We start from the raw sequence: 70,110 nt of genomic DNA, 5'->3' as shown, positions 1-70,110 counted from the left end.
AGTTGGTTTGAGCGAGAGAAGACTGAAGGAGCTGGTCTTCCGCGGAGATTGTCGCACGAAGAAGACCGAAGCAGCTGGCTTGGAGTGCTGGAGATGTTCCTGAAGGGGAAGTCAACAAAGTTTATCTCTTCAATTAATTGCATGTCCCCCTAATTCTTTATAGCTTAGAATTTCCTAGAATTTGCATGAATTATCTAATTTGATGCCAAAAATGCAGTCTCTTTCCATAGCTTCGAATTTCCTCAAAATAAAGTTCAATTTCTTCTCCGATTTCTCCAATTCGATATCCAATTTTATTGAAGAAACAGTCCACACAATTTCCACAATTTCCCATCACTAAGTAGCTCGGTTTAGAAGTCAAAAATCCCTTCAATTTGGCCAATCCGAATTTCTATTTTTTTTTTCCGAATCGTCCGAATTGATTTTTCCGTAAAAAACCTCAGAATCTCCGAAAATTCTTCGGAAGATGAGTTAACGTTCCTAAAATAAATCATGACATAACATAACTTTCAATTTTTAAAAGAGTTCAATTTCGCGGTTAATTTCAATCTGACGCGATTTTAGCGTGTCCTAATCTACGGGGTAGTTTTTAGGAATTTTTAATGCAATTGACCCATGCTCAATTATTTTCTAGCCACATTGTACATCTTCAACACATTGGTGACTCTCGGTTGTCGTGAAAATCTCGAGGTTACAAATACGAGCATAGGGTACCCAAAACGATAGAAAAATCGGTCTAATGCCATTCGACAGAAATTTTGCAATTAGGTTGAATCACCCACACACTAATCACGTACCTTTATCGAATCGACCTATCACTGGTCTCTGATCAATTTTGACAGTGTCATAATGACCATTGCAGATCAACATGGTCGAGCAGTCGATTCTTGGTCGAATTTTCAAGTCCATTGCATTAAAATCCCTTAACGGCTTCACTAGATAGTCTAATTATCTCGTGAGTAATCAGCTCAGAGAATAGCACTATAGGCACGTCGATGAAAGGCTCAATTCATTCAATTGAAAACAGAAGTGGAAAATCAGGATATCACGACAAGTGTCATGTAAGGTGAAATGGGACTACAAGGAAGAGTGCTGCCATTTTCATTCTCTGTTGATAACTGCTTGAATCTGCTCAAGACTCCTCCCTTTCGTTTCAGGGACCACCGTGATCACGAACACCATCCCTACGGCGTTAATCACCGCATAAAGAATGAAGGTACCTGTGAAGCAAGCCAGCAAAGTTATTTGCTTTCGAGAAGTTTTGTGGAAGCATATTCTGTCATTTTTCTCATGGGAAGAACGCTTTAATATATACTACCTGTCTATCAATCATTCTACAGAAAGACTCACTTCACTTATTTTCTTTTCTAAATGACATGTCGACTCAATTTTCGTGATATTCGAATCTAGGTAGAAGGTGCTGTAAACACATTGATTGAAATAAATGGATTGAATATGCATTCAAGACTGTGAAGAACAGAGTGATAGACACCTCCAGCTCCAAATAGGATTGAAGTTTTTGGGAAAAGCTAGGTCTCAAGTTTGTAGTTTGGTTGAATTCTTGCAAAAAAAAAAAACATGTTCCAATGTGACAAATTTTTATCGAGCTCTTGCCAAAGCAACAGTTCAAAGAGTGTTTTCAGCAGAGTCGTACCATTGGAGATTGTACAAATGCAATTACAAAGGCGAGTTGATCATAAACCCACAAAGGAAAGTAAATTTGACTCGAACGCTCTGCATGTGCATTTAGATTTCTCCTTCTACCGGCCATTTCCATTAATAACATCCCAAAACTATAAACATCGGCTTTGTAAGAAATGCCACCAATGTCTTTATAGAATAGCTCAGGAGCCATATAACCCAAGGTTCCTCTTGCTACAGTCAGCGATACTATATTGGGATTGGTGGGATAAAGTCTTGCAAGTCCAAAGTCAAAAACTTTCGGAGTGAAACTTCGGTCTAGGAGAATGTTGTGAGGCTTGATGTCAAAATGTAGAATTTGCATATCACATCCCCGATGTAGATACTCTATCCCTCTAGCTATGCCAAGAGAGATCTCATACATTTTCTTATAATCAAGAGGATCATCACCATCCATATAGGAAATGTGTTTATCCAAAGATCCGTTTGGCATGAAATCATAGACAAGAGTTTGTTTAGAGTAATCGAAGCAAAAACCAACAAGTTGCACCACATTAATGTTGTGGATCCTTCCAATTGTGGCCACTTCGCTTATAAAATCTTGGCCATTAGATTTTGATTTGTTCAAAATCTTAACTATAACTTCATCGCCACTTCTAAGTATACGGAACCATATCCCCCCTCACCTAACTTGCATTTGAAATTTTTTGTGATCTTCTTGATATCCGAGTAAGAGTACCTTATGGGCAAAAAGTTATTGTGAGCTCGTAGGAGTTCTTCGATGTTTGCATCGGTCGCTTGATGCCTTCTCATCCACTTCAAGATTAGAAGTATCAACACACACGGAGCTCCAAGTATGAATTTTGCTGCTACGAATTGGACTGTGGAGAAATTTGGCCTTCGATTAGCATAGTGTCATAATTTTTTTTACACATACAATTTTTGTTTGTTAGAGTGCTGAATGAGAGCTTCATAGGTGTGAAGAGAAAATGACTTACCATACCAAACACAAAGAAGAGATTCCATGCGGCAATTCCAGCAAAATCGCCCATGATATACCGCGTAGAATCATCTATAGCTAGTAAGAGAATTCGTGAGAGATTACTAAATATGGTTAATTAGAATTAAAGACCAATTAGTGAAGAAGCAATTCACGCTAAGATATACCCCAAGTGAAAGATAAGTTCATGCAATCACTGCAAAGTGCAAAGACACACTTTTGTTCATTAAAATTTGCAAGTGGAGAAGTCTAGAATAAAAAAAGAGCGAACGAGTTTCACTTTTCTAGATAGCGCCTAGATCCGACTTTATTTTATTCACTCATGAGATCCATGTTAACGTTGCATGATCTTTTCTTTTGAAGAAACACGTTTTTGCTTTTGTTCTCCTAAATGCACCAAATGTTCACAAATTCCCCATAACAATAAAAGCAATTCAAGGGACGCGAGCTACTATTAAATTGAACATTTCCCCAAAAAAAGACCTAATTCCCCTAAAAACCCTTAAATTCTAGTCCAATTTTAGCCTGAACTTTTTTATCTCAGAAAAAAACCCTAAACTTTAGGTACAGTTCCAAATTTGCCTCAAATTTTGTTTTGTTTTAAAACATCACAAACTTTTAATATATTCCCAAACCTACCCCCACGGTCCAGTCCTAACTTGACGTGGCATTTCCATCATTAACAATCTGCTTCAATAAGGTGACATGAAAAATTATTTTCAAAATGAAGCTATTCTAAGTTATGAAAATTAGGGACGACTAATGGCAATTTTTGGACTAAGGGCTAATGGGTGGATTGGGATTAGAGTAAAAATTGGTGTTTTTTCTTTTAGACAAAAAAAGTTTGAGCTAGGTTTGGGATTAGGCCTAAAGTTTGAGGTTTTTTCCAAACGAAGAAAAGATTGAGGCAAATTTGGGCAGGACCTAAGTTTAGGTTTTTTTTTAAAAAAAAGAGTTTGAAACAGAATTTGGACTAAATTTAAAGTTGGACTTTTTTTAGTGAATAAGGCCCAAAAAATATACAGAAATAGTGTCACGTCCAAAAAAGCTCCATAGTTGTAAACTAAAGGAGCAATACACGCCAATTCTACTAAAAAATCTTACTGAACTTTTTCACCAAACGAATGTGGCAATTTTTATTATTGGGTATTAAGGAAAGTGATGTTTCAATAAATTGAACCAAACGTATTGCAATATCCAATTGAAACATGCCACATCACTGAGTAAGTAAATTTTGATAAGGTCTCTCAGTAGAGCTAACATTAAGGATGAAGATCAAGAAGAAGAAAGAAACAAAGTAAGAGAGTAAAGAAAGAAAAGCCTTAGGGAAAGTCAGCTTATACAAGTAATATGGGTCGCACCACGCCATTCGGTATCTGAAACTTATCGCGCAAATCTGGAATATTTCCCACGAATATGGTTTATAGTAAAAGAGTTCGAATCCTTTAGCCATCATGCTGTGGAGGTCCTTATACGGTGGGCTCACACGTTTATACCGATCCACTTCCTAGATCAATAAGAAAGTGATCATGGTTATGTTGCAAGAATCCTTGATGTCCCGTATTTGTAGATGAGGCCCATACAAAGCGTATGAGTATGCCTTCATTTGGGAAAATTAGGGGGTGTATCAGAAAGGTATACTTCCTCAATACATGGTTCAGTATCGATATACAAAGCAGAAGCAACAGACTGTGAGAACTTCATGAAGACCGCCGGCTCAGCAAAGGGCGAAAGACCACCACGGTTTGGATCATTAGCGCTAAAGTTGGAGCTCGCCAATGAGTGACGAGGGAGGGAAGAGCAATTACCTTTTTGCAATCCATTGTTAACCACCGTGATTGTACCCGAAAAATCATTTATATGATGGAAAGTAGAATAGTTAATCGACTTCACATAATATCGACTAGCATATAGATATAGAAAAGTATGATTATTTTCACAAACTAGCTCATACTCAGAGCGGTCGCAGCATTTTGGGTCACCTTTCAATCAAAAGGGATAGTGTATGTCACGGATCTCGCCGCAAGATGAAGCGGCGCACAAGTGATTCTTCTTCGCACCGTAACTCGTCCCCAGTAGCAACTAAACATGCAATATGAAAAGCAAAACACAGAACATGCTCATAAAGCTCAAAGACTTAATCGTCTCTATCATTTGATGTGATGCAATGGAAGTTTTTTTTAATTGGTAACGTGATGGGGGCCCAGTTACATGAATGAAAAGAGTGGGGAGTCGTCGCTGATACAAATTTCCAAGTCAACTAATAAAACAAAGTCTAGCGAAGAAAAATGGGTCTTACGTAGAAATTGGAGCCCTTGCTTTTATGGTGACAAAACACAGAGTTGGAATTAGTTATGCAGTTTCCATATTGACTTTTCTTAGTACCATTTAAAAAAAAAATCGATTTTAAACCAAAAGAAAAAAGAAAAAGAGAGAATCGATTTGTATGTCATGTACTCTAGAATGAACAAAATCCATTTGAGTGAGGCATTGGCATTCTATTTTCTTTTCAAGGCTAATATTCCATAAGTATCCCTTCGTTAAATTGTGAAGACGAAAAGGAAAAAGATGTCGTATTTCATCATTTAAGCTTTTTATTTTTGACAAAAAACAGAAATTGGTAACAAAAATAGACTATGAACAAGATTATTAACTTGTATAATGTCACTTTTGGCAAAAGTAACAGGAAAATAAGAAATAAGTGCTTCTTGGATGGTGTCACATGTTATGAAAGAAAGAAAGTAATACGACAATTTCTAGCGGTGGACTGACGCGTCTTGACTAGAACCTCACTAACTCTGTCGTCACGCAAAGACTATAGATGCAAATTTCCAAGTCAACCATCAACACGGAGTCTAGTGAAGAAAAAGTGGGTCTCATGTGGAAATTGCAGCCCTTGCAATCAAGGCGACAAAAACACGGTGTTGGAATTATTTATGGTGTGGCTTTCACATTGATTCAAAAAGAAACTTCTTTGTAGTTTTCAGATTTAACTTTTCTTGGCAAATTGACTCTTTAGGAATCAATTTTACTTCAGTAAAAAAAGAATCGATTGGAATGTTATGTACTCTAATTTGAATTAAAATCCTTTCAAGTGATGCATTGGCATTCAATTTTATTTTCAAGGCTAATATTCCAGGAGTGTTGGTTCAATAAATTGTGAAGATGAAAAGGGAAAAAAATGTCAAATTTCACTGTATGAGCTTTTTCATTACTGACAATAATATAGAATTGGTAACAAAGACAGACTATTAAAGGGAATATTAACTTGTATAACAAAAATAAAACGAAAAACAGGAGTCAGTACTTCTTGGATGGTGTAACACATTATGAAAGAAAGAAAGCAATTCCATAATTTCTAGCAATGAAACCGACGCGAATTGACTAGAACCTCACTAACTTCGTCATTGCACAAAGACTATACATGCAATATTCAAGTTCATAAAAATAAATTTAAAAAAAAATGTTTACTTATTCACTATCAACTTCAATATTACAATCACTCTCCCGTAATTGTTTTAGATCTATGAAAAATATTGTCATCTCTTTCCCATAAGAGAACCACTTAATAAATGAATTGATCTATTACTATCATTCAATCAAATGAAAATATATATATATATATGTCTGTTTTTGACATCTAAATTTTGCCTTTTTTTTTAGGACTTAGTCGTATAGAAAATTATGGATTAGTCTATAAAAAATTAAAAAGTAAAATAAACTATTTTCATTAAAATGCACCACGTTTTCTTTGAATTGCATCTCATATAGACATTAGGCAAATTTACATTACTAGTATTAAAAATTTTAAAAATAATTTTTAAATTGCCTTAGCCCGGCCCCTCCTTTTCCCTTTCTTTTTTCCCCCTTGTGGCCCAGCCCGCTTCTGTTCCTTCTATTTCCACCGCGTGGCCCACCTTTCTTCTTTCGCGGCCTAGCTCGCTCTTCTTCCTCCTTCCTCCTCCTTCCCTCACTTGGACATTAGCTTCGCGACAAAACAGAGAGCGTGTCGCTGACCGAAGGACGCAAGGACGCGAGGCTACGTGCAACGTTCGCCCAGGAATGTCGTGCGGTACGAAGCCAGCTGGTCTCGTCCTTGAAGAAAGAGAGAGAAACGAGATAAATGGGAGAGAAAGGCAGCAAAGGGAAGAAGGGGGGGTCTCTCCGGCCTTTTTGGGTTTGTTCGACCGAGGTAGAGCAACCGAGAGAGAGAGAGAGAGAGAGAGAGAGGGAGAGAGAGAGAGCTGGTGAGAGTGAGAAGGCGAGCTCGAGAGAGAGAAGGAGCGAGCCAGATAAGAGAGGAAAGAGAGGCGACTGTGTAGCACCCGAACCCTTCGGCGATCGCCACAAGCTATGATGTTACACTTTATTACCTTTCATTCTTTCGAACAAGCGTCCTAATTTGCAGACACATTTTTTTTTTTTTTTTTAAAACGATCGGTCCCAACGCGACTCATAGCGAGAAGCAAATTAAGCATCACCATCTATCCCCCTACCAATCCATGATACAAATACACACCAGCTAAACATCGGGATTTCATAAACAAACATCGACACATTATTTACATATTCTTTTAGGATGGGACTTCCTTTTTCTCGGGTCGATACAAAACAAGAAAAGCTAGGACTCTGCCATGTCCTGCCTAAAATCTCAAAAAGAAACCCTCGACCCTCAACATCATACGAGCACAAACCCCCATCGAAAGTGTCGACTATCTACATCAAAAAGAGATCCAGCTCCTACTCATCGCGCGCAGGTCTCACACCCAACCCGATGCATCGGGCGGTGGCGGCGGCAACATCCCTCACATAGCTCCATCCCGACGAACGTGCACGAAATGAACTCTGAATGACGGGGCCCCCGGCGGCCTATGTCGTACATCACTAGACAGCGAACTCGAATAAAAGTCAATCCGGGAACAGAGGGACAATCTATCTCCACACACTCGACCTCTACATCGGATGGTAGACCATAGAACACCCCCCGAGACGGCGAAGCGGCATACTGTAATCTGAAATGTTATCCCCAAAGGGGTGAGTACAACCACTCGGCGAGATAGGAAATCCAATAACAACTCAATGCATCATGCATATCATCATACATTGCAGGCATTTCTTACCTTGAAGCCATGCGCATACTATCATGCATCATTATATCAATTCATGACATCATCATCATAGCATCATTTCATCATACATGTCTTCGAGCCATATCATCATGCATATAATATCATGGGTGATCACCATATCACATCACATATCATCATCATCATCATCATCATCATCATCATGCATATCATCATGCATATAATATCATGGGTGATCACCATATCACATCACATATCATCATCATCATCATCATGCATATCATCATGCATATAATATCATGGGTGATCATCATATCACATCACATATCATCATCATCATCATCATCATCATCATCATCATCATCATCATCATCATCATGCATATCATATCACTGGTGATCATCATATCACATCACATATCATCATCATCATGCATATCATGTCATGATTTAATTTTCAACTTTATCTTTAAATTGATCACCACATCACCCATTTCTCAATCATCAATTTCATCATCCCTTCGGGCAAAGACCTCCGACAGGGTTCCCAGCGTTTCAAGCCATCCCATGGCCACCGGGCTTCCGGCCCCCCACATTCCGGGCATCTCGCATCTCAACTAGCATCACGAGGCATTCCCTTCGGGCAGAAACCTCCGACAGGGCTTCCGGCCTTTACCCTTCTAGCCAGGCATCCCGCACCCAAATCCTGGCATCATGAGGCATTCCTTTCGGGCAGAAACCTCCGACAGGGCTTCCGGCCCCCCACATTCCGGGCATCCTGAATCTCCCGGGGAATTCCGGCAATGTATCTATACATTCCGGCCATCATCCTCCACCACAACCACTTCCTCATTTACCATCATCCACATATACCATTTCTTTATCTCAATTTAACATGGCAATTGGCATGGTATCAAACAAATCACACTTGACATGGAATTCACACTTGCATCTCAATTCATATGTCATACACATGCCAAAACTTTATCCCATACACATCTCAATTCAATACATGTACAAGGACCATGTCATACGCATACCAAGACTTTATCACATATACATCTCAATCCAATACATGTGCAAAGACCTCATCACACATATGCCACACAAATAGAATTGAATCCATGGCCAAATAAAAATCCATTTTATTTTATTATTATTTTATTATTATTTTTATTTATTTATTTTATTATTTAATATCAATAAATTCCCAAAATTACATAAATCCAAGAAATTATTAAACAAACCCATAGGATGATATTTACTTGCAAAATTCATGGCCAATATAAATTTTTTTTACCAAATTCCACAATTTTCCCAAAACATCCTATGATTCTCGGATTTAAACCAAATGCACAGTTTCCGAATAAATTCAATTAAAATATTCATTCGGCCTTCAAAAATTACGAAATTTTACAGGGTGATATCCAAGACATTTTCGTGCATCTTTCATCAAGAACTCCAAGTCAAATTCCTTATATATTATTTTATTCAACCTCACGAAGCTTCTGGAACCCTTACCGCATCGTCTAGAATACACATCTCCGAAATATTAAGATTTCACCCATCTATTCTCTTTCGTTTCTTCTGAAATTCGGATATGTCATGTATCAAGGTGTCCTTTACACGTTTCATGAAGATATCTAGGTCAAATAACCAAATTATGGTCTCCATTTAAGTCCATGAAGTCTCGGGTGTCTCGGAACACATCACCAGAATCATCATCTCCAAGATCTAGCCGATTTACTAGGCTATACTTGTTCATTTCTCTTAAAATTTGAGTATGTTGTAGTTTAAGATGTTATCTACAACTTTCATGAAGACACCGAAGTCAGATTTTCATCACAAACCAACATGCAACCAAGAATCCAACAAGAGGTCAGTGAAAACATCACAGATCTGGGTTCTCCGTATAACAAGGATTTAACCCCTCAAATCTCCATCATTTTTCACGAAATTTCAGTATGTTATATTACAAGATGTTAGCTACAACTTTCATGCAGACATCGAAGCCAAAATCGGACTCCAAACACACATTCAAGCTCAAACAAGTTTCGGACTCACACAACCCGAGCAAGAACAGTCACACGGCTTGAAAACAACCAACCCTTACCTCGGTATTTCTCACAAATAATACCTAAAATCGAACATGCAAACCATATACACACATGCAAGAGAAGTTATAGGACTCCACTTGCCTCTAAGATGAACAAACGACGGCGTACGGACGGCTGGACACGGCGGCACACGGCGGCTCCTCCTCGGCTCCGCCTCCTCTCCCTCTCGGTCTCTCCTTTCTCTCACAATTTCTCTCTCTCTCTCACCCTCTCTCTCGGCCAAATGAAGAAAACCGGCCACCTTCTCTCTCTCCTCCCCTCTTATACTCCCTAATCCTCATGATTAGCAATCATGAGATTGCCTACAAACCCACCAATGCATGCCATTCCTTCATGCCACTTGTCACATTAAATTTTGAATTGATTTTGGGCTTGGGCTTGGGCCTTTATGGCCGGCGACCACCCTCTTGGGCCACTATTGGGCCGGCGACTTGGCCCATTAAGCTTAGGCCAAATGGGTCCAAGGCCCATTCCAAAAATTAACTCCTTTTCTCTTCTTTTTTTTTTTTTTTTTTTTGAAATTCTCTTATAAATATTTTTGAATTCCAATTTTCATCTCGGCCAAAGTCTTGGGATATTTTAATTATTGAAATTTAATTTATGAATCATATGGCCAAGCACAAATTATTAATCTATTAAATTTAAATTTCCACAATCACAAGCACAAATCATCAAATTAAAAGACTAATGGCTAAAACATAAGCCATGGAAATTCTACCACCTAATTAAAGACTTTAACACACCTTATGGCTTGGCTTTGAATTTCTGGGATGCCACAAACTGTGTTCTCGAGTTCTTCCGGGGAGGCTGGAGACAGCGAGAGCAACAGAGAGAGTGAGATACGACGAGTGAGCAAAGGGTGAAGGGGAGAGAGAACCGAGAGTGAGCGGAGGGATGGATCGTGAAAAAGCGAGAACTAGGAGCCGAATCTCGTTCTCGAACAAGCGTTGCCCGGTCATCCCCAACATAAACCGGCGATCTCCAGCGAACACCCTCGAGCCCGCGGCTACCTATTCCCCAGCGCCCAAATTCCGGGTGAGTTTTTTTTTTTTTTGGGTTCGATCTCCTTTTATCCCGATGATCCTGGCTCAATGCAACATCGAGGCGGCCGACCAGAGCTCGTTTCGCTTTGGGCTCACCTTCTGGCTGTCATCGCCGTCGTCGCCGAGCCGGGTAGAGATATTCTTGGTCAAACACTTCTCTCTGGGAACTCCGTTGCTTGGTTTTATTTAAAACGGAACCGGAAAATAGCTGGGTCTCATTTTCCCTGGTCCGCGAGCATGCTTGGTTTAAACAAGCAGTCCCTTTTGTCGAGTTTGAGTGTCACTTGCTGTTCTCTTTTGAGTCTGGACACGAGCTAGAGTCTAGAATGGGTTTACGACCTCTCCATAATCCGTGCTCATCGCATGCCCGATATAATGCCTCAGTTTTGTTTGTCTCCGTGAAAGCATACCATGGATCTGTTTGACATATTTTCATCGACTTGAGATGTCGTAGGACGAGCTCAACACCAATGTGGAGGTTCATCGGTATGCCATGTCACTTTTAGTCGAACGCCTAAGACTTGCTCGATGAAATGTTTCCGAGAGAATTGTTTAAGAAATGGCTTCTATTTTGGCTCGAATGCGAAGGTACCACTTGATGCAGTTCATCCGGGTCATTAGTTGTTAAGCTCGATTTTCACGAGCAACGAAGTCACTGCGTCTCTGCATTTCGTTCGAGACATGCTGTGTATCTTTCATTGAACTTGATGAGTGGTGGTGGCGGCCTGCATGATGGGAGACGTTGGCAGCGAATTTGGTTTTGCGGTGGTGAGCCAAGATGGCTTGGTGACGGCCGGCGACGTTGGGTGTCGTCGTCGATCCGTTTAAATTTCTGCCGGGGGTCCGTCCGGCGAAATTCCAGTGTGGAGTTCGTCGGTGTGGGAGGCTTCGGTAAAGGACGTAACAGGGGAGTTGGCATGAAGAAGAAGAAGACGTTGAAAGGCTGAGAGAGAATAAAAGAAAATTACGAAAATAGGCCTGGTGCAGACGTTCGTGGAAAGAGGATGGGAAGATGGGCTTGAGGTTTTGTTTCAGTAGATTTAGGTTTGGTTTAAGTTGGGCGGACTTGGGCTGGGCTTAATTTGTGAATTTTTGGGCTGGGTTTAAATTTTCATGAAGTGGGTCTTTGAGAGTCCATTACTAAAATGGAGGTCTGTTTTAATAGAGCCCAATTCATGTTCCCGGTCCAAGCCTGCAAAGCCCATCGCAACCCATGTTCTCACCGGACCCTGGGGCCCAGCCCGAGTCCCTATTTTCGGAATTAATTTTGTAAAAAAATTTAAGAGAAAACTTATTTTTTTCTAAAAATTAGGAAAAAGCTTAAGAGTTAGTTTTTTTAGTAAATACTCTTAAAATGTGTTAAAGTCCTTGATAAGAAAATTGTGCTCAAGAATTGAATAAATCCTTACAGCTTTACTATAAGATTTTGATTGTCCTTAAAAATAAATGCCCTTGATTACGCACTTTCAATGTTGATTATGGACTCCCTTTAGCTTAGTTAGAGATTGCATGCTCCTTATTTGGTAATATTAGATCTTTGTGTTCCTATGCAGTTTATTTAATGCTTTCCTTGATTATTGATTGTTATTTTAATAATTGCACACCCACATAATTATCTCATATGTTAGTGGATAGGTTTAAAATCAATCCAACCTACCTGACAATTTTATTTTATTTTTTTGTGAAATGAAATAGATTAGATACCAAAATGGCATTTGATGAATTAGTGTAATTAAGTTGCCAACCCTAAATTCTCTGGTTACGTAGGAAGTGAAGCATACTCATATGTTTTACTTGATTTTTAGTCAACCCCAGTAGGCTAGTAGCAACTCCTCATTGAAAATTCTCATAGCATCAATTTGAATAACCAATGTGATGCGATGTATGAGTTTAGGAGAGCTCACATCTAAAACTAGGGTCATATGCCTATCTTTAGGCAATACCCCTAACTTAATTTCTTTACTACCGAAGGGTAGGTCATGACACCTACTTCATAATCATCTTTCATCTCTGAATGTGTGGAATTAGAGATGTCATGCATTTTTAAATGAGACGATCAGCCGATTTACCACTATGAACATAACAGTGGAAAGTTTGGAAAATATATTCATAGAAATTCTTTTCAGCAATACAGACGCGCTGTCGAATAATTATAATTAGCACTTACCATAATTTTTTTCTCAAGCTAATGGGTACCATTATATATAATTGAAGAGATCGAAATGGATTTTCCATATAATACAACCAAGTTCATTTTAATTGACGCATCCAATGACGTTTTAACTGCACATGTTTAATTTTTTTATAGTAATATTATTACTGATTACATTTTTCATATTCCCCTTTCTAAAAATTGGTTTGTTGTGCGAGCATCTCCACACGCGATGATACCTTAGTTGCTTTCTATATCGTCATTAAATATTCAGCAATGATTAGTCAAATTTTTAAGCGGAAAATCTCTTGGTCAAAGTATCCTAAATTATCTCTTGCACGTATTCCAAAACATTTGGACATACATTATGCACATTGATGTATCAACTATAAGTCCATTCAGCGCCATATAATACTATAAAAAAAATGATAATGCATTTTGCAGTGTAACGTTTTTCAATTTTGACAAAAATAAAATTGGATAATGAAAAGATAAATAACAGCACCTAAAGACTATTATCGCACGTCCTAACCTCCAAAAAAATATGGAAGTGTATGGTGCTAATTAACGGCAACATAAATTTTATAGAATTTGAGGTTGCCTTTCATGAAAATAAAAAGAAAAATAAGGAGTAGGTGCTTCTTGCTGCTTGGGCAATGCAACACATTACGGGAAAAGAAAGAGGGCCACATGATGATTTCTCAGTCAGATATAGACCGACGCAATTGAAATATTATTCTCACGGACCAATCAATCACTCTCCAGTACAATAATCTCATCTCTTTCCCGCAGTAAGATTGCTCTATGAAAGAACTGAAAAATCTTGATAATAACGTCATTTTATTGAACGAAAGATGTTGTTGCCTGCTTCAAAATCATTTTCCATCTCCGAATGTGTGGCATTGGAAGTGTCATATAAGCTCAACTGAGACTACAAGGAAGAGCAATGAGTAAATAACTTGGAGTGCCACCATTTTCATTCTATGTTGATGGCTGCTTGAATGTGCTCAAGACTCCTCCCTTTCGTTTCGAACACCATCCCCGCGGCGTTAATCGCTGCATAAAGAAGGAAGGTACCGTGAAGCAAAGCTAGCAGAGTTATTGTCTTTTGACAAGATTTTCGGATGCATATCAACGTTTTTCTCATGGGAAGAATGCTCTATTATATACTACCTGTCTATTAATCATTTTGCAAAAAAACGCACTTTTCTTTTCTAAATGACACTTCGAACAAATTTCGTGATATTCGAATGTAGGTAGAAGTTGCTGTAAACATGCTGATTGCAATAAATGGACCGAATATGCATTCGAGAGCGTGAAGAACGGAGTGATAAACACCTATACCTCCAAATAAGATTGAAGAGTTCAGGAAAAGCTAAGTCTCGAGTATGAAGTTTGGTTGAATCCGTGCAAAAACTCACATTCCAATGTGACAAAATGTTTATCGAGCTCAATTTGGTTAACTCATAAATTTCATGGTAAAATTTGATGAAAACTAACGAAGGGTAAATGTGTTATGTGTGTACCAGTTTGCGTTTTTGGTGATTCAAAAACTAATTTTTAGTAAATTTGTTACTTATGGAAACCGAGATCCTGATTGTATGGGCGAACGGGATTGATGGGCTATCGACATGTTCCTTTAATAGCTCGAATGATCTTCCTAATTGATTCCATCCAACGGGTAGATTGGAGGAATTCCTTTGGTAAGTGCCAACGGGTATGATGGCATGAAGGAGTATATAAGGAAGACGTTCCAGTTGTTCGAGGGTGTGCACGATAGAAGAATTCCAAAGTCTGAAGCTTCTTGTTCTCAGACAATTCATTTGTTGAGCGAAATCTTGTAAACAAAAGAGAGTCTATATTCGTGAGAAACCTTGAGGAAGTGTGGTAGAACATCTACACTGTGGAATCAAGGAAAAGCTGTCTTTGTAACATCTCTTTTGTTCATAGTGAAATCCAGCCGGTGGGCTGTCGGTGCGGAAGAGTGGACGTAGGCTTGGAATAAGCCGAACCACTATAAATCTTGTGTTCAATTTTCTCTTCCTTAACCTTTACTTTACTTTGATCGAATTTTCCTTTCTATCGTTTGCCTAGAATCGCTTCCGTATCTCGAGAAATTGTTTGTGCACCTATTCACCCCCTCTAGGTGCTTGTACTAGCTATCTCAATTGGTATCAGAGCCTGTGTACTCACTTTGTTTGAAGTGTTTTGCTTCAAAGTTAAAGATCCATGGCTAGTATGTTGGCTCCAGGGCTAGTAGAAGGGCAAAGCAATACCAGACCACCTTACTTTGATGGAAAGGATTACAATATATGGAAAAACAAGATGAGAGCATTCCTAAGATCAAAGGATCCTCTGGAATGGGACGTTGTAGAAAAAGGAATCATTCCTAAAGCTGCATCTATCTCAGAAAGAGAAAAAGATGCTGTTGAGTCTAGCGAAATGACTCAGGAAGAGATAATCAAGAGACAAGCTCTTGATGCAAAAGCAATCTATTCCTTATATTGTGCTTTATCCCCTACTGAATATAACATAATATCTTCTTGTGTTACAGCTAAAGAAGTCTGGGATAGATTACATATTACCTATGAAGGAACCGATCGAGTGAAAGAGACTAGAATCAACATTCTCCTCGGTCAATATGAAGCCTTCAAAATGAAACCAGGAGAATCTATAACTTATATGTTTAGTCGTTTTACAGAAATCGTGAATGGTCTTGAAAATCAAGGTCAACCAATTTCGATCCCATGAAAGTAAACAAGCTACTGCGTGGACTCTCCAAGGATTGGAATCACATAAAGACCTCAATCAGAGAGACCCAAAGAATCATGCCACTATCTGTTGATGAGTTGGTTGGGACTCTTCAGTCTTATGAAGTGGAACGAATCAATGAAGACGAAGACCCTAAAGGTAAGAAATCCATTGCATTAAAATCTAATGATGATTCGATGTTACAGATTCAAGACGATATGGATGATGAGGAACTTGCTCTCATGATAAGAAGATTTAGAAAGCTGAACAGAAAAGGAAGAAGATTCAATCCAAAGAAACAAAGTTTTCAAAAGTAATGACTAAATCTGTTGAAGATGATGAATCAAACAAAGATGTAGTCTGCTTTGAATGTAAGAAAAAGGGATACATCAGACCCAACTGTCCTCTTCTGAGGAAGAAGAAAGGAAAAATTGAAAAGTACCGAAAAGCTCTTAAAGCTGAAACCTGGAGTGATACAGAGTGTCAAGAAAGTGATGATGATTATGCCAATATATGTCCGATGGCACAATCGGATTCGATTCAAATTCGAGACGATTCAGATTCAAAAAGCAAATTTGAGGTAAGTAACTTCAAAATCCCTATCAAAGTTTCAAAATACATTGATGAATTGTGTTTTAGTCTTAAGACTTCTCTTAAAAGAATTTCCGAACTCAAGAAGGAAAATTCTGCTCTAAAACAACAGGAAAATATTTTGAAAGAAAAAGTGAAATGTTTAGACAAGAATGTTTCTTCTCTTAAAGAAAGTGAAGATAATCTTTTAAAAGAAAATGCATTCTTGAAAAGTGATATCTCAAATATTTCCAAAAGATTTTCTATAGGATTCGAGAAACTGGAAAAAATTCTCTCTGTTCAAAGACCTTATTTCAATAAATTTGGTTTGGGAATGATCAATGAAACCATTCCTTTAATTGATTTTCCTAAAGTGAAGGAAAGAATCAAACAAAGACCCATAAGAGATGCTTACAAAAATCATTTTAAAATGATCTTTGTGAAACCAGTAGGTCAAAATGCTCTCAGATGCTCAAAGTGCAATAGTGCAGATCATTTTGAAAAAGAATGTCCTATGATTTGGAAACCTGTTAAAAAGGTATGGGCAAAAACCGTATATCATACTAACACCAATGGACCCAAGAAAATATGGGTACCAAAGAAGGTTTGAGTCTCTTTTTTAAATGCAGGTCACTATCAAGAAAAATGTAAAATTGTATCTAGATAGTGGATGCTCAAGACACATGACAGGAGACTCAAATTACTTCATAAAGCTTGTTCGAGTAAATGGTGGAAAAGTTTCTTTTGGAGGAAACAGCAAAGGAAAAATTGTGGAATTTGGAACTGTAAAGATTGGAAATCTCACAATCAGCAATGTTTCCTTAGTGGAATGGCTTAATTACAATTTGCTCGGTATTAGTCAGCTATGTGATACTGGTTTCAAAATCAACTTTCAAGAGGGAATATGTTCAGGAATTAGTAAAGACTCTACTCAGTCTTTCATGGGTCGAAGACATGGAAATATCTACCTCTTGGATGTGAAACCAGATGAATCACAATGTCTAATTTCAATTCAAGACGAAGCAAACTTATGGCACAGAAAGCTTGGGCACGTCAATATGAAGCAAATAGCCAAAATCTCAGCAAAGAAGCTTGTTCGTGGTCTACCCAAATTATCATACCAAAAGTCTGATCTATGTACACCATGTATATTGGGAAAACAGGTAAGAAATTCCTTTAAACCAATAAATCAAGTTTCCACTAACCGTGTACTGCAGCTTTTGCATATAGATCTTTTTGGACCAACCAGAACACAAAGCATTGGAGGTAAGAAATACTGCCTAGTAATTGTGGATGACTACTCACGATTTACTTGGGTATATTTCTTGGCAAGTAAGTCTGAAACTTTCTCTTACTTTGAAAAGTTTGCTAAAAAGGTTCAAAATGAAAAAGGGTATGTTATCTCGAGTATAAGAACAGATCATGGAGGTGAATTTGAAAATCATGATTTTACAAAATTCTATGATGAATCTGGTTTTCAGCATGTATTCTCCTCTCCATATACTCCAGAGCAAAATGGAGTTGTGGAAAGAAAGAATAGATCACTTCAAGAAATGGCTAGAATTCTTTTAATTGAAAGTAACATCTCTTCACATTTTTAGGCTGAAGCAGTTTCTACAGCATGTTACATTATAAATAGAATTTTTCTAAGGCCTATTTTGGAAAAAAAAAAAACCCTATGAACTATTCAAAGAAAAGAAGCCTATTGTTTCATATTTTCATGTATTTGGATGCAAATTTTTTATACTGAAAACTGCAGATGATCGAGTTGGTAAGTTTGAAGAAAAATCAGATGAAGGCATCTTCCTTGGATATTCAACCACAAGCAAAGCGTACAGAGTCTACAACAAGAAGACTCAAACAGTGGAAGAATCAATGAATGTTAAATTCCAAGATTCTATGCAAAATGAATCCATTCAGACTCATCTTGAAGAATCTGAACCTGCTCCAGACTCTACAAAGTCTAAAATAGCTCAGACTTTGAAGGACCAGCAACAAGTGACTGTTGAAGATTCAAGTGAAGGAAGTGACCGTCAATCCGACAAATTAACCAGCAACTGGAAACATAAGTCCAGTCATCCCAAAGATCTTATTATTGGCGACATCAATGAAGGAATTCGCACAAGATCCAAAAGGAGCGAAGAGTCTAGTGTTGTGGCTCTCATTTCTGAAATAGAACCCAAAAGCATAGAAGAAGCTTTATCTGATGAAAGCTGGATTGAAGTTATGCAAGAAGAACTCAGGCAATTCAGTATTAATGATGTTTGGGAATTGACTCCTAAACCGAAAGGTAAGTCTGTTATTGGAGCTAAATGGGTTTTCAAGAACAAGATGAACGAAAAAGAAAAGTCATAAGAAACAAGGCAAGACTCGTGGCCAAAGGGATACACACAAGAAGAAGGGATAGACTATGACAAGACTTACGCACCAGTAGCAAGGTTAGAAGCAATTCGATTATTACTTGCTTTTGCTTGTTATAAGAATTTCATGTTATTCCAAATGGATGTCAAAAGTGCCTTCCTAAATGGATTCATCCATGAGGAAGTCTATGTGGAACAACCACCTGGGTTTGAAGACTCAAGGAAACCAGACTCAGTATTCAGACTCAAAAAGGCTTTATATGGCTTAAAACAAGCACCTCGAGCTTGGTACGACAGCATCGAGTAAGTTTTTAATTGAAAATGGTTTTGTTAAAGGTAAAGTAGACGCTACTCTTTTTATTAAAAGAGAAAGCAAGAGTTTTCTACTTGTTCAAATATATGTCGATGATATTATTTTGGATCTTCTAATGAAAGTCCAGGCAAGAAATTCTCTAAGACTATGCAGGATGAATTTGAAATGAGCATGATGGGTGAGTTAACCTTCTTTCTTGGACTTCAAGTGAAACAACTGAAGGAATGAACTTTTATTCATCAAGAAAAATATGCTAATGATATTGTGAAGAAGTATGGACTGGACAATTGCAAAAAGGCCGATATACCAATGTCAAGTTCCTTGAAGATAGACAAAGATGAAGGAGGAAAGAAAGTCGACCAAAAGTTATACAGGAGTATCATCGGTTCACTTCTTTATCTTACTGCTTCTAGACCTAACATTTTGTTTAGTGTTTGCATTTGTGCGATTTCAAGCAGACCTAAAGAATCACATTTAAATGCTGCAAAGCGTATTATCAAATATATTGCATCAACTTCAAGCTTTGGTCTCGGTATCCTAAAAGGAGACTTTACTCTTCTTGGATACTTAGACGCAGACTTAGCCGAATGCAGAGTTGATAGAAAGAGCACCTCAGGTACCTGTCAACTACTTGGAGGCAGGACAGTGTCTTGGTTTTCAAGGAAGCAAAGTATAGTAGCTCTCTCTCAAAGCGTAAGCAGAATATGTAGCTCTTGGAACTTGTTGTTCACAAATTCGTTGATAAAACAACAGCTAAGAGACTTTGGAATTGAAGATTCATGCACGGAAATTAAATGTGACAACACCAGCGCAATCAATCTCACCAAAATCCAATTCTTCACTCAAGAGCAAAGCATATAGAGATTCGACATCACTTCATTAGAGATCATGTTCAAAATGGAGAAATTATGATTCAGTTTGTTGACTCAAAGAACCAACTGGCGGATATATTTACAAAGCCTTTGGAGAAAAATCAATTTGAAATTATCCGTTCCAGACTCAACATTTTGAGGTTTGAAGAAGTTAAAGTCTAGAGACTCTCAGACTCAGACAAATAAGACTTTGACTGCAAGACTTTGACTGTAAGTTATTCTCTCTCTAATCTCATCTTGAAAAGGTACGTTCATCAACCATGTTTGATTATTATTATCTCAAACGCTATCTTTAATTAATGAGATTATTGCATCGTTTTCTTTAGAAAAATGAGTTATTTTGAAATGACCATTTTTCGAAAAAGGCAATTATTTTAAATAAAATAAAAAGGCATCTTTTCACTTTCCATTACGACGTTTGGTATCCCCTCCTTTCGACTGTCTTATATACAGTTGGTTTCTCTTCGCTTAACTCCAAAACCCTAAAAAGTACCAATCTTCCATTCCTGTTTCCCTCTCTTATTTAATCTTCGAAAAAGTTGTCATCTTTCTTGGGAAAGTCAAGCAAGGAATCTTTCAAAGACTAAGAAAGATGTCTTCAAGAAAGTCTTCGAGGATCGCAAGCGGGGGACCACAAATGAGTGAGGGGCCTACGCACTTCAATCTCACTGAAGAAGAAGTGTCTCCAAATCAGCAGCAGAGCCCACAACATTCTCAGCAGCGTCATTCTCCTCCATCTAGTCCTCAAGGTGTTGTTCATCAACAAGAGGAAGAAATCATTGAAGATGCAGATCCTGAAAAAGAAAAGGGAAGGAGCCCATGGATGCTCCATCCAAGAAAAGAAGAGCTCTCATCATTGAAGATGAAGATGATGAGGAAAACTTCACCATTTCTGCATTGAAGAATCTGAGTCGTCCTGTTCCAGAGAAAGACTCATAATAGAGGACAGAAGAAAGAGAAGAGAAAGAAGCAGAGGAAAAAGAAAAGGAGGAAAGAACAGAAGAAGAAGAAAGAGATGCTGAGAAAGAGAGAGTTGAAAAAGAAGAAGAAGAGAAAAGAGATCAAGAAGAAGGAGAACATGAAGAGCACTCTCCACTGAAGGCATGAAAACGGGGAGACCAAGAGAAAAGAGGAATGTCCTCAAATCCCGCAACCCAAGGAGGGAGTCAACATCCCCACAGATCCAGAGGATATTAATGCCTCTCGCCCGAGGAAGGTCATGATGTTTCTTCGCCAAATCTGCGTGATTATGCCGATCCGCCATCGTCCGCATTTACTCCATCGATCGTGCCAACGCAAGACGCGCCACCGACAATTCAACAGACTTTCGCAGAGTGATGGATATTCTCTTGGAGATGCAAGGTCGATATATGCATTGGGATGCGAAGTTCGAACTTGCGGAATGCGGGACAAGCTTCTTCGGGTTCATTGAATGATCAAATCCAAGCCCTTTTCTCTTGATTCAGCTAATGCTAAGGGTGAGGATGTTGCACAACCGAAGGAAGACTTGAAAAGGCTGGAAGGCATCGTTCGCTTGATGGGAGATTTCCGGCTTGTTCGTGTTCCCAAGCATTCTTGACTCCACTCCATTTTCATCTCAACCTTTTTATGCTGACAAAAAGGGGGAGAGTTGCGAGACTTGAAAAACTTTGAACTTAAATTGTCGAACTTTTGGCTTGTTTGGTTTGTTTTGACTTGACTTGTGTGTCTGGATATGGACTAAATTTGGGATTTGGATTTGACTGCTTATTATTATTAACTACTATTGATATCTTATGGATGGCTTTATTGCATACTGGACTAACCTATTTTCTGTGGTTGCAGATTCTAGTGTTATTCATTTAGCCATAAGATATGCATATGTGTTTGAGAAATGTTTTGCAGGTCAAAGTTTTCCAAATCTGCAGGAAAGTTTTGTCACCATCAAAAAGGGGGAGATTGTTGGAGAAATCCTCTTGAAGTGTTTTGAAGTTGACAAAACGTTTCCATCGATCTAGTCCGAAGGCTTGCGACTCGCTATTTAAAGTCTGAAGACCTCCGGACAGCCGTACTCAAGACTCAAAGTCTATCCTCATTGACAGTTTCTAATCCGTTCAAGAAAGGCTATCCATAACTGGATGTTTCATTAAGGATGTGGTCTTATCAACTGGAGAAGATCTCTTGGCTGGATATGACATGACGGAATCCTTTGTTTGATCATAATTAATTCGAAGATTAAGGATCCGATGATTGGCAAAGTATACTTGGAAGGTTCTACTTATGGAAACCGAGATCCTGATTGTATGGGCGAACAGGATTAATGGGCTATCGACATGTTCCTTTAATAGCTCGAATGATCTTCCTAATTGATTCCGTCCAACGGGTAGATTGGAGGAATTCATTTGGTAAGTGCCAACGGGTATGATGGCATGAAGGAGTATATAAGGAAGATGTTCCAGTTGTTCGAGGGTGTGCACGATAGAAGAATTCCAAAGTCTGAAGCTCCTTGTTCTCAAACAATTCATTTGTTGAGCGAAATCTTGTAAACAAAAGAGAGTCTACATTCGTGAGAAACCTTGAGGAAGTGTGGTAGAATATCTACACTGTGGAATCAAGGAAAAGCTGTGCTGTAACATCTCTTTTGTTCATAGTGAAATCTAGCCGGTGGGCTGTCAGTGCGGAAGAGTGGACGTAGGCTTAGAATAAGCCGAACCACTATAAATCTTGTGTTCAATTTTCTCTTCCCTAACCTTTACTTTACTTTGATCGAATTTTCCTTTCTATCGTTTGCCTAGAATCGCTTCCGTATCTTGAGAAATTGTTTGTGCACCTATTCACCCCCCTCTAGGTGCTTGTACTAGCTATCTCACCTAAGACAGCGACGGTCGCGGCTCAACCCACGGCCAAGGGGGGAAGAGCTCAGTTTGGGTGGAGGTGGTGACAGTTTGGAGCAACGACTGCCCGGACGGCCGAGCAAGCGGCAGCAAGAGATGGTGATGGTGACGGTGACTTAGGGACGGCGGCGGTGCCTCACGTCGGCGCGGACGATGAGACAACTCGTCAGGCTCAACGGCGAGACGGCTCGTCGGACGAGCAGTGGGTGGTGGGGTTCGGTGGCCAAGAGGTGGTGGTGAGTAGGGCGTGGGGTGGGGTGTGGTGGTGGGTGAAGCAAGAGCCAGCGAGAGGAAGGAAGAAGAAGAAGAAGAAGAGGGGGGTTCGGCCGAGAGAGGGGAAAGAGAAGAGAGAGAAGAAGAAAAAAAAAAGTGGGGGCAGGAAGTGACGTGAGGAGGAAAAAGGGGAGAAGAGAGAGAGAGAGAGAGAAAAAGAAAGGGAGGGGGAAAATTGAACATAAGGGGGAAAATCGCATGGAAGGGATTAGGGTTTTTTTTTTTTTTTTTAACTTGGCCGGTTCCGGTTCCTCGGTTCCGGTTCCTGTGAGAACCGGAACCGGTCCCCTTAGAACCGGGAACCGAACCGGAACCTCTAGTTCTGTTCTCCGGTTCCCGGTTCTACCTGGGAACCACGCTCACCCCTAGGTCAAAGGGTGGGGATGAGAGGTTTTGATGGAAATGAGAGATTTGTTGCTCAAAATGCAAACATTGACACAAATAAAAATTACCTTATTATACCAAGAGGATTCACATGAAACAAAAATTGAATGAATGCCATACAACATTCATCGTCATTTATAAAATATGGACATAACTCAACTGATAAAAAAACTAGTGCCATAAGAAAATATGTAAAAGTTTTACAAATTACATTTTAAATGATGATACATGTTGATAGTACTATTTATAATTTTTGCATCTCATTATAAGGGAACAATCACAAAACATGATTTCGTAAACTCATGGTCATACTAAAATTGGTAACCACTAGAAACTATCGGAGTACTTGACGAAGATGAGACTGTTTCAAGTTCTATCTCAGCGTCAGCATCATCAACTGGTGCCTCCATTGGATACAAAAGTGGTTTTGGAGGCAGTTGCAGTCTATCCATATCTCCTTCAAGCATATCTAGAACTTTCCTCATCGATGGCCGATCATTAGGGCTCAATTGTATACACCACAATGCAATGATTATCATCTTCCTCATTGTTTCTCTTTCCTCTTCTATGACATCTACCCTTTCAAGTTCCTTTTCTTTACCGAGTTGATCATAAACCCACAAAGGAAAGTAAATTTGACTCGAACGCTCTACATGTGCATTTAGATTTCTCCTTCTACCAGCCATTTCCATTAATAACATCCCAAAACTATAAACATCGGCTTTGTAAGAAATGCCACCAATGTCTTTATAGAATAGCTCAGGAGCCATATAACCCAAGGTTCCTCTTGCTGCGGTCAGCGATACTATACCGCGATCGGTGGGATAAAGTCTTGCAAGTCCAAAGTCAGAAACTTTCGGAGTGAAACTTCGGTCTAGGAGAATGTTGTGAGGCTTGATGTCAAAATGTAGAATTTGCATATCACATCCCCGATGTAGATACTCTATCCCTCTAGCTATGCCAAGAGAGATCTCATACATTTTCTTAGAATTAAGAGGATCATCACCATCCTTATAGGAAATGTGTTTATCCAAAGATCCATTCGGCATGAAATCATAGACAAGAGCTTGTTTGGAGTAATCGAAGCAAAACCAACAAGTTGCACCACATTAATGTGGTGGATCCTTCCAATTGTGGCCACTTCGCTTATAAAATCCTGGCCATTAGATTTTGATTTGTTCAAAATCTTAACTGCGACTTCATTGCCACTTCTAAGTATTCCTCTATATACATAATCATATCCCCCTTCACCTAACTTGCATTTAAAATTTTTTGTGATCTTCTTTATATCCGGGTAAGAGTACCTTATTGGCAAAAAGTTGTTGTGAGCTAGTAGGAATTCTTCGATATTTGCGTCGGCCGCCTGATGCCTTCTCATCCACTTCAAGATTAGAAGTATCAACACACACGGAGCTCCAAGTATGAATTTTGCTGCCAGGAAGTGGACTACAGAGAAATTTGGCCATTGATTAGCATAGTGTCAAAAAAAAAATTACACATACAATTTTTGTTTGTCAAAGTGCTGAATGAGAGCTTCATAGGTGTGAAGAGAAAAAGGACTTATCATACCCAAGAAAAAGAAGAGATTCAATACTGCGACAGGCACAAGACGGAGCGCAAAAAGGCGCATGTCATCAGCTGTAGATAGTAAGAGAATTCGTGAGAAATTACTAAAAATGGTTAATTAGAATTAAAGACCAATCAGTGAAGAAGCAATTCACGTTAAGATATACCCCTAGTGAAAGAGAAATTCAAGCAATCACTGAAATTCAAGCAATCACTGCAAAGTGCAAAGCCACACTTTTGTTCATTGAAATTTGCAAGTGGAGAAGTCTAGAATAAAAAAAGAGTGAACAAGTTTCACTTTTCTAGATAGCGCCCAGATCTAACGTTATCCTATTCACTCATGAAATCCATGTTAATGTTGCATGATCTTTTCTTTTGAAGAAACACGTTTTTGCTTTTGTTCTCCTAAATGTACCAAATGTTCACAAGTTCCCCGTAACATTAATAGCGATTGAAGGGACATGAGATATTATTAAATCGAACAATTTTCCCCAAAAAAGACCTAATTCCCTGAAAACCCTTTATAACTAGTCCAATTTCAGCCTGAACTTTTTGTCTAAAAAAAAAAACCTAAACTTTAGGTACAATCCCAAATTTACCTCAAATTTTGTTTTGTTTTAAAAAATCACCAACTTTTAATATATTCCCAAACCTACCCCCACGGTCAAGTCCCAACTTGATGTGGCATTTCCACATCAATAACAAATCCACTTTAGTAAGGTGACATGGAAAATTACTTTCAAATGAAGCTATTCTAAGATATGAAAATTAGGGACGGCTAACAGTGATTTTTTAACAGAGGGCTAATGGGTAGATTGGGATTAGAGTAAAAATTGGTGTTTTTTCTTTTAGACAAAAAAAAAGTTCGAGGTAGATTTGGGATTAGGCCTCAAGATTGAGGTTTTTCCGGACAAAGAAAAGATTGAGGCAAATTTGGACTGGACCTAAGTTTAGGTTTTTCTGATAAAAAAAGTTCGAAACATAATCGGGACTAAATTTAAAGTTGGGTTTTTTTTTAGTGAATAAGGCCCAAAAAAAAAAAATACAGAAATAGTGTCGCTTCCAGAAAAGCTCCATAGTTGTAAAATAAAGGAGCAATGCACGCCCAATCTACTAAAAAAATTTCTAAACTTTTTCACTAAACGAATGTGGCAGTTTTTTTAAATTGGGTATTAAAGAAAAGTGATGACTCAATAAATTGAACCAAACGTATTGCAATATCCAATTGAAACATGCCACATCACCAAGTAAATTTTGAAAAGATCCTTCAGTAGAGTTAACATTTAAGAAAAGGATGAAGATGAAGAAGAAGAAACAAAGTAAGAGAGTAAAGAAGGAAAAGCTTTAGGGAAAGTCAGCTTACAGGAGTCATATGGGTTGCACCACACCATTCGGTATCTGAAACTTATCGCGCAAATCTGGAATATTTCCGACGAATAAGATCCAGAATATAAGAGATTGAATCCTTCAGCCATCATGTTGTGGAGGTCCATATACGGTGGGCTCACACGTTTATACCGATCCACTTCCTGGCTCGATAAGAGAGTGATCATGGTTATGTTGCAAGAATCCTCGATGTCCCGTATTAGTAGATCAGACCCATACAAAGCGTATGAGTATGCCTTCATTTGGGAAAAATTAGGGTGTATCAAAAGGGATGCTTCCTCAATACATGGTTCGTATTGATATACAAAGCAGAAGCAACGGGCTGTGAGCACTTCATGAAGACCACCGGATCAGCTAAGGGCGAAAGACCACCACGGTATGGATTATGAGCACTAAAGTTGGACATCGCCAATGATTGACGAGGGAGGGATGAGCAATTACCTTTTTGCAATCCATCGTCAACCACCGTGATTATACCCAAAAAAGCATCTAAATCATCTAAATTAGAATATTTAATCGACTTCACATAATATCGACCGGCATATAGATATAGAAAAGTACGATTATTTTCACAAACTAGCTCATACTCAGAGTGGGCGCAGTGTTTTGGGTCGCTTTTCAATCGAAAGGGATAGTGTATATCACGGATCTCACCGCAAGATGAAGCGCCGCACAAGTGATTCTTCTTTGCACCGCAACTCATCCCCAGTAACAGCAGGACATGCAATATGAAAAACAAAACACGGAACATGCTCGTGGAGCTCAAAGACTTAATGGTCTCTCTATCGTTTGATCTGATGCAATGGAAGTTTTTGCTAATCGGCAATGTGAAGGAGGCCCAATTATATGAATGAAAAGAGTCGGGAGTCGTTGGTGATGCAAATTTCCAAGTCAACCAATAAAACAAAGTCTAGCGAAGATTGCAGCCCTTGCATTTATGGTGACAAAACACAAAGTTGGAATTAGTTATGCATAGCTTTCACATTGATTAAAAAAATGCTCCTAAAACTATATACTACGCAATTTAATTCTAATATTTTTTTGGGGAAAAATTAATCCCTAATTTTTATGCAATAAATAAATGATTGGATCGTCAAAATTTAGGTGTCAACGAGTGTCCATTCGTTAAATTATGAAGATGAAAAGGAAAAAGATGTTGTATTTCATCATCTAAGCTTTTTATTTTTGACAAAAAAAAAACAGAAATTGGTAACAAAAATAGACTATGAACAAGAATATTAACTTGTATAATGTCACTTTTGGCAAAAGTAAAAGGAAAATAAGAAATAAGTGCTTCTTGGATGGTGTAACACCTTATGAAAGAAAGAAAGCAATATGATAATTTCTAGTGGCGTACCGACACGCCTTGACAAGAACCTCACTAGCTTCGTCGTCACACAAAGAGTATAGATGCAGATTTCCAAGTCAACCATCAACACAAAGTCTAGCGAAGAAAAAGTGGGTCTCATGTGGAAATTGCAGCCCTTGCCGTCAAGGTGACAAGACACGGTGTTGGAATTATCTATGCATAGCTTTCACGTTGATTTTTTTTATTTATTTATTGGAACTTTCACGTTGATTAAAAAAGAAACTTCTCTGCAGTTTCCAGATTGACTTTTCTTAAAACCATAAAAAAAAAGAATCGATTCATTCAGCGCCATATTTTACTATAAAAAATGATAATGTAGTTCGCAGTTAAGATTTTTCATTTTTGACAAAAATGAAGTTTGTAACTGAAAAGATTAATAACAGCACTTAAGACTATCGTTGCACATTACGAGAAAAGAATAAAGGCCATACAATAATTTCTCAACCAGCAATAGATGGACGCGAGCCTCGATTTGAAAGTCACTTGCTTCGTCATTGCCCGACGCGCACGAAGACTATAGGTGTAATGTTCGCATTCACAAAAATAAAGCAATACACGCTTTTTCACTAGCAATTGAAATATTATTCTCATAGATCAATCAATCACTCTCCTATAAAATAACCCTATATTTTTCCTTGCAATAAAACCACTCTATGAATGAATTGATAGATCTCAACAATAACGTCGTTTTATGAAGGATGATGTTGCCTGCTTCATAATCATTTTCCATCTTCGAATGTCTGGTATTGCAAGTGTCATGTAAGCTCAAATGGGACTACATGGAAGAGTGCAGGCATTTTTCATTCTCTGTTGATAGCTGCTTGAATCTGCTCAAGACTCCTCCCTTTCGTTTCAGGGACCACCGTGATCACGAACACCATCCCTGCGGCGTTAATCACCGCATAAAGAAGGAAGGTACCTGTGAAGCAAGCCGGCAGAGTTATTTGCTTTCGACAAGTTTTGCAGAAGCATATTTTGACATTTTTCTCATGGGAAGAATGCTTTGATATATACTACCTATCTATTAATCATTCTGCAGAAAGACCCAATTCACTTATTTTCTTTTCTAAATGACATGTCGACTCAATTTTCGTGATATTCGAATCTAGGTAGAAGTTGCCGTAAACACATTGATTGAAATAAATGGACTGAATATGCATTCGAGACCATGCAGAACAGAGTGGCAGACACCTCCAGCTCCAAATAGGATTGAAGATTTCAGGAAAAGCTAAGTCTCAAGTCTATAGTTTGATTGAATTCGCGCAACAACTCATGTTCCAATCTGACATGTTTATCGAGCTCCTGCCAGAGCAACAGTTCAAAGAGCGTTTTCAGCAGAGTCGTACCATAGGAGCTCCAGCTCATTAAGTAGTTGAAAGTGTAGGAAACTGCCCAAGCGCCGAACCAGTTTACTAGTGTTGCAAACCCTCCAGCTACTCCTTTGATATTGATGGGGAAAATCTGAACACCAGCAACACATTACATGATTGGCAAATTTTTTTGAAACACTCGTAACAACACCAGTTACAGAAACGGCCCTTTAATTTGATAAGCATGAAACTTCGGGGGATGTTTAGGATTACCTCGGACATCACGACCCAAGGAACCGCGCCCATTCCAGCGGAAAATGCTGCTATGTATAGCTGAGCATTGGAAAAAACAGAACAGAAAAATTAATAGTGGAGATTGTGGCGGCCAACCAGATAGAGCCAGAAAGAGATCAAGGAAGGTGAGATTATTACCAGAATGCCGGTGACGGCAAGTATCGGGACAGCATCAGCTGCCAGATCATGAACCTGGCTCAGAAGATTCTCAAAAAGTTACTGGTTGACAAGCATTGCAAAGCAGAAGGAAGATACTAGGACTGATAGTATTTACCTTTAGAAAGAATGAAAGGGCAGTTACTATGCATCCTAGGACCAATCCTGTCCCCGAGATCTGCGATTGAGAGAGAGAGAGAGAGAGAGAAGGTTATGGTTCAAGTTGCAGAACTCGCGAAGGGGGCAGAACCAGAAAAGCTTTGTTACTATAGACATGATTTCTTAGCTTTCATCTATTTTACCAAGAGAAGGGGCTTTCTTCCAGCTCTATCGACCAGTGCAGCGCCAATAGCCGTGACAATAACCTGCAAAAATTTACTCTTTAAGCGTGACGTGTATAAAAATAGATCCCCAACAAAAAGGAAAGGGCGAGAATTACAGACCTGGAGGATTGCGTAAGTTATGGTTCCAACGCTGGAGGAGAAACCTGAGGAGATTGTACAAATGCGATTATAAAGGCGAGACTAATACCTTGCTTGTGAGATTCAACACTAAATTATGTGAACAGCTCATTCAGTGATAATTAAGTAGACCAAAAGCATTCGACATTGTGAATTTTACTAACCCATTTGAATATTAACTGGATTTTATAAATTGGAACCCTTGCTTTGCTTTTTATTTGGTTATCCGTTCTGGAATCATAAAATGCAATGCATAGTTTCATTATTGTGGTGCCCAAGAGCTTCTTGCTATGAACTTCATACCTGCTTCCTCGAAAATATTGCTTGTATAGAAACAGACACCGTTTATCCCTCCGAACTGCTGGACGACCATCAATCCAACACCAATCTGGCCAAAATTTAACAAATTTGTCAGCAAAAAGAACAACAATGGGAAATATCACCAAAAGTACAACTACTGCATACTCCCGATCCACAGGGCATTCCAAGAAAGCAACGAAGGAGGGACTTTATTGGATACATAGCAGTAAATACAGAGAGCAGATTACGATGACAGAGCTCAGATATCTTCTCCTAAATAAATCGAGAATGCTGGCTTTTGGGAGCAGTTGAAGAGTTTCCATGTAGTCCTGTCAAGAAAAACAAATTCGATCATTCCATCAGCTATTCGTACTTATAAAGTTGAGGCACTAAGATGAAACGAGTATAGACTTAAAGCCTTTTACTTGTATTTCAGCAGCCTCTTCAGAAATATCCGCATCCTTTCCCCGGAGTTTCTGCAGCGCGGCTTCAAACTCCTTTTCACGGCCTGTTTTCGCCTGCATTTGGCAGAATCCTAAAATTCATTCCAACACTACAAATCCCTCTCTTCCAACAATTCAGATAAGAAGAGTCTGGTGTTCATCTTGATTTGTTACCAGCCATCTAGGAGACTCTGGAATGAAAAACAGGCCGAACAGTAGGACTGCACAGGGGATTAGACCTGCATAAACCGCAGATGTTCAAGCTGGTTTCAGACTTGGACTTTTCAATACAACATTGGCACTAAACTTGAATTATGCTACTTTTTCTGTTTTACCAATTAATGCCAAAACCCTCCAAGCTAATACTGTCCCAATTATGAAGGAAACGGACACTCCAGCAACGATCATAAGCTGTTGAGAGAAGAGAACATGTTAGGCCTAGTAGGTTCTGTAGGATGTGCACCATCTTGCACTTGCAAGAGGGCAAAATTTGCTACAAGCTAAGGCCTTTTGCCAATAGCTCCATGCTTGCAATTTTAACCGAGAATGTTCATACAAAATCTTTGCCTGATTGACAGCAGTCAAAGCTCCACGGAGATTTTTGGGTGTAATTTCAGCTATAAATATTGGTACCTGGACATAAATTAGAAAAAGATTAACCAATCTAAACCGAAGAGAGAGCTTCATGCTGTCACTGTGAATCGAATCCAGCATGTTGTCGTAGAACAACTTGCTACATCAAATTTGTGTAGTATGAAGTGAGGAATTACCACATAGGAAAAGACTCCCATTCCATATCCCGTGGCCAATCTTCCAATATCCAGAGCAAGTGCTCCCTAATTTACTCAAAATTAAACAGAACAGAGAGTTGATGAGACTTGAAGTTCTTATGCGACTAATCGATCTTCATGTATGATAAGGCTTGTAAATAGGATATGGACACACCTCAGCAAAGTAAATAGCAAGCCATCCTGCTACACAAAGAGCGCTCGCTATTCTCATTGTCTGCATTTTGAGGGAAATGTTTATGTTGTCAGGTCCTCCGTCCATGATACGACTAAATCCCAAAGCTAAAACTCAAAAAAAGTCTTGAGCAACACTGTTCTGTTTTACATTGTGAAAGACGCACTCGTTTGCTGCTTACCCATTTACGGCCAACAAAATCAGCGATTGGTCCTCCGGTAATTGCACCAATCATTGCACCGAATGTCAGTATGGATCCAAAGACTGAATACTGTTGAAAGACACATAAAGAGTAACTGCAAATCAGCTTGAGTTCAGTGAGAGCAAGAACTTCAGTTACCATCTAGCTAACGATGCTATAAGTCACCGAATGTCCGAGAATCTCAGTGGAAAGCTATTCTGAACATATTCTGAACAAACCTATCACTTCGATCAGAAACCTGAATGATATGCAGTCGCAATTTTCAGCTGACGATACCCAATCTAAATCTCCCCATTTTTTGGTTTTCTTGTCCTGAGGTGTCCAACAATGGAACTCAATGCAAAAATTAGGTATACATTTCACTCGTTACAATGCAGAAAGAATAAGATGTCTAGAGAAAGAAGTATCTCTACCTCAAAGCCAACATCCTTATTTTTGAGAGAGTCTTGTTTATAAAGTTTTTGATCATATAACTCGTCCATATTATGGACCCGGAATATGAGCAGATCGTTACTTTGATTTTCTTGTATATGGGCGCCTTCAGTGATAAGTCCGATATTGAATCGAAGCAATGAACAAAGACAACGCAACATGTGCTTCTTAACACTCGCAAGTAAATTCAACATACCTCAGCTGTAGAGAGACTAAGTTCCTCCACTATAGCATCCTGAGTTGGTGATGAATAACCTGCCTGAAAATCCAATGAAACAATTTCTCATTAGATTCAATTAATCACATCCTTTTCATTTTAACCACTACTATTGGACCTGGACTTTTCAAAAAGAAATTGCATTTCCTACTTACGCAGGTCCCGAATTCATAGGAACCACAAACCGCAACGAATGTGGTGAAATAGACCATCCACGGACGACCCTTATCGGTTCCTTCATCTTTGCCAGCTCGGTCCTTCTCTTGCAGCACGAGGAGCCGCTCTCTTACTCCTTCTCTGTCCCCAGTTTCTTGATTTTCAATGTCCTCGTTAATCGCCATGCTAGCTCGCCTTACAAAAATGCTCCTTCGTTCTCTATCTGACTACGACAAGAAACTAGCAAATCTATAAGCTCCAGAGAAGATAAGTTCTCTTTCCAACGTGGCTAGTCTGCTTGCTTTATATGGATGACTCGAAATGAGAAACCCCAAGTGCTAAAACGGAAACCCTATCTCCGACTGGTTTATACTCGCGGTTTCTAGGAATTCCTCGCGGACCTCAGTCTTGCAAACTGGCAAGCAACTCTTTGCTTTTCTGACTCGCCTCCGTTAATGGTATTGGAATCACTAATGGAACAGAGTCTCCGAATACAGCAGGATCACAGATGTAAAGGGCTGCATCGCTCTTTATGGGCAAGGAATAAGTAAAAACATGGAACTGGATTTTCTCAATGACACGGCTCTGGATAAAGACAAAGTAAAAACCACGGACAAAGTTCTATCTTTTTCAGCCAACCACCGGCTAGGAAAACCAGAGTGTTTTTCTAACCTGGAAAGTAATTAAGTTCTGTCCATTTTTCCATGGAGGCATTGTTATCTTCAACTTTAACCCACGTTTATCGTGTAAGAAAGATAAGATCTCAATTAATAGTTTCTTATCTCTTTGGTGCAATAAGAAACTATCAAGAAAAAGAACTGTTCTGCTAGAACATTATTTTTCCTTTGGAAAAATTCTTGACCAAAACCCTTTTTTTTTTTTCCAATTGGACGATGAGCACAAGATAAATTCGGCCGGACCTTCTTCTGGGGACACATTATCTTCCTTTTCTATTTTTTAAAAGAACCACTACATATGCGAACAAAAGCATGCATATAGCCTCCTTTGTGGTCAGTGACGCTTTTGATGTCTGCTCAAATGGTAAGACTAGATAGCAGGAATTTCAAAAAGGGATGCTTTTCATCTTTCCATAGTGGCCAATTTTGCGGAAAATGGCAATTTATAGAGGCAAGAGGTGGACAGAATTACTTTCTACTAAGGACGTCATGTACTGCCGAGGCCCATGAATCTAAAGTATTCACCCACCATGAAGCCAGCCGACGGGAAAGAATTCACAGGCACAACGGAATGGACCATAAAGTTGCAGAGCACATTAGCCAAAAATATCCGACCACCATTCTCCAAATACTTTATTGGTCCACATTTGCTGCATCTCCGTCTTCTTTCACTTCACGATTCGGAATAGGCCAACAAAATCCAGCAAGAATATATAGCTGTGGCCTGCTCGAGAAACGGAAAATATCAAAAATATATCTTACTCTTGATCTAATAGCCACTCACATATCTTCGTTTTGATAAATATCATTCACATACTTCCAAGAAAAACCCCACATTGAAACATTTATTTGCCCCTCCATGTAAACTCATTTTAGCATCTTCCTTACGGTTTAAGCAGACTGAAAAAATGATTTTTGAATGGTAGAATTCGTGTAGATATTTATTATTTTCAAAAGAAGAGGTAAGTGGTCATGGGATGAGAAATAAGGTGTATTTTGTTATATTTTTCTCAAAAAACTTAGACAAAACAAATATGCTAATCAAGAATAAGCACATAGTGAGATTTGTATTTCAAATGTATTAGAAGAAAAAAGACACTAAAACTGTCATAACTTTTGTATAACGACCACTTAAATACCATAAGTTTTTATTCAATCACTTAAATGTCATAATCGATCACTTAAGCGTTGTAATTTTTCATTAATAAGGAAATCTGACGTGACATGGCACTCACGGTAAACATTCTTTGAAAATTACAACACTCGAATGATCAATTAAAAGCTATGGCACTAAAGGAAATATTTTTTTTTTTTAAGTCATGACACTCAAGTAATCGAAAAACAATGTTCTAGCACTTAGGCGAGCACCGCACAAAAATTATGATACTTGTGGTGTCATTATCTCAATATCTTAATATCCTTCTTCCATTCATGACACCAAATCCCATAAAATATAATAAAAAGCACACGGAAAAAAAATTATTTTAGCTAATGTAAGCGTCTAATTAAGTAGAGATTAATTAGGCCGATTCAGGTTTTAGAGGCTGCTAGTCATTTTTGCTCAACTCCTACTAAACAAAGCTACGAACAACAAGCGATTGTTTTAAGCTAGTGGCTCGGTTTAAGCATCCAATAAAAATCAGCAAGATTATTTAGCACAACCCTTTCAATATAAGAAGTTTTAGGAACTCTTATCATCACCTTGAAGAAGGGTAGCTGGGCAAGCGTGATTAAAACACCAAGGACAAAGACAAAGTAGCCTTCCCTAATTTAAAGGGAAAATAGGTGGACGCAATACAACTTGCCTCACCTCATTTATATATATAACCCCAAAGGCATGGACTAAAATAAGTCGTTTGCGGGTCCCTCTTCTGATAAGGTCAATCCACTTGTTGGAATGGAATGAATTTGATTGATAGAGAAGGTCTGGATTGCCTGAGGGAGCGGATATATCCTAATTGCAGAAATAATATATTCAATGTAATAGAGCATATGCCACTTTCATTTTGCTTGCATCTAATCTCAGAGATCTGGACTCTTTTATTTTCTTTTCTTTTTTTATTTTCGCTCCAATCTTCCAATGTGTGTAGGAAAATATGATCCTATCAGCAAGAGGAACTTGAAAAATTATTCTGCCGACCTCGCACTGACGAAACAAAAATAATAAAGAGTGAAAAGTGACAGATTATTACCAAAATGAAATTGACAAAAAGCTGAGAGGTAAGGTGAGGTGAGCTGTGAAAGAAATTTATGTATGAACCAGATTGTAAAATAACCTTAGTCTAAATTCTCAATATTTCTTTTGCTATACGTTCTGAAATGAAAAATCTCTATTTGGACAAGAAATTTTTCTTTTCTTGATGACTGTGGATTATAATATGCATTACTATAATTTTTCACCAACCTGTTCAATGAACATGGCTTCATCCATAAGGATACATCCAAGGATGCACAAGAATCAGATTTTTACCAAATCCAGAAACTAAACAAGGCCTGGTTTTCCTCTCTTTAGGTAGACATCCTGATTGTGTTGACAATCTTATCCACCAGGACATGTAATTCCCTATTTTCAAGAGTACGATGTTTAAGGAAACAAACATTTGGTACTCTTCTTTCATCCTGCTCTTATATTTTACTAAACAAGACAGATTGCCCTACGTATAAATATGTATACTTAGAGAAGATCCAAGAGAATATACTATTAAAGGATCTACTTATTAAGACATGACAAATGCAACTTGACTTCATTATTTGATCTGCACCTTTTAAATAAAAATACAAATATAATTTCATCACTTATAAATTCCTATGTAGGCTTGATATGAAAAAAAAAAAAAACTTTCCTAGTTATTGTCCTGACCATTACTATTTTAATACCAAACTACACTTTTTATGCCAACAAAAGAAACAAAGAAAATATTTACATATATTCTGAGAAAGAAAATCTAGAGATTTCGATTTTGCTTGTATGGATGAAACATCTTTTATTTAATTTGAGAGATTTTTGTTCTTATCTTATTAATCAACATCTTTGCTAGTGAATACAATATATTATTACAATTTTTTTTTTTTATTGCTTGGACAGAAAAAAGAGCTTGGGCTCGAAACCAAAGATAGTATTACTTTTTATGTAATATAGATTATAAATTCTTTATTTTAAGGAAGCGCAGGGGTGAATCACCTATAATCAATTTTTTTTCCCCTAGATATCAACATAGAGTACATAAAACAACTACTTGCCCCCTCTAGACTTTTGTGGTTCTGCACAGCGTATATAAATCAATTCAATTTGTTGCTTTGACCTCACTTCCTCCTTCCTCCTCCTTCCCTCGCTTGGACGTTAGCTCCAGGACAAAACAGAGCGGGTCGCTGGCCGAAGGACGCAAGGACGCGAGGCTGCGTCCGACGTTCACCCAGGAATGTCGTGCGGTACGAAGCCAGCTGGTCTCGTCCTTGAAGAAAGGGACAGAAACGAGATAAATGGGAGTGAAAGGCGGCAAAGGGAAGGGGGGGGTCTCTCCTGTTTTTTTGGGTTTGTTCGGCCGAGCAAGAGCAACCGAGAGAGAGAGAGAGAGAGAGAGAGAGAGAGAGAGAGAGAGAGAGAGCTAGTGAGAGTGAGAAGGTGAGCTCGAGAGAGATAGAGAGAAGGAGCGAGCCAGAGAAGACTGCTTTTGGAAGGGTGCGGCTGAAAACCAAGGAGAGGCTAGAGCCGCTCGAGAGGGGAGACCGAGAAGGTGGATAGCGAGGGAGAGCGGGAGAGAGAGGCGACTGTGTTCTCGAGTTCTTCGGGGGAGGCTGGAGACAGCGAGAGCAACAGAGAGAGTGAGATCCGAGAGAGTGAGCAAAGGGTGAAGCGGAGAGAGAACCGAGAGTGAGCGGAGGGATGGACCGAGAGAAAGCAGAGACCCAGGGAGCCGAACTTCGTTCTCGGACAAGCGTTACGCGGCCATCCCCAACATAAACCGGCGATCTCCAGCCAACACCCTCGAGCACGTGGTGAGTTTTCGTTGTGTTCGATCCACTTTCATCCTGATGATCCTAGGCTCGGTGCAACATCGAGGCGGCGGACCATAGCTCGTTTCACTTCGGGCTCACCTTCTGGCCATCATCGCCGAGCCGGGTAGGGATATTCGTGGTCAAACACTTCTCTCTGGGAACTCCGTTGCTTGGTTTTATTTAAGATGGAACCGAAATGATAGCTGGGTCTCGTTTTCCCTAGTCCACCAGCATGCTCGATTTGAACGAGCCGTCCCTTTTGTCGAGTTTGAGTCGTCACTTGCTGATTTCTTTTGAGTAAATGACTTGGAGTGCTGCCATTTTCATTCTCTGTTGATGGCTGCTTGAATATGCTCAAGACTCCTCCCTTTCGTTTCAGGAACACACCCTTTAAATTCCCCCATGGAGTTTCTGCATGAAAATTGATTATTCACTGGTTTAATAGCATGCGAGTAATGACTGGACTTTATCTATTTAGATATGGTGGCGGACTTTTGACTAGTTATGCACTGTTCAGAATGCCAGATTCATTTGTAGAGGTTTATAGAGGAAGATTTTGTTTACTGTTTTTCTAAATTATACAACAGGTATTTGTAATTTGCATTTCTAAAATGTAATATCCTTTCAATTTTCCAGAGAGAAGGATCGCGTCATTTCTTGGTGCAATGGGGCAGAAGTTTCTATCTGTATATCGCTTGTGTGGCACGTATATTGCTTTTTTGACAATTCTCATAACAGTTTACTTGGTGACACCCAATTGCATATCGTTTGGCTACATTTTGCTCCTCCTATGTTGGATCATAGGAAGACAACTCATTGAAAGGACGAGAAGACACCTTTGGTTTCCATTAAAAGTATATGCAATCACTGTGTTTATCTTCATATACAGCTTGAGCAATTTCTCCACCTTTGAGATGTGGTTGTCGGGGTTGATTGATCTTCATTTTTACTTGGCCTACAACTCGAAGCTTCGCTATTGCAATATTTGGCAGTCTCTTGCAATCCTGATTGTGATGCAGCTCTATAGCTACGAGAGGAGACACAGCAAGTATATCCAATCTGATGACTCCAAACTTATGGAATTTGGAGCACTTGGATTTATTCAGAGTTTCCTTATTTGACATGGTGACAACGTAGTGTATATAGCAGTGTTCTATGCATCATCGTCACCAATTAATCTCTTTGGTTTCTTTATCTGCTTGGTCTTGTCAAAGCTTCCCTTTTACCTAAAGCATCTCGAATCCCATCAAAGTTATTCTTTCTTTATACAGGAATTCTGGTGATGACAGAATATCTATTTCAGATGTGGGGTGCCGAGGCAGGAATGTTTCCTGGACAGAATAAGTCTAGCCAAGTTCTTGGGTTTTGAGTTATTACAATCAGGCTTTTGGGCTCTAGAATTGGGTTTAAGGGGAAAAGTGCTGGCGATATCTGCTTGTACCCTTCAATACAATTTCTTTCATTGGTTGCAAAAAGTACCAACTCACATTTTGAGCAAAGATTACACCGAAGAACCTTGCCCTCTGTTTGTATCAGCAGAAGAAGTGTTTAGGGATTTTTCTAATTCAAACGGGAAAGCAAGCCACCCGCAGATTCGCCCGCAATTCCTTGTGAAGCAGAGGGCGTGAGAAACAATGTCTTCCTCAGCCTCTGGTTTTTCTCAAGCATCAAATAATGTGCCCAAAGCTGGAGGCTCTAGGGGGGGCAGTGCTAGAAAATATTCCTTGGGATATATGTGGGGAAGCGCCAACGAAGCCACAAATGGAACAAGAAAAGGATTATCACCATGACAAGGGAGAGATTTGAAATGCAGAAGACAATCTTCATGGTCTATATAAAGTTTTGGATGGAGAACATGTTTAACCTCTTTGGCCTCAAAATAACCATGGTGGCCTTGCTCCTTGCCCGCTTTGCTTTGTTAAAAGCCATTTCTATGCTATATGCTGCTTGCATATTTCTAAATTGCAATATCATTCGGAAATTACGGCCAGCACTTGTCTTTTTGCTTGCTTCCATTCTTGTCCTAGATTACTTTGTCATTTGGAAGAGCACACTATCTGCCAATTCACAGACATCAGGCAAGGCTGAGTCTGTATTTCCTTTCGAATTTTATGATTATCCTGCGCATGAATGCGGAAAGTCTTCATGTGATGAATTCAGCTGATCATTCATTTGAGTTTTCCCATTGCGAGATCACTGAGGCTGAGAAGGATGGTGGAGGTTCTTTATATGATTCAGATAAGAAAGAGAGAGCCAGAGGTCAAGCTGAGGATAACTCTATAGTTTCTGCTGTGCAGCTTTTAGGAGATGGCGGTTAGTTCTCTTGTAACCTTCCCGAACATCAAGCCAGAAGACATGGATGCCGAGGCACAATCAAGCAGTTTGCGCCCGATTAACATTTTTTCTATTGCTTCTGGACACCTGTAAGAATTCCTATTAGGATCTTTCTTATATTGTTGAGAATATTGCATGCATAACTTAATATTTATTTGTAAACTTACTTCACGTCCTGAAGTAATTTCTCGTAACATATAATTGTTATTGGACATAACAATCGGTATCAAGTGCAAATTAAAACATTTGTGGTACTTTGCAATAGGACTAATAGTTTTGCTTCGTTGTCCCAGCTTTAACATTTTCATGGCATCTCATGGCAGGTATGAACGTTTTTTGAAAATCATGATCTTGAGTGTCCTCAAGAATACACAGCGCCCTGTAAAATTCTGGTTCATAAAGAATTATCTCTCCCCACAATTTAAGGTTTGTTCTGTGTCTCTCTTAGCAGCCTCTACCCTTGCTAAAACTATGAGAAGTATTGATTTATACTTGCATACTTTTCTGCTTTGAACTTCTTAGGATGTGATCCCACATATGGCTCATGAGTATGGTTTTGATTATGCATTAATCACCTACAAGTGGCCTACATGGCTACATAAGCAGAAGGAAAAGCAAAGGATTATATGGGCATATAAAATTTTGTTCCTAGATGTTATCTTTCCCGTTTCTCTAGAGAAGGTAAGCATGTGATATCTATGACTTTGCCTTTGACTGTCTACTCATGCTATTTTCAGTTCTCTGTGACATCTAAATTCTATTGACCCCTCTTTGCAACAGGTTATATTTGTTGATGCAGATCAGGTGGTGCGAGCAGACATGGGAGAACTTTATGACATGGATCTGAAAGGAAGACCGCTTGCATATACTCCTTTTGTGACAACAAGAAGGAGATGGATGGATATCGCTTTTGGAGACAAGTACATATTGAATCAATTTATTCTTGTGTTCTATTTCAAGCAATAGAATGCCTTTGCCTTTTCCGATCAATCTATTCGTGTTTTATTACAAGCAATAGAAGGCTCTTGCCCTTTCAGATCATTACTGTCTACATCCCTAAGTAAGCTCTTTTATTTTCTCACAAAAACAGGGTTTCTGGAAGGAGCACTTAGGCGGAAGACCATATCATATAAGGTAGATTTTTTAGGCGGTTCCATTCTGTCCACGTGATCCTTTTGGCTCCACTGGTATCATATATGGGTTTTAATTATGATATCGTTCTGCAGTGCACTGTACGTTGTTGATTTGGAGAAATTTCGAGAGACTGCGGCAGGAGATAACCTGAGAGTGTTCTATGAATCTCTCAGCAAGGATCCAAACAGTCTGTCCAATCTTGATCAGGTCAGTTCTTGGATAATAAACTGCAAATTCTTCAGCATGAGATATTCTTTGCGAGCTTATAGCTGTAACTTTCTAAAAAGATTCTCGCAAGGTGTTAATTTGTAAAAGCACTGCTTAAATATCCGTGAGCATAAACATATCAGTTGTTTGTCTAAGTGCCCTCTCTCATGCTTCAGGACCTCCCGAATTATGCTCAGCACACCGTGCCTATCTTCTCATTACCCCAAGAATGGTCGTGGTGTGAGTCGTGGTGTGGTACAGCCACTAAATCCAAGGCAAAGACCATTGATCTTTGCAACAATCCTATGACGAAGGAACCAAGCTTCAGGTAAGTTCATTAGGTTGGGTTCTTTTCCCACTGCCAAAATGATTCGTATAGTTGTGATGTAATTTTGTTTTTGTTGTCCTCTCAGGGTGCGAAGAGAATAGTTTCTGAATGGCCTGATCTTGACTTAGAGGCAAGAACGTTTACTGCGAAAATTCTCAGAGATGAATCTGAGCTTCAAGAAGCAGTGGCTTCAGATAAGTCGCAGGGTTCACAGGGTGATGAGTCATCGGTAGAGGAACTTGACCTTGAATCCAAGTCAGAGCTGTAAGGCATGGTTTCATTCAGCCATGACATGATTGATCCCAAGTGTAATCCTGATCGAGGATGGAAGGGTAACTATCAGCAAAGAACGTTTTGGAATTGCATCAACTAAGGAAAACCAAGTGGTTATGGTGTGCGTATGCTGTCGAGATTGGGGATGGAGATGCACACCATCAAGAAAATGAGGTCATGGGGAGGCTGTGAGAAAGGCAAGGTAGCGCCGGTAGAGATTTAAAATTTTCTCGAGAATTTTAGAGAGAAGCGAGCTATTCATTTTGCTTAGTTTTTGTTAATCGACCAGGTAATCTTATTTTAACTGGGCTATTTGCAAATGCGTGAAATGACACGCTTGATTGTGGAATTTCTTCCTCGATGATAAAACCACGGGTGAAAAGCCAACGTTCCGATTTTGTTAGAATGCCCTAGTACACACACTTGGTTATGTAGTCAAACAGGGAAAAGCTGTAAATTTTTTTGATGGATGAACTTTTTATCGTGATGCTTTTGGAGACTACCGAAAATTACGTACTAGCCATAAGTGCTATGTTCGATTATTTTAATGGAGGCATGGAGTGGGCCTGTGTGTTTTGCTTAAACCTGATCTCGGGTCTCGGCCCGGCCTAGTTTAACGACCTCAACCGGTCATTGCCCCTCGTGCCTTAAAATGTCCACACCTGGCAGCGCTGGACGTTTGGGCCTTCCTCTACCCACTTTTTCTTAGGCGTTTGTCGTTTGGCCCGGCCCATTATTTGGCCTATACTTATCGGTCCGGCCCATTATTGGGCTTAACTTGGGTCCTCTTAGCCTTTGCTGCCGATGTCACCGCCTTCGGATCTCTACCCTCGGAGCCGAACTGATATCTCTGAAAACTCGGCGGGAATCCGAGTCTCGCGCCACGAGTTCCTCGATCAGCAGCTGCTCCGTCTTCTAGGGTTCGAGAGGGTCCGGAGGAGGTAGAGATCGAGAGAGAACGAAATCGATCCCCCCTCGCGATTCCCAACCGCCGGCGCTCAATCTCCAATCGCCCGCCAATGGAGGAAAACCCTTGCGGCGGGATCAGCTCCGGCGATGACAGCGTCGCCGATCAAAAACCGCGCTTCGTCACGGATGAATCCGCTCCGGTAGGACGCGAGATCGAAGCTCTGGGTCTCCATCAACCTGCCGGACAACGAAATCTCCCTCCTCCGCAGCCGGCGGAACCTGAGCTTCAGCGAATCGTCCGCCGCCGAATCTCCAACTTCTCCTTCTCCATCTCTCCACTCCTCGTCCTTGGCCTCAGCGTCGATCGGTCGAATCTTCAAAGGGAAGGCTCCGGCGACGGCAAGGGTGAGCCTCGAGAACGGCGGTAGCGGCGGCGACCCCAGCGGCGGCCGGCAGGCGTACAGGAGCACGAGGACGGTGGTGGAGGTGCTGCGGGAGCTGGACGCGGACATAGTGGCGCTGCAGGACGTGAAGGCGGAGGAGGAGAGGGAGATGAAGCCGCTGTCGGAGCTGGCGGCGGCGCTGGGGATGAGCTACGCGTTCGCCGAGAGCTGGGCGCCGGAGTACGGCAACGCCGTCCGCTCCCGGTGGCCGATCAAGCACTGGAAGGTCCAGAAGATATTCGACGACACCGATCTCAGGTCCGTCATTTCGTTTTATTTTATTTTATTTACTAATTTATTAATTTCCACATATTTTTTACCTGTTATTCTTGCTATCATTTTCGTAATTATGGTGACGATGATATGCTCTCTTTCTCATTGAGCAAGTGGTCTTCCTAGGCGATTTCGGAATTTAAAAGATATTTTCATTTGTTTATTGAGGCGTCCACCATTGAAAGCGAAGTTTGATAATATATTCCCACTGGAAATATTATATAATTTTTTTTTATATTTTTCAAATTGAAAAGATTAATTTCGCAGACCATCTACAACAGTGCAAATCCACTTCGGACAGTTGAAATTTTCGTTGAAATTAAGGTAAGGTGGATGTAATAAAAATTCACAAGACCAAAAAATAAAAGCAAAAACATAAGCTTTTGCCTAGCCATCAGAATTTGTGGATGAAAATCTTGCTGTCACTTGGTTTATATTTTGTCTTCTTTTTTCCCTCCCCTTTTTTAAAAATGTTCTATTTGGAATTATCTGAATGGAGTTGTCCAGGAACTGATCTGGGAAGAATTTGGAATATTATTCACGAGAACCCTACCACCAAAAATTCAAGAATTCCCCAAGGCTTTTCTCCCACAGCCTGTTTGCCTTTGCACAACTTACAGAAAGCAATCTGCAACAACTATGGTGGGCCTTTCCAAGGATCCCATCACCAGCTGTGAGCAATGCCAGTCAGAATTAAAATATAAATTAAAATTTTAAAAAAACCCATTTTTGTTCTTTCTATGATTTTAGATATGGGTTCTCCAGAGAATTGTCATTTATAAATAATAATAATAATAATAATAATAATAATAATAATAATAATAATAATAAATAATATCTTCGGTTATAACTATTCGAAATTCGTGCGAGTGTGTGTGATGAAAGACTGTCTTGGACTTCTTTCATTCCTCTTTTTTTCATTTCTGGTTGCATTTAGTGGGTTGATGAGAGTCAGCGTTGAAGATCATTCTGTATTAATTGCTGATATAGTCAAGAGAATGCTTATGAACCTGCTAAATTACATAAATATATTTTTTGCTCTTTAGTATTTAAATGAGGAGTTGGGAAGATGAACGAAGGATAAGATCTATGGCGTACATTAAATGAGGGCAGGGTAAGGTGTATGTAGGTAGGACAGTAACGTGGGGAGGATTTTGTTTTTGCTTTATTTTATGTATTTGCCAAATCAGATGCTTGACCTGAAGACATTACAAGGACTACTCATCTTCAAGGAAAACTACATTTCTCTCAAGCGAGACAGACCAGATAGAATCAACTAGTTTGAGACACAATTGCTTGTCATGGAGTCAATTTCCAAGACTATTGCGTTCAATTAATTAAGCCACGCCTTAGATAGTGAAGGGGTTATGTGTTTTCGTTGCACCAAAATTCAGAAAAAGAAGAAAATAGTGAATTGAAATATAATCGATCGACATCTTAAATTGACCAGGAATCGAAGTGGCTGTGAACTCGATATGTTTTATTACACAGGAATGTTCTGAAGGCAACAATAGAAGTGCCCCATGTTGGGGAAGTGAACTTCCAGTGCACCCACCTGGATCATCTCGACGAGAACTGGCGGATGAGGCAAGTCGGCGCCATCATCCAGTCGAGCGACTCTCCCCACATCTTGGCTGGTGGCCTCAACTCTCTCGATGAGACCGATTACTCGCAAGAGCGGTGGACCGACATCGTCAAGGTATTTACATTTCTGTCATGTTTGATGTGATATTCGTTAGCGCGTCAAACTCGATTACTAAATAGCTTAAGCTACGGCGATTTTGTAATCATGGGCACATGTGTTTGTTACAGTACTATGAAGAGATGGGAAAACCGACCCCAAAGGTTGAAGTCATGCGGTTTCTGAAGAGCAAGCAGTACACAGATGCTAAGGACTTTGCTGGAGAATGCGAGTCCGTGGTCTTCATTGCCAAAGGACAAAGTAAGGACTCACTTGTTCGCATTCCCATCTTACAATTTTTCTTTTTCGCTCTATCAAATGGCTAATCTAAGGTGCTTTTCGAGCACAATGCTCCTCTTGCTCGATGATCACATGATTGGTTTGAATGGACAGAAATTCATAACATCTGAAGCATGATGATCATGTTGAATATATACATCCGTCGTTGTCATCACTTTGTCGATATCAACCTTTGATGTGAAAATCCGTGGTATAAAAATTGAAGTCCAAAGTCTTTTTTACAAGTGATTATTGTTTGAATATGTAATTTGAAACTGTTTATTCTATTGCAGGTGTGCAAGGGACGTGCAAATACGGAACGAGGGTGGACTACCTACTGGCGTCACCAGATTGTCCATACAAGTTCATTCCAGGGTCGTATTCGGTCCTGTCATCGAAAGGGACATCGGATCACCACATCGTAAAGGTCGACGTAACGAAATGCGAAAACAACCCTCCCCATGAAAGCAATGGGAACAACAATAAAATTACCAAGAAAAGGCGACGACAGTGCAAGCACCAGGCTGTTGTAAAGATCTCAGGCACAGCTCCTCCATCGAACGGTATATGGACAACGAACACATTAAGCAAAGTCGAATGACATTACATTTATTTTTTCCTTTTCTTTCCACTCTTTTCTCAGCTGTTGCTCCTGTTGCTGCTGTTGAGTGATCTTGGGCATGCTGGCTTCGTCAATCTCTGTGTAAATCTTCGATTGTTTTGTGCATCTTGTCTTCTCTGTTTTTTTCTTCAGTTTAGAGTTGAAGAGGGGAGGGTTCTGGTGTGATGGCTTCCTCACATCTGTATAGATTTCGACATGACAGAAGTGAATTCTTACGTTTCAACTAGGCATTGGAGCTAAGCGGTTCTGCCAAGTTCTTTTTCAGTATTTTATGCCTTTTTTTTCCGCTTGTAATCTTAGCTGCAAGATTCAGATTAGTTTTGTCGAGGGCGACATCTCAAGTTGACTTTGCTGAGGTTGAGGTTAGAGAATGCGATCTTGTATCTTTACATTTAATTGGAAGTTGAAACGTTTTAGATTAAAAGTCCTTGGAATAAAATTGCAAATTTCGAAAATTGAATTTTTTTTTTTGTTAAGTTGGACATCCAGTGATTGATAAAAGACCCAAAGATTTCAAATGAAATACCTTTAAAAAGCAAATAAGGAAAAAAAAAAAAGCTGCGAAGTCTGGTAATTATGAATTCTAAACATATGTGACAGTAGTAAATGTCTTCATTCTTTTTTCTCCAGTTTTGAAATTAGCATTGGAAAGAAGAAAAATGGTAAGTTAGTGCAATCTACTTCGACATCTTAACAAATACCTTCTGTGATCTCTAAATGGAGCCTTAATGAACATTATAAGTAAAAGTGTAATGAAAAGAGAAAGAAATAGATTTTCTATATAATAGACATTGTTGGCTATGTATCGTGCTAATTAGCTTATGAATAAAAAACTGCATCTCCCTTATAATGGTTGGCAAAGTGCACCCCTTGCATCAGCATTGTAGAGGACTCAAGTATCTCTCAATTGGCGTATACTCTTCAATTGATCCTCCTTGATGTAATTTATATCGATTGAAAAATTTATTTTGATTTTACTTGGGATCTCAATTTAAAAAATCATGGGATCTATAAAGCTCAGATAACAACAAGAGGAATTAAAAAAAAAATAAAAAACAGTTAAGACATTGCGTCATTATCGTTGATCGGTAAGAATCCTGGTACTTGCGACCTTGCAGGTCTGCTACTCGGGACCTCACTAATATATGACATTAAAAATAAAACTAAATTTTAAAACTTTTTTTTAATGGGACAAAAAGATAATTAATCATTAATATTTGATACTTCTGCCGTTTGTTTAAGGGCTATGCTAGTAGGTCACATGACACGTCCAATGACGTTTTCACCGCACATGTTCTTTTTTTTTTTTTTTTTTTTTCTATAGTGATATAGTCAGTTTTTAAAATGTTGTATTTTTTTCCCCTTTTGTTGCAAATTTCCCTTCTATAAATCATGAACACGAACACGAGCACAAAATTTTTTCATCGAAATAAGTGGTCTATTTAGCACATGTTGATACCTTTAATTATTTTCTATATCGTGAATAAATTATTAAGTGATGATTGGACAAATCATTAAATATAAAAATCTCTTGACGAAAAGTATCCTAAATTATCTCGTGAGTGTATGCTGAAAATCTAGACATACATTATTGTATTTTAGGGTACAAGATTGGCTCTCTCTTTGTCACTGATTTTGTAAGTGTCCTATTGCCTTTGGATGGTAATTCTTTTTGTAACCGTTCGACTTTAAAATCGGCAATGACCAGGAGTAACCATCATTGATCAAGCCCTCTTAAGTGAACACTTAAAAAGAATTAGTCTCTTAATCGTTGGAATTGTGTTAAATCAGAGGCATTGTTGGTAGATATCATGAATAATGGGAAAATTTTCAAAAAGGTCTTAAATCTATTGCACTTTAGCCAATTAAGTCATAAATCTTTTAATTATGTCAATTGAATCCTCAACCTTTTCACATTTTGCCAACTAAGTTTATTAGGCCAATTTTAAGAAAAAATAATTGATGTGAATGCCAGCTATCTTATGTAAGATGGTCAATACTAATGTTGGCAAATTTTTATAATTTTTTTAAAGAATGGATTTTTTTAATATATATTTATTTATTTATTTATTTTACTGTGGCTTGTGAGAGTTGTCGGGTCCTTGCAGCTACTAGCAAAGACAGTGACCCTTGCCCGACATGGCGAAAAAAAGTAAAGGAGGAAAAGAGAAGAAAAGAAAAAAATGGAAAAAGAAGAGAAAAAGGTTCATAAAAATTTTAAAAAAAAATGTCTAAAATATTTTAAAAATTCTCCACGTTAGCGCCACTTATGCCATGTAAGATAACCGGTGTCCATGTCAATGATTTCCTAACAAAATTGGCTAGATAAACTCAATTGGCAAAATGTAAAAATGTTTAAAATTCAATTGGCATGATTGAAAGATTAATGACCGAATTGGTAAAAGTACAATGAGTTTTTTCTGGTAATTTTCCCATGACTAACTAGCATCTCTCTTCCATCCTGATTTGATCATAGTTTAAACAGGGCAAAGTCCCAAACTTATCTAAAGAACTTAAATCTCCAAAAGAGATGCAATATCTAGTATAAAGTTCACACTTTATGACTTGTGTCCAATCACATAGCGTTGCTGGAACAGATAGTTTGGAGACATGTTTCAGCTGGTCTTCTTATATGCTAAACATAAAATCATAAACAAACCACTAAGAAGGTTAGTTAGTAACCTTTTTTTTATCGTTTGCCAAGCATGTCGTCTCCATCATCTTTCAATAAATTCTCAAGTGGCATTTGTAGAGAAAAGTTTTCATCTCGGCTCACTGGCAAAGTGAAAATTGTAATGGTCATGAGTAACGATATTTAAAAGCACTCGTGTAGTTCTTCGCCTGTTAGTATGCTAAACATGGAAAATGTCGAATCAACATCAATTTAACACTGTCTTTACTCGAATAGCTACAGAACTCTGTAAGAAAACACAAGGAGCAAGAAGAGAATCCCGAAGCTCTAGACATGGCATGACCATGAAAACTCCACCGAGAGCTGGTTTTTGGTCCTCGGAGTAGATGTGAAAATGTTGCAGAATTAAAAAATAAGCAAAGATTATTCGTATCTAGCACTGTAAGCTTGCTCGATATAGAGTGAAACAAAGGGACATTGCATAGAGTTTGCACCTATATGAAGTTCATGATGGCCGGGAGCAATCCGCGCCACATGGCCTCAACTTAAGTGCATCGCCGTATCTGTAACAACCTCCTCTCTTGTCCCACATCGCCTAGGGAGGGAGGTCTTGGTCAGCTTATAAGGCTTGGGTCTCTCTAACTATGTAATGCGTTTCACGTACGCTTCCACTACGCTGAAAACAAAGCCGTGAGGGAGGACGGGCCGGTGGGCCGTGCCTCCAAAGCGGACAATATTATGGCTTGGGAGAGGGCGGGCTGGTGGGCCGCGCCTCTGCCCCTGCATAACGCGTTTTAAAGCCGTGAGGGAAAAGACCGTGGCTGGTAACATCCCGGGCCCCACTTGTGTAATATTGTCCGCTTTGGGTCACCCGCCCGGCGCGGACGCACCGCCATCCCAGCCACGGTCTTTTCCTCACGGCTTTAAAACGCGTTACACGTGTTAGAGGGACCCAAGTCTTATAAGTCGACCAAGATCTCCCTCCCTAGGCGATGTGGAACAAGAGGGAGGTTATCACACTGGCGGTGCGTCCGCGCCAGGGCGGGTGACCCAAAGCGGACAATATTACACAGTGGGGCCCGGGATGTTAAAAGTGGTATCAGAGCCGACTCCCGACCGCGTGTGGGACCACAGCTTGAATGCTGTTCTGACGCCCGTGGGGCCATAGCGAGGACGCTATTCTGTTAAGAGGTGGAGAGTGTGATAACCTCCCTCTTGTCCCACATCGCCTAGGGAGGGAGATCTTGGTCAGCTTATAAGGTTTGGGTCCCTCTAACTCGTAACGCGTTTTAAAGCCGTGAGGGAAAAGACCGTGGCTGGGATGGCGGTGCGTCCGCGTCAGAGCGGGTGACCCAAAGCGGACAATATTACACAGTGGGGCCCGGGATGTTATAGTATCAATAATCAGTTCTTCCACAAGTGAAATTGATACGCAATTTACACCCGAATTGTCCTCTATTCACCTTTCACTTGGGGATGGTTTTCCATGAATCTCTTCCAGCTCCTTGAGCCTGTTATCGAGGGCTCTTCTAAGTGAGGCCATCTGTATATGATCGTTTGCTTCTGGAAGTCGGTTTATGGAGACCTTGAAGTTCAGCCTATGAATTTTGCTGTACACTAGACGGGTCCTGTTGTCGTACTTCGAACACTTATGTGAGGTTTCAATTGTTCTCGCCTACTTATGTGAGGTTTCAATTGTTCTCGCCTTCCTTTCGTGGTGCAGAAGAGCAACAGATGTCAAAGGAATTGGAAGAGGCAGTTCCACAGCCTCCTGTCACAATGAATGGTCTTTCTCATCAGGATGATTCTCCAATGAGCGTGATGAACTAAAGGAATAAGTAAGAAACTCGATTCTTGAGATGTTTCTGTCTCATATCGTTTACTTTTTCTCCATTGCGTCGAACATAGTACCTACTCTAGTGATTAGCTTAACTTTTCATTTCAATCTGAAAGCTACTCACCTACATTTATAGGATTCTTAATATAAATTAGCTGCTTGTGCACACTATCTTACTTGGCGAATTCTGTCATCTGCACTAGTTTAAATACATGCATCATTCGAGAGCGCAAGTGCCTTTGATGGCTTATGGCCTGAGGCATGGCGTAATTGTTTTTTTTGCCTCGTCAAAAGTGTTGCTTCAGAGGACCTGAATATTCTTTTAATAGGAATCGTCTGTTTAGATGATCATAATTGCTACCATTGGTAGAACACACTACCAATAACAACATGATAGTCGTGGTGTGCATTCTAGTCGAACAACATAGTTTCAACTTTGAGTTATGATGATAACTGTGCTCGCACTTGTGGTTCTAAAATGTTGATGAGCAGAGCTGAATCTGACAAGCTACTGGCCATTCCTGTCGGTTTTATTGGATCAGAAGAGGCGGTAAGGTCTGCTCCACATCTTGTACCTGGCGGTAATCTTGCTTGTCCTTCATTGGAAGAACAAGGAATGAGAATAAATGCTTCATTAGACGCTGCACATGCACCAATTTCTCATCTCTCGAACCTCATTGCCGACGGCCACTGGGCTGCGAACTTCAGGGGACCTTTCCAACCATCAGACTTTTAATGGCTCGAAGCTTGAGCCACTTGGATTCATACCCTATCCCTTACTTTCTCTGAAGGTATTTATGATATTTAACACTTAGCTCGACATTCTGCATCGTCGATCTTACTTGGTTTGGACTACCTACTAGCGAATCTCTTCATGTAAAGGTTTGGCTTGGAATATTACTTGTCAGCATAGTTGCATAGACATGGCGGTTCTGTTCTTTTACCCATCAGTGCACTCGACTCGTGGTGCAACAAATCTGAAACAAGCTTTTATATGCTATTTGAGAGTCAGCTTTCAGCAGTGATCTCGAACAATTTCGTGTTCTCCAAACCGAGACTTGTTCAGTCATTGAAAGCCTTCAATTTCTGACCTTGTACTAGGAAGGTCCATCCTGCTTTATCTGTTTCTAGATACTTTAAAAACCATCTAAAGTAATTGAAAAGACCATGCGGAAAAAGTTAATTGCTGTTGTACTTGGCGAGGCAACCCAAGTTTAAGTAGCAGCATGCACTTTTTCTACTTCTCTATGTATTCTTACTCCTGATTAATGGCGCTGTTTGTAGCATCCACTCTGAAGTACCTTGCTAATTCGGCATCAGGTCAGGGTTCTCTGTCTGCAATATCCGAGTGAAGTGGATATCGCGCGTTCCTTATCAACGTCGGTGTTTGAAGGAATGTTTGCTAAGCAAGAAAACTCATGTGCAGGGGACAACAGTGAGGAATATAGTACTTGTTCGGAAGAATGTAAGGCACCATCTCATGACTTATCATCGAATGAATGCACAAATTCTTACTGCATTGAGATATTGTGCTTTTGTAATACATCACATCCTCTAACATGACATCACATGTTCAATTTCTATTCATCGTAAAGGCAAAAATTGATAGCCACAATCGTTCATCGATTAGGTCGAAGTCAGAGATTGCTTGAGCATGTAGCTGATGACGAGCTGGTTGATCGAGCGGGGGTTGAAGGGTGGGGGTGAGAGCTTTTGATGGAAACAAGAGAGATTCGTTGCTCAAAATGCAAACATTAGCATGAAGAAAAAATTACATTGTTTGTTATGCCAAGAGGGTTCACACAAAACAAAAATTATAACGAATGCCATACAACATTCATTGTCATTTATAAAACATGGACATAATGAGTCTAATAGAAAACACCAATGCTATATGAAAAACATGTAAAAGCTTCATAGATTACACTATCAATGATGGTACATGCTGATAGTGTTAATTATATTTCGCATCTCATTTCTACAAGAGGAGAACAATCACACAATACATGATTTCGTAAACTCATTGTCGTGGTCAAATTGGTAACTGCTAGAAATTATCGGAGCACTTGACGAAGATGAGACCATTTCAAGTTCTATCTCATTGTTGTCATCATTAGTCGGTGCCTCTCCAGGATACCAAAGTGGTTTTGGAGGCAGTTGTAGTTTATCGATATCTCCTTCAAGCATATCTAGGACTGTCCTCATTGACGGCCGATCATTAGGGCTTAGCTGTATGCACCATAGCGCAACGATTATCATCTTCCTCGTTTCTCTTTCCTCTTCTATGACTTCTACCCTTTCAATCTCCTTTTCTTTGCTGAGTTGATCATAAATCCATCGAGGAAAGTAAATTTGACTTGAATGCTCTGCATGTGCATTTATATTTCTCCTTCTACGGGCCATTTCCATCAACATCATCCCAAAACTGTAAACATCAGCTTTATAAGAAATGCCACCAATGTCTTTGTAGAATAGCTCAGGCGCCATATAACCCAAGGTTCCTCTTGCTGCAGTCAACGATACTATGCTATGACCAATGGGATAAAGTTTTGCAAGTCCAAAGTCAGAAATTTTCGGAGTGAAACTTTGGTCTAGGAGAATGTTGTGCGGCTTGATGTCAAAGTGTAGAATTTGCATATCGCATCCCCGATGGAGATACTCTATCCCTCTAGCTATGCCAAGAGAGATCTCATGCATTTTCTTATAATCAAGAGGATCATCACCATCCTTATTCGAAATGTGTTTATCCAAAGAGCCATTCGGCATGAAATCATAGACCAGAGCTTGTTTGGAGTAATCGAAGCAAAAACCAACAAGTTGCACCACATTGACATGGTGGATCCTTCCAATTGTGGCCACTTCGCTAATAAAATCTTGGCCGTTAGATTCTGGTTTGTTCAAAATTTTAACCGCAACTTCATTGCCACTTCTAAGGATTCCTCTATACACAGAGCCATATCCCCCCTCACCTAATTTGCATTTGAAATTTTTTGTAATCTTCTTGATATCCGAGTAAGAGTACCTTATGGGCAAAAAGTTGTTTTGAACTTGTAGGAATTCTTCAATGTTTGCGTCCATCGCCCGGTGCCTTCTCATCCACTTATAGATTAGAAGTATCAACACACATGGAGCTCCGACTATGAATTTTGCTGCGACGTAGTTGGCTACATAGAAATTGTCCATAGATTAGCGCAGTGCAATAAATTTTTGGTAAACATAATTGTTTTAAATCAGAGTGCTTCTTGAGATCATCATAGTTGTGAGGAGAAAAGGCCCAGCAGTCATACCTAAGGGAAAGGCGAGGCTCCGACCTACAGGTGCCGCAAGCCAATGCATGGCCCACGAAGAATTAGGGGTGCCTGCAACAGATTAATTAGAGTCGGTGATCAATCAATGAAGAATTAAATTTATCATTTTAACAGTTAAACATAAATATAATTTACTCTCCTTGACAGCGCTCAGATCACAGTTAATTCAATTCACCTAGGGAATCCATGTCATCGTAGCATGATATTATCTCTTGAAGAAAAGCGATTTTGCTTTTGTTCATCTATATATGCCAAATGATTCATAAGTTCACGTCTCGCTCCGCGTAATTCTAATTTACAAACGTCATTCAATACGCGTGCAGTTTATTCAACCGCATAACAATAACAGCCATGCAAGGGACACGAGCAACAATTAAATTAAGCATTTTTCCCCAAACAAAAATGAAGTAACAATGTCAAATCCAGAAAAGCTCCAAGATTCGTAAAATAAATGAGAGCAGTGCATGCCGACCCTACTAAAAAATCTATTTAAAATTTTATACTTAAGTGATGTGGCAATTTTTTCTATTATGTTTTTAAAGAAACTAGTGTCTTAATGTGTGGATTTTATTAAAAATACCCAATTAAAACCTGCCACGTCACTTGGTAAGTAAATTTTGATCAGATCTCTTAGTGAAGCTAGCATTTAAGGAAAGGTGGAGGAGTAAGAAGAGAAAAAGATAGGACAGCTTAAGGGAACGTCGCTTACGGAAATAATAGCCGCAATACTCCTTTCGGTATCCAAAACTTAAGAAGTAACATGGAAAGGATCTTCCCTCAAAAATGTAGGATGGATAGGAGAGAGTGAATCCCTCGACCATTAGGTTGTGGAGGTCCTTGTATGGTAAGCTCCCATTCTGATTTTCTTTCCGCCCTGAGATTTGATCCCCTGCGAGTGCCATCATGGTTACGGTGCAAGAGTCCTTGATATCCCCTACTTGTAGATCTCCGAGTACAGCGTATGAGTACACCTTCGTTGGGGAAAAATAAGGAGGTGTGCTGGCAGCGTATCCCTCAATACAAGGTTTGGTATCAATATACGAAGTAGATGTAATAGGTTGCGAGCACTTCATGAAGGCCACGGACACTGATGAGGGTGCCTCAAAAATGTTGGATCGATCATATAAACTGAGGTTGGAGTGCGCCAATGAGTAACGAGGAAGGGACGAGCAATTATTCTTTTGCAGTCCATCGTCAACCACCGTGATATTACCACCGAATATATCTTTATTAAAATAGTCACTATAATGGATCGACTTTACATAATATCGGCTGGCATGTAGATGTAGAACAGTGCGGTTATTTTCACAAGCTAGCTCAAAGAGAGACTTACCGCAGTTTTTTGGATCGCCTTTCAATCGAAAAGGATAACTTATGTTACGGATCTCACCGCAAGCTGAAGGGGCACACAAGTGATTCTTCTTCGCATGGCAGCTCGTCCCTAACAATAGCAGAACATGCGATATGAGAAGTAAAACAGGGAGCATGAATATCGAGCTGCGAGAAATAATCATCTCTTTATGGTTTGGTCTGATGCAATGGAAGTTTTAGCTCACTTGGTAATGCGAGGGATGCGTAATAAAGGGTTGGGAGTCATCGGTCATCGAAACGTCCAAGTCAACCCTAAAACAAAGTCTAGCAAAGAAAACTTAAAAAGTATGGCCCCGCAAAAAACACGATCTCGAGTGATAGATAGCTTTCACATTCATTAGGGAGGAAATTTCTCTGCAATTTTTCGATTTGATTTTTCTTGACAAATTAATTCTCTCTAGAAATTTATTTTAGTATCTTAAAAAAGAATCGATTTTAATGTTTTGTACCCTAAACTCAATCAAAATCCTTTCAAATGAGGCATCTCGCGTTCTATTTTATTTTCAAGGCCAATATTTCATAAGTGTCACTTCGTTAAATTTGAAGACGAAAAGGAAAAGATGATGTATTTCATCATACAATTTTTTTTTTTCATTTTTGAGAAAAAAAATTAGTGACCAAGAAATAGGATAATGTTAAATAACGGGTACATAGATTTTAACTTTTATAATGTCGCTTTCCGCAAAAATAGAAAGAAAATAAGGAACGGTTGCTTCTTGCTTATGGATGATGTGAAACTTTATGAAAGAAAGAAAGCAATATGGTAAATTCTCAACTAATGATAGGACCAACACATCTCGATTAGAAATTCACTTGCGTCGTCGTGGATCGACACATGCAAGGACTATAGATGCAAAGAAAATACCTATCGTATTTTATTGTATGAGCTTTTTCATTTTTAACAAAAAAAAATTGATAACAAAAATAGCTTATTGATGGGAATATTAACTTGTATAATGTTGCTTTTGGCAAAAGTAAAAGGAAAATATGGAGTAAGTGCTTCTTGGATGGTGGAACATGTTATGAAAGAAAGAAAGCAATGCAATAATTGCTATTGAGGGACCGACGCACCTAGAAAGCAATACAATAATTGCTATCGAGGGACCGACGCACCTAGAAAGCAATACAATAATTGCTATCGAGGGACCGACGTGCCTTGACTAGAACTTCGCTAACTTCATCGTCGCGCAAAGACTATAGATGCAAAATTTGATTTTAGAAATATAAAGCGATGTTTATTTACTTATTGTCAACTTTAATAATTCAATCACTCTCCCACAATTGTGCTAGATCTATGAACAATACTATCATCTCTCTCCTATAATAGAACCACTTAATGATTGAACTGATCAATTTCAATAATACTGTCATTTTATCAAATGAAAGAAATGTTGTTTCCCTTCATCATCATCTTCCATATCTGAATGTGTGATATTGAAGGTGCCATGTAAGCTCAAATGAGACTATCGGTCAATTTACTATTGTGAACATAACATCAAAGAGTTTCGCATAGAAATTCTTCTCAGGGGAAACAGACACGCCTTCAAATAGTTGTAATTAACACTTACCATATATTTTTCAAGCTAATGCGTACACCTAAGTATAATTGAAGAGACTGAAATGGATTTTCCATATAATACAGAAAAGTTTATTTTAACTGACTCATCCAATGACGTTTTAACTGCACATGTTCAATTTTTTGTAGTAATATTATTACTGATTACGTTTTTAGTTTTCTTTTTATTGCATATTACCCTTTCTGGAAATTGGTTTGTTCTGCGAGCAGTTCCACACGCAATGATACCTTAGTTGCTTTCTATATCATCATTAAATATTCAGCAATGATTAGTCAAATTTTTAAGTAGAAAATCTCTTGGTGAAAGTATCCTATATTATCTCTTGCACGTACACCAAAAGATTTGGACATAAATTATGCAAATTGATGTATCAACTATCAATTCCTTCAGCGCCATAATATACTATAGAACAATAATAATCTGTTTCGTAGTGTAGGATGTTTCATTTTTGACAAAACTGAAATTTGTAACTAAAAGATTAATAACAGCACTAAAGACTATCGTTACCCGTTACAAGAAAAATAAAAGCCATACAGTAATTTCTCAACCAGCAATAGATGGACGGGAGCCTCAATTTGAAAGTCACTTGCTTTGTCATTGCCCGACACGCATGAAGACTATAGTTGCAATATTCGCATTCATAAAAATAAAGCAATACGTGCTTTTTCACTAGCAATTGAGAGTATTATTCTTGTAAATCAATCACTACTCTCCTGTAAAATAACCCATCTCTTTCCTGCAATAAAACCGAATGAACTGACAGATCTCAACAACAACGTCGTTTTATCAAACAAAAGATGCTGTTACCTGCTTCATGATCATTTTCCATCTCCGAATGTGTGGTATTGCAAGAGTCATGTAAGCTCAAATGGGACTACATGGAAGAGTGCAGGCATTTTTCATTCTCTGTTGATAGCTGCTTGAATCTGCTCAAGACTCCTCCCTTTCGTTTCAGGGACCACCGTGATCACGAACACCATCCCTGTGGCGTTAATCACTGCATAAAGAAGGAAGGTACCTGTGAAGCAAGCGAGCAGAGTTATTTGCTTTTGACAAGTTTTGCGGAAGCATATTCTAACATTTTTCTCATGGGAAGAATGCTTTAGTATGTACTACCTGTCTGTCAATCATTCTGCAGAAAAACCCACTTAACTTTTTTCTTTTTTAAATGATATGTCGGCTCAATTTTCGTGATATTCGAATCTAGGCAGAAGTTGCTGTAAACGCGTTGATTGAAATAAATGGTCTGAATATGCATTCGAGAGCATGAAGAACGGAGCGACAGACACCTCCAGCTCCAAATACGATTGAAATGTTCAGGAAAAGCTAAGTCTCAAGTCTGTAGTTTAGTCGAATTCGCGCAACAACTCATGTTCCAATGTGAAAAATGTTTATTGAGCTCCTGCCAGAGTAACAGTTCAAAGAGTATTTTCAGAAGAGTCGTACCGTAGGAGCTCCAGCTCATTAAGTAGTTGAAAGTGTAGGAAACTGCCCAAGCGCCGAACCAGTTCACAAGTGTTGCGAAACCTCCAGCTACTCCTTTGATATTGATGGGGAAAATCTGAACTCCAGCACACATTACATGATTGGCAAAAGAATTTTGAAACTCTTGTACTAATAACACCAGTTACGAAAACAACCCTTTAATTTGATAAGCATGAAACTTCGGGGGATGTTTAGGATTACCTCAGACATCACGACCCAAGGAACTGCGCCCATTCCAGCCGAAAATGCTGCTATGTATAGCTGAGCATTGGAAAAAACAGAAAAGAAAAATTTATAGTAGGGAGTTGTTGCGGGGCCAACTGATAGAGCCAGAAAGAGATCAAGGCAGGTGAGATTATTACCAGAATGCCGGTGACGGCAAGTATTGGGACAGCATCAGCTGCCAGATCATGAACCTGGCTCGGAAGATTCTCAAAAAATTACTGGTTGACAAGCATTGCAAAGCAGAAGGAAGATACTAGGACTGATAGTAATTACCTTTAGAAAGAATGAAAGGGCAGTTACTATGCATCCCAGGACCAATCCTGTCCCCGAGATCTGTGATTGAGAGAGAGAGAGAGAGAGAGAGAGAGAGAGAAGGTTATGGTTCAAGTTGCAGAACTTGCGAAAGGGGCAGAGAGAGAAGGTTATGGTTCAAGTTGCAGAACTTGCGAAAGGGGCAGAACCAGAAAAGCTTTGTTACTATAGACATGATTTCTTAGCTTTCATCTATTTTACCAAGAGAAGGGGCTTTCTTCCAGCTCTATCGACTAGTGCAGCGACAATAGCCGTGGCAATAACCTGCAAAAATTTACTCTTTAAGTGTGACGAGTATAAAACTAGATTCCCAGCAAAGAGGAAAGGGCGAGAATTACAGACCTGGAGGATTGCATAAGTTATGGTTCCAACACTGGAGGAGAAACCTGAGGAGATTGTACAAATGCAATTATAAAGGCGAGACTAATACCTTGCTTGTGAGATTCAACACTAATTATGTGAACAGCTCATTCAGTGATAATTAAGTAGACCAAAAGCATTCGACATTGCGAACTTTACTAACCCATTTGAATATTAACCGGATTATATAAATTGGAACCCCTGCTTTGCTTTTTATTTAGCTTTTCGTTCTGGAATCTTAAAATGCAAAGCATACTTTCATTTTTGTGGTGCCCAAGAGCTTCTTGCTATGAACTGCATACCTGCTTCCTCAAAAATATTGCTTGTATAGAAACAGACGCCATTTATCCCTCCAAACTGCTGGACGACCATCAATCCAACACCAATCTGGCCAAAAATTTAACAAATTTGTCAGCAAAAAGAACAACAATGGGAAATATCACCAAAAGTACAACTACTGCATATTCTCGATCCACAGGGCATTTCAAGAAAGCAACGAAGGAGGGACTTTATTGGATACATAGCAGTAAATACAGAGAGAAGATTACGATGACAGAGCTCAGATATCTTCTCTGAAATAAATCGAGAATGTTGGCTTTCAGGAGCAGTTGAAGAGTTTCGATGTAGTCCTGTCAAGAAAAACAAATTCGATCATTCTGTCAGCTATTCGTACTTATAAAGTTGAGGCACTATGATGAAACAAGTATAGACTTAAAGCCTTTTACTTGTATTTCAGCAGCCTCTTCAGAAATGTCCGCATCCTTTCCACGGAGTTTCTGCAGCGCGGCTTCAAACTCCTTTTCGCGGCTTGTTTTCGCCTGCATTTGGCAGAATCCTAAAATTCATTCCAACACTACAAATCCCTCTCTTCCAACAATTCAGATAAGAAGAGTCTGGTGTTCATCTTGATTTGATACCAGCCATCTAGGAGACTCTGGAGTGAAAAACAGGCCGAACAGTAGGACTGCACAGGGGATTAGACCTGCATAAACCGCAGATGTTCAAGGTGGTTTCAGACTTGGACTTTTCTCTACAACATTGGCACTAAACTTGAATTATGCTACTTTTTCTGTTTTACCAATTAATGCCAAAACCCTCCAAGCTAATACTGTCCCGATAATGAAGGAAACAGACACTCCAGCAACGATCATAAGCTGTGGAGAGAAGAGAACATGTTAGGCCCAGTAGGTTCTATAGGATGTACATATATACACCATCTTGCACTTGCAAGAGGGCAAAGTTTGCTACAAGCTAAGGCCTTTTGACAGCAGTCAAAGCTCCACGGAGATTTTTGGGTGTAATTTCAGCTATAAATATTGGTACCTGAACATAAATTAGAAAAAGATTAACCAATCTAAACCGAAGAGAGAGCCTCATGTTGTCACTGTAAATCGAGTCCAGCATGTTGTCGTAGAACAACTTGCTACATCAAATTTGTGTGGTACGAAGTGAGGAATTACCACATAGGAAAAGACTCCCATTCCATATCCCGTGGCCAATCTTCTGATATCCAGAGCCAGTGCTCCCTAATTTACTCAAAATTAAACAGAACAGAGAGTTGATGAGACTTGAAGTTCTTATGCAACTAATCGATCTTCATGTTGATTAGGCTTGTAAATAGGATATGGACACACCTCAGCAAAGTAAATAGCAAGCCATCCTGCTACACAAAGAGCACTCGCTATTCTCATTGTCTGCATTTTGAGGCAAATGTTTTTGCTGTCACGTCCTCCGTCCATGATATGACTAAATCCCAAAGCTAAAACTCTCAAAGAGTCTTGAACAACACTGTTCTGTTTTACATTGTGAAAGACGCACTCATTTGCTGCTTACCCACTTACGGCCAACAAAATCAGCGATTGGTCCTCCGGTAATTGCACCAATCATTGCACCGAATGTCAGTATGGATCCAAAGACTGAGTACTGTTGAAAGACACAAAGTGTGACTGCAAATCAGCTTGAGTTCAGTGAGAGCAAGAACTTCAGTTACCATCTAGCTAACGATTCTATGAGTCACCGAATGTCCAAGAATCTCAGTGGAAAGCTATTCTGAACAAACCTATCACTTTGATCAGAAACCTGAATCAGTTGACGATACCCAATCTAAATCTCCCCATTTTTTGGTTTTCTTGTCCTGAGGTGTCCAACAATGGAACTTGATGCGAAAATTCAGTATACATTTCACTCGTTACAATGCAGAAAGAATAAGATGTCAAGAAAAAGAAGTATCTCTACCTCAAAGCCAACATCCTTATTTTTGAGAGTCTTGTTTATAAAATTTTTGATCATATAACTCGTCTATATTATGGACCCGGAATATGAGCAGATCGTTACTTTGATTTTCTTGTATATGGGCGCCTTCAGTGACAAGTCCGATATTGAATCGAAGCAACGAACAAAGACAATGCGACATGTGCTTCTCAACACTCGCAGGTAAATTTGACATACCTCAGCTGTAGAGAGACTAAGTTCCTCCACTATAGCATCCTGAGTTGGTGATGAATAACCTGCCTGAAAATCCAATGAAACAATTTCTCATTAGATTCAATTAATCACATCCTTTTCATTTTAACCATTACTATTGGACCTGGACTTTTCAAAAAGAAATTGCATTTCCTACTTACGCAGGTCCCCAATTCATAGGAACCGCAAACTGCAACGAATGTGGTGAAATAGACCATCCACAGACGACCCTTATCGGTTCCCTCATCTTTGCCAGCTCGGTCCTTCTCTTGCGGCACGAGGAGCCGCTCTCTTACTCCTCTGTCCCCAGTTTCTTGATTTTCAATGTCCTCGTTAATCGCCATGCTTGCTCGCCTTACAAAAATGCTCCTTCGTTCTCTATCTGACTATGTACAAGGAACTAGCAAATCTATACGCTCCAAGGAAGATAAGTTCTCTTTCCAACGTGGCTAGTCTGCTTGCTTTATATGGATGACTCGAAATGAGAAACCCCAAGTGCTAATACGGAAACCCCATCTCCGATCGGTTTATACTCGTGGTTTCTAGGAATTCCTCGCGGACCTCAGTCTTACAAACTGGCAAGCAACTCTTTGCTTTTCTGACTCGCCCCCTTCAATGGTATTGGAATCACTAAGGGAACAGAGTCTCCGAATACAGCAGGATCACAGATGTAAAGGGCTGCATCGCTCTTTATGGGCAAGGAGTAAAAACATGGAACTGGACTTTCTCGATGACACGGCTCTGGATAAAGACAAAGTAACAACCACGGACAAAGTTCTATCTTTTTGAGCCGGCCACCAGCTAGGAAAACCAGAGTGTTTTTCTAACCTGGAAAGTAATTAAGTTCTGTCCATTTTTCCATGGAGGCATTGTTATCTTCAACTTTAACCCACGTTTATCGTGTAAGAAAGATAAGATCTCAATTAATAGTTTCTTATCTCTTTGGTGCAATAAGAAACTATCAAGAAAAAGAACTGTTCTGCTAGAACATTACTTTTCTTTTGGGAATTTTCTTGACCAAAACCCCTTTTTTTTTTTTCCAATTGGACGATGAGCACAAGATAATTTCGGCCGGACCTTCTTCTGGGGACACATTATCTTCCTTTCCTATTTTTTAAAAGAACCACTACATATGCGAACAAAAAACATGAATATAGTCTCCTTTGTGGTCAGTGACGCTTTTGATGTCTGCTCAAATGGTAAAGACTAGATAGCATTAATTTCAAAAAGGGATGTTTTTCATCTTTCCATAGTGGCCAATTTTGCGGAAAATGGCAATTTATAGAGGCAAGAGGTGGACAGAATTACTTTCTACTAAGGACGTCATGTACTGCCGAGGCCCATGAATCTAAAGAATTCAGCCACCATGAAGCCAGCCGATGGGAAAGAATTCACAGGCACAACGCAATGGACCATAAAGTTGCAGAGCACATCAGCCAAAAATGTCCAACCACCATTCTCCAACTACTTTATTGGTCCACATTTGCTGCATCTCCGTCTTCTTTCACTTCACGATTCGGAATAGGCCAACAAAATCCAGCAAGAATATATGGCTGTGGCCTGCTCGAGAAAGGGAAAATATCAAAATATATCTTACTCTTGATCTAATAGTCACTCACATATTTTCGTTTTGATAAATATCATTCACATACTTCCAAGAAAAACCCCACATTGAGAACATTAATTTGCCCCTCCATGTAAACTCATTTTAACATCTTCCCTACAGTTTGAGCAAACTGAAAAAGTGATTTTGAATGATAGAATTCGTGTAGATATTTGTTATTTTCAAAAGAAAAGTTAAGTGGTCATGGGGTGAGAAATAAGGTGTATTTCGTTATATTTTTCTCAAAAAACTTAGACAAAACAAATATGCTAATCTTATAAGCACATATTGAGATTTGAATTTCAAATGTATTAGAAGAAAAAAGACACTACAAATGTCATAACTTTTGTACAACGACCACTTAAATGCCATAACTTTTTATTTAATCAATTAATGTCATCATTGATCACTTAAGCGTTGTAATTTTCATTAATAAGGAAATCCGATGTGACATGGCACTTATGGTAAACATTCTTTGAAAATTACACCACTCAAATGATCAACTAAAAGTTATGGTACTCAAGCAAAGATTTTTTTTTTTTTTAAGTCATGATTGTTCGTAAAATTCTAAACGCAAGTGCACGTGTTGAACAAGCGATATAGTGATAAGAAAAAGTATTGTTCCACGGAGATCGATGATTAATAAACCAATTAAATACTAAAATAGACTAATTCTAAAATTTATCTAACACATAAAAATATGATTTAGAATAAATTAAAAATAAAATTATGAGACTAAATACAGCAAATCAATCAGATAAATATGTTAGAGCATCTGATTTCACCATAACCACTAGATATAAATTTCATATTATTGTGGGTACAAGAACAATATCAAACATGTGATAGCGGAATTTCCTAATCAATTTACTATCCTATCTCTAGGTATAGCAAACCTACTCAGTTTATTAATCCACTATATCTTTATGTGAATAAAAATAAACATAAGTGCATTAAAAACTATGAATATTCCCGGCTTACAATAAGTTTTTTTAACTCACTTTATCACCGAAAGCAACATAAATAACGCGGTATATCTCTATCCACATTTAATTCATGGTTATATATTATAATGAGCAATTGCATATTATCACTTCTCCAGTCTCAAACATGCACATCAGATTATTCAAGGGGTGGCCAGTCACTCAAAAGCATTAAACACAATAATACATAACTCACATGAATGAAATCAATTGTAAAACATAAAAATCATGAAATTCATATCATCATGGTTAGGCTACATTGAGCCCTAACAAAAGAAAATTAGAACACAATAGAAGAATAAATAAAAATATATATCAAACTCAATATCTTGAATCAAAAAACAAGAATTTTGTCACCACTTTGGTCTTCTCTCCAAAATACTTGAAAAACTCTTAGAATAATGAAAAACAATCTAACCAAAAACCTAGCTACTCTCTCTGTTCTCCTATTTATAGGATATATCCAAGATATCTATCTCCCAACGCTTGCAGATAACATTAGAAAACAAAATCAAGAATTCCTGATTTGATACTTTTTTTATTTGAAGTCCTGATATTTGCCATTCTTTTCTTTATCTTCTTCATATCTCATTATACTGCATAAACAAGGAAAATTCGAATAATCGAAAGGAAATCCAAATATTTTCTCATAGATATCACATTAATTGTTGCCTAAAATAGGTAAAATAACTCTATTTTTATAGAGTTATCAAATCCCCAAACTTAACATTTTGCTAGTCCTCGAGCAAAATCAAGATATAACGCATACTCAAGCTAACAACCTCCTCCATGACATCTTTCCATAATTGCTCAAATTCACAATTTAAAAAAAAAAAAAAGACAAATTTCATCCAAACATTGAAATCGATTTATAAGTTAAGACTAATTCTAACTATATGATCCAAGTGTGTGTTTGAGAGTCTTCATCTTTTTCGGATTATATGCAATCCAAATAAATTTACATTGACATGCAATCTCTAAAAAATTCTTAATAATTATGACCAAATCTCATAGGTTTGCTTTTCATTCATCTCTCCACTAATGTAAGCTAATTATCCAACCAAAAATCAATAGGACTTTTCTCGGTTTGTAATGCAAGGCTAGGCTAAAGGTGAGATAACGGTAATTTTAAGCTCAAATCACTCATCAACACGTTGATTTCTAGGATCTAATTAGAGCCAATGTCACTATCCAATTTCACTCATTCAAGATAATTTTTCTGCCACCATATATCATCATTCTTTTTTTTTTTTCCTTTTGAATTGCTTTATGGTGGAATTTCTCCCAAAGTCCCTCATAATATAACATGAAAATTTCCAACCCATTGAGTATCCAAAAGGCTCACTCAATTGAAAGTTAGATAGGGAACCATAAAAGCAAATTTTTTTTTTTGACAATACACCCCAAACAACCATAGCAATCACTTTCTTTTTTTTTCGTACTCCACCTTCCTCCCAAATTTCTATCAAGCTCAAATAATTTTTTTATCCTAGAAGAAAATCAACATGTTCATAGGGCATGGGACAAGGATATAATTTGATAACGGCTAGGCTAAACATATATGGGTGCCAATGAAAAATTGGATAATAATTAAGACTCAAAGAGGTGACTAGGGATAAATAAACAGGGTTAGCTTGAAAGGCTCAATCGATTCAAAAATTGCCTAAATCATTTTCTCAGTTAGATTTAGCATAGGATTTCGCCTCAAGAGAAAATCAAACAAATTCTAAGATTTGGATTAAATTTAAGAAAATCACATACTTCACATGAATGTTCTCTAGATTTACACATAATTAAAAAATTAAGGACTTTTAGTGCTTAGTAAGTGGATCAACATAATCAAAATTAAAATTAACTCACACATCAATTGCAAGTTTAAATAAAATTTAAATTTTCCTAAGAATCACAAAAAAATTCACAACCAGGAAAGCATCATGATAAAAAAAAATTATCCAAAAAATAAATTTGTCTCCCCCCCCAAACTTGAATGAAGCGATGTCCTCAATGCGAAAAATAGAATAGAAAGAAGAAAACTCACCTTGTTATAGGATAAGTTCATAGATGACCTTGATGATTAAACTCTTGAAATGTGCTCCTAAAAAATTAACCCGGATAAAACAAAGAAAAGTTAATATATATATATATATATATTTTTTTTTTTTGCAAAACGTAAACTTAAAAAAAAAAAAAAAAAAAACATAATTAAAATGCTTGGGTTGCCTCCCAAGAAGTGCTTGCTTTATAGTTTTCAACCAAACTATCTCAAATGTTGCTATTCTGGAGGATGAAGTTCAATGGTGGTCTTCTGCTTGTTGTAACCACCTTCAAAGTAGGGCTTCAAACGTTGACCGTTGACTTTGAATGTGCCCTTAGTGTCATGCGCAACTTCAATTGTTCCATATGGGAATACTTGTGTAACTGTAAAAGGACCATACCATCTAGACCGCAACTTTCCTGGAAAAAGTTTAAGACGTGAGTTATAAAGTAAAACTTTTTGACCAATTTTAAACTCTCTTCTGAATATGTGCTTGTTGTGCCATCTTTTTGTACGCTCTTTGTACAACTTAGAATTTTCATAGGCCTCATTGCGATATTCCTCCAATTCATTCAGTTGCAATAATCTTTCTTCACCTGCAAATTGCATGTCAAAATTCAGAAATTTCAATGCCCAATATGCTTTATGCTCTAATTCCACCGGTAAGTGACAAGCCTTCCCAAACACTAGCCTAAATGGAGACATCCCAATTGGAGTTTTGAATGCTGTCCTATAGGCCTAAAGTGCATCATCAAGTTTTATTGACCAATCTTTCCTAGAGGCATTCACTGTTTTTTCTAAAATTCTCTTGATTTCCCTATTTGAAATCTCTACTTGACCACTAGTTTGAGGATGATAAGGGGTTGCAACCTTATGTGTGACTCCATACTTACTCAAAAGTGCTTCAAATTGTTTGTTGTAAAAATGTGTCCCCCTATCACTTATGATTGCCTTAGGAGTGCTAAATCGAGTAAAAATATTTTTCTTCAAAAATTTAACTACAACCTTAGCATTATTAGTTGGCAATGCTATAGCTTCTACCCACTTAGACACATACTCCACATCCACTAAAATGTATAAATTTCCATAAGAAGGTGTAAAGGGTCCCATGAAATCAATACCCCAAACATCAAATAATTCACACACAATAATGTTGTTTAAAGGCATCTCATTTTTTCTTGAAATATTTCCAATTCTCTTACACCTATCACATGAAACTATATAGGAGTATGCATCTTTAAAAAGTGTAGGCCAATAAATCCATATTGTAAAATCTTAACTGCAGTTTTGGTGGCACCAAAATGGCCACCTGTCTCTCCATCATGACAATGATGTAGAATGTTTGCCTTCTCTTCGTCTGGAACACATCTCCTTATGATCTGATTTGCACATACTTTAAACAAGAAAGGTTCTTCCCAAAAATAATTTTTAATATCATAAAAGAATTTTTTCTTCTGTTGATGTGATAATTCAGGAGGAAGAACATTACTTATCAAATAATTTACAAAGTCGATGTACCCAGGAATTTTTGTGGACTTGATAGAAAAAAATTTCTCATTTGGGAACTCTTCCAAAATTGGTCTTACCTCTTCCTTTGAATTTGGAATTATTGATAAGTGGTTTGTAATTAGATTTTCAGTCCCTTTCTTATCTTTGATTTCCAAATCAAATTCTTGCAGCAATAGAATCCACCTAATCAACCGGGTTTTGATTATTTCTTTTCAAACATATATTTAAGAGTAGAGTGGTCGAAATAAACTATAACTTTTGAGCCAATTAAATGAGAACGAAATTTATCAAAAGCAAATACTACAGCCAAAAAGTTCCTTTTCTATTGTTGAATAATTCAATTGTGCACCTGACAAGATTCGACTGCATAGTATATGGTTCGAAAATTTTTATTCTTCCTTTGTCTCAAAACAGCTCCTACTGCAAAAATTGCTAGCATCACACATCAGTTCAAAAGGTAAATCCCAATTTGGTGCTGCCATAATTGGTGCTGACATTAACTTATCCTTTAAAGCGTTAAAAGCCTGCATGCATTCAACAGAAAAATTAAAAGGAGCATATTTTTCCAAAAGATTAGAAAGAGGTTTAGCAATTTTTGAATTTTTTTTTATAAATCGCCTGTAAAATCCCGCATGCCCCAAAAATCCTCTGACAAGTTTCACAGATGTTGGCGAAGGCAATTTCGCAATGACTTCCACTTTGGCTCGATTGACTTGTATTCCGTTTCGAGAAATTTTATGCCAGAGCACTATTCCTTCCTGCACCATAAAGTGACACTTCTCCCAATTCAAAACAAGGTTAGTCTCCTCACATCTTTGTAAAACCAAAGCCAAATTATTTAAATAAGAATCAAATGATAAGCCAAAAACGGAAAAATCATCCATGAAAATCTCAATATATTTTTCAACCATATCAGAAAAAATAGCCATAATGCATCTCTGAAAAGTAGCTGGTGCATTACAAAGACCAAATGGCATTTTTCTAAAAGCAAAAGTACCATAGGGACAAGTAAAAGTAGTTTTTTTCTTGATCTTATGGTGCAATAGGAATCTGCTTATATCCTAAATACCCATCAAGAAAGAAATAAAACTCATGCCCCGCAAGTCTTTCTAACATCTGATCAATAAATGGTAAAGGAAAGTGATCTTTTCTAGTGGCATCATTTAATTTTCTGTAATCCATACACACACGCCACCCAGTAACTGTTCTAGTTGGAATCAATTCATTGTTGTCGTTTTTCTAAACAGTCATACCACCTTTCTTTGGCACAACTTGTACAAGACTTACCCAAGAACTATTAGAGATATGATAGATGATACATGCATCAAGTAGCTTAATTAACTCAGCTTTCACTACTTTTTGCATCTTCGGGTTCAAACGCCTTTAAGGTTGGATAGTGGGTTTATATTATTCCTCAATCAAAATTTTGTGCATACAAATTGAAGGACTAATTCCCTTGATATCAGCTATTTTCCATCCAATTGCACCCTTATGCTCTCTTAATATTATGAGCAGTTTCTCCTCCATCAAATCTGTCAAAGAAGAAGATATAATTATCGGTAAAGAAGAAACTCCATCTAAATAAACATATTTCAAATGAGAAAGTAAGGGTTTGAGTTCAAGAATTGGAGGCTCTTCAATTGATGGTTTAGGCTTTGTAATATGTTGTCGCAACTCCTCAAATTTAATTGCCTTGAATATGATGGAATTGCCTCCATAAAGTTTGCGTATTCATTTATCTCCTCATTCTGAATATCTTTGTCCCTTGGTTGAATCAGACATGTTTTAAGTGGATCTTTAAAAATATTTTCCTGAAAACCCTTATTCACAAACTTATCAACTGTCTCAACTCTAAAACAAGAATTATCATCAGATGGATATTTCATTACTTTAAAAACATTAAATGAAATAAGATCATCTTGAACTCTAAGGATCAACTTTCCTTGTTGTACATTAATAAGAGCTCTTCATGTTGCTAGAAAAGGTTGACCTAAGATAAGTGATACCTCAAAATCTTCTTCCATGTCAAGAACTATGAAATTTGCAGGAAAGATATATTTGTCAACTTTTACCAAAACATCTTCCACAATACCTCTCGGATATTTAATTGATCGATCAGCCGCCTTGAAGTGACAATGTGGTTGCTTTTACCTCGCCCAATCCTAATTTCTTGAAAACTGAATAAGGCATCAAATTAATACTTGCACCTAAATCACATAATGTTTTTTCAAAGTAAGAATCCCTAATAGTGCAAGGAATAGTAAAACTCCCTGGATCTTTTAATTTCAGAGGTAATTTATTTTGTAAGATGGCTAAACACTCCTCGTTTAACTTCACAGTTTCATAATCTTCTAGTTTCTTTTTGTTTGCCAAAATCTCCTTCAAAATTTTGCATAACTAGGCATTTGCGCTAAAGCATCTGCAAAAGGAATGTTAATGTGCAATTTTTAAATACATCAAGAAATTTAGAAAATTGCTTATCTATTTTGTGCTGCTGAGTCGCCGAGGGAATGGAATTGGCGGCACATATGGCTTAGGATTATCTGGAAAAAGTTTACTCTTGT

At 38.6% G+C, this 70,110-nt stretch overlaps 6 protein-coding genes across 14 annotated transcripts; 2 read left to right on the top strand and 4 right to left on the bottom strand.

Annotated features, from left to right (window-relative positions):
* Nucleotides 1-23,708: 23,708 nt before the first annotated feature.
* LOC104416582 (rust resistance kinase Lr10) lies at nt 23,709-26,629 on the bottom strand. Its single transcript, XM_039299682.1, is given in 4 exon segments — nt 23,709-24,528; nt 24,531-24,881; nt 25,005-25,073; nt 26,365-26,629. Coding segments are annotated over 4 exon segments (1,467 nt in total). The 3' UTR covers nt 23,709-23,746.
* Nucleotides 26,630-28,168: 1,539 nt separating this feature from the next.
* LOC104416601 (sugar transporter ERD6-like 7) lies at nt 28,169-33,040 on the bottom strand. Of its 2 annotated transcripts, XM_039301045.1 has the most exons (18): nt 32,690-33,040; nt 32,514-32,576; nt 31,865-31,954; nt 31,666-31,725; nt 31,491-31,556; nt 31,288-31,353; nt 31,056-31,131; nt 30,895-30,959; nt 30,703-30,795; nt 30,526-30,606; nt 30,281-30,365; nt 29,960-30,003; nt 29,819-29,881; nt 29,635-29,694; nt 29,499-29,552; nt 29,340-29,399; nt 29,103-29,217; nt 28,169-28,675 (listed from the first exon to the last, which is right to left on the bottom strand). In XM_039301045.1, the coding sequence occupies exons 1-18, from the start codon at nt 32,873-32,875 to the stop codon at nt 28,557-28,559; spliced, it is 1,446 nt and encodes a 481-aa protein (XP_039156979.1). In that variant the 5' UTR covers nt 32,876-33,040; the 3' UTR covers nt 28,169-28,556. The 2 variants fall into 2 exon arrangements, with proteins under 2 accessions (XP_039156979.1, XP_039156980.1); XM_039301046.1 differs by lacking the exons at nt 32,514-32,576; nt 32,690-33,040 and adding an exon at nt 32,104-32,202.
* On the bottom strand, nt 29,111-62,114 carry LOC104457045 (sugar transporter ERD6-like 7). 3 transcript variants are annotated; one of them, XM_039301047.1, is made up of 16 exons: nt 61,578-62,114; nt 61,402-61,464; nt 60,588-60,746; nt 60,414-60,479; nt 60,032-60,107; nt 59,871-59,935; nt 59,679-59,771; nt 59,502-59,582; nt 59,256-59,340; nt 58,936-58,979; nt 58,795-58,857; nt 58,555-58,614; nt 58,419-58,472; nt 58,258-58,317; nt 58,018-58,132; nt 57,035-57,589 (listed from the first exon to the last, which is right to left on the bottom strand). In XM_039301047.1, the coding sequence occupies exons 1-16, from the start codon at nt 61,758-61,760 to the stop codon at nt 57,471-57,473; spliced, it is 1,386 nt and encodes a 461-aa protein (XP_039156981.1). In that variant the 5' UTR covers nt 61,761-62,114; the 3' UTR covers nt 57,035-57,470. The 3 variants fall into 3 exon arrangements, 2 of the variants coding, with proteins under 2 accessions (XP_039156982.1, XP_039156981.1); XR_005545991.1 differs by having other exon boundaries at nt 57,562-57,589; nt 58,258-58,304; XM_039301048.1 differs by lacking the exons at nt 57,035-57,589; nt 58,018-58,132 and adding an exon at nt 29,111-29,217 and having other exon boundaries at nt 58,258-58,304.
* On the top strand, nt 39,671-42,132 carry LOC104457043 (UDP-glucose:glycoprotein glucosyltransferase-like). The gene is made up of 7 exons (XM_039299681.1): nt 39,671-39,786; nt 40,021-40,123; nt 40,220-40,378; nt 40,478-40,617; nt 40,924-41,038; nt 41,215-41,366; nt 41,452-42,132. The coding sequence occupies exons 1-7, from the start codon at nt 39,671-39,673 to the stop codon at nt 41,465-41,467; spliced, it is 801 nt and encodes a 266-aa protein (XP_039155615.1). The 3' UTR covers nt 41,468-42,132.
* On the top strand, nt 42,444-46,140 carry LOC120287037. Its single transcript, XM_039299680.1, has 5 exons — nt 42,444-42,569; nt 42,753-43,249; nt 44,756-44,963; nt 45,077-45,206; nt 45,518-46,140. The coding sequence occupies exons 1-5, from the start codon at nt 42,444-42,446 to the stop codon at nt 45,823-45,825; spliced, it is 1,269 nt and encodes a 422-aa protein (XP_039155614.1). The 3' UTR covers nt 45,826-46,140.
* On the bottom strand, nt 52,113-57,512 carry LOC104416593 (rust resistance kinase Lr10). Of its 6 annotated transcripts, XM_039301042.1 has the most exons (5): nt 55,180-55,219; nt 54,957-55,064; nt 54,333-54,801; nt 53,603-53,674; nt 52,113-53,479 (listed from the first exon to the last, which is right to left on the bottom strand). In XM_039301042.1, the coding sequence occupies exons 3-5, from the start codon at nt 54,694-54,696 to the stop codon at nt 52,311-52,313; spliced, it is 1,605 nt and encodes a 534-aa protein (XP_039156976.1). In that variant the 5' UTR covers nt 54,697-54,801; nt 54,957-55,064; nt 55,180-55,219; the 3' UTR covers nt 52,113-52,310. The 6 variants fall into 6 exon arrangements, with proteins under 6 accessions (XP_039156976.1, XP_039156978.1, XP_039156975.1 ...); XM_039301044.1 differs by having other exon boundaries at nt 54,333-55,064; nt 55,180-55,193; XM_039301041.1 differs by lacking the exon at nt 55,180-55,219 and having other exon boundaries at nt 54,957-55,173.
* Nucleotides 62,115-70,110: the final 7,996 nt, after the last annotated feature.

The sequence above is a fragment of the Eucalyptus grandis genome, chromosome 8, assembly GCF_016545825.1.
Source record: "Eucalyptus grandis isolate ANBG69807.140 chromosome 8, ASM1654582v1, whole genome shotgun sequence".
Lineage (NCBI taxonomy): Eukaryota > Viridiplantae > Streptophyta > Magnoliopsida > Myrtales > Myrtaceae > Eucalyptus > Eucalyptus grandis.
This window is presented reverse-complemented; position numbering and strand designations above follow the sequence as displayed.

What these genes read in the sequence shown, in the direction of transcription:
- LOC104416601 (XM_039301045.1), bottom strand. Translation starts at nt 32,875, where the DNA reads ATGGCGATTAACGAGGACATTGAAAATCAAGAAACTGGGGACAGAGAA. An exon ending in TTGCTATTTACTTTGCTGAG is followed by an intron (nt 31,557 to 31,665) that starts GTGTGTCCATAT and finishes TGAGTAAATTAG; the next exon opens with GGAGCACTTGCTCTGGATAT. An exon ending in GAAGAAAGCCCCTTCTCTTG is followed by an intron (nt 29,695 to 29,818) that starts GTAAAATAGATG and finishes TCTCAATCGCAG; the next exon opens with ATCTCGGGGACAGGATTGGT.
- LOC104416593 (XM_039301039.1), bottom strand. Translation starts at nt 55,137, where the DNA reads ATGATTATTTCTCGCAGCTCGATATTCATGCTCCCTGTTTTACTTCTC. An exon ending in GTATTGCGGCTATTATTTCC is followed by an intron (nt 53,675 to 54,332) that starts GTAAGCGACGTT and finishes AATCTGTTGCAG; the next exon opens with GCACCCCTAATTCTTCGTGG. An exon ending in GAGCCTCGCCTTTCCCTTAG is followed by an intron (nt 53,480 to 53,602) that starts GTATGACTGCTG and finishes ATTTCTATGTAG; the next exon opens with CCAACTACGTCGCAGCAAAA.
- LOC120287037 (XM_039299680.1), top strand. Translation starts at nt 42,444, where the DNA reads ATGTCACCGCCTTCGGATCTCTACCCTCGGAGCCGAACTGATATCTCT. An exon ending in TTCGACGACACCGATCTCAG is followed by an intron (nt 43,250 to 44,755) that starts GTCCGTCATTTC and finishes TTTATTACACAG; the next exon opens with GAATGTTCTGAAGGCAACAA. An exon ending in CTTCATTGCCAAAGGACAAA is followed by an intron (nt 45,207 to 45,517) that starts GTAAGGACTCAC and finishes ATTCTATTGCAG; the next exon opens with GTGTGCAAGGGACGTGCAAA.
- LOC104457043 (XM_039299681.1), top strand. Translation starts at nt 39,671, where the DNA reads ATGGCGGTTAGTTCTCTTGTAACCTTCCCGAACATCAAGCCAGAAGAC. An exon ending in TCTATTGCTTCTGGACACCT is followed by an intron (nt 39,787 to 40,020) that starts GTAAGAATTCCT and finishes ATCTCATGGCAG; the next exon opens with GTATGAACGTTTTTTGAAAA. An exon ending in GTCTGTCCAATCTTGATCAG is followed by an intron (nt 41,039 to 41,214) that starts GTCAGTTCTTGG and finishes CTCATGCTTCAG; the next exon opens with GACCTCCCGAATTATGCTCA.
- LOC104457045 (XM_039301047.1), bottom strand. Translation starts at nt 61,760, where the DNA reads ATGGCGATTAACGAGGACATTGAAAATCAAGAAACTGGGGACAGAGGA. An exon ending in AAGAGGCTGCTGAAATACAA is followed by an intron (nt 59,583 to 59,678) that starts GTAAAAGGCTTT and finishes TTTTCTTGACAG; the next exon opens with GACTACATCGAAACTCTTCA. An exon ending in GATATCTGAGCTCTGTCATC is followed by an intron (nt 59,341 to 59,501) that starts GTAATCTTCTCT and finishes ATTTTTGGCCAG; the next exon opens with ATTGGTGTTGGATTGATGGT.